The sequence below is a fragment of the Pleurodeles waltl genome, chromosome 2_2 (assembly GCF_031143425.1).
Source record: "Pleurodeles waltl isolate 20211129_DDA chromosome 2_2, aPleWal1.hap1.20221129, whole genome shotgun sequence".
In the NCBI taxonomy this organism is placed as follows: domain Eukaryota; kingdom Metazoa; phylum Chordata; class Amphibia; order Caudata; family Salamandridae; genus Pleurodeles; species Pleurodeles waltl.
The window spans coordinates 251,404,599-251,476,687 of record NC_090439.1 but is presented as its reverse complement, the minus strand read 5'-3'; positions in this window follow the sequence as shown (position 1 = coordinate 251,476,687).

Below are 72,089 nucleotides of genomic sequence, written 5' to 3'. Positions count from 1 at the left end.
CTCTCATGCAGCGTGAAATTATAATGTTATCCTTTTTCTGAATTAACTTACTCTCAACAAGAAAATATTAAACAAAGGCGCAATGTTGCTTTCTTTTTGCCAAGAAATAACATGTAAACTCAAGTAACACTGTGGCTTGAATTAGCGCATTCACAATGTGAGAAAATAACACAGTTTACAAAGTGAAATATGCATAAGCAATTATGTAGCTGACTCCAACAGAAATGTCACAGAGAATTGGTTACTTCGAATCACGAAGGGTAAACAGCCGAAAGAAACGACGTTGCTAAGCAACATACTCGGACTGTTACATTGTCTAAAAAGACTCAGAATTCGGAGTTCACAGCGAGGGCAGGAATGCCCTAAAGGAAATCTCTCACCGCCACGAGCCGGCCGCTTGCAAAAGAAAAACAAGTCAGATCAGGTCCAGGCAGCAACGCAGGAAGACACCAGCTCCTTGCAGACGCTCAGAATAGGAAGCGTCGTTTAAATGGGTGTGGCAGGTATTTATAGCCTGACCACACCCAAAATGATTGTCATCAGGGGAATCTGGGAAAGTCCTCCCTGTCTTCCTGGTTTTTTCACATTGGTGTTCTTGGGTAATGGTGATGTTTCACATTTGTGTCTATGGGTAATGGTGAGAGCAATGATGCCACCAATGGCCCAATCGTCTCGGCAGGTGACTTTTACCGCCAAGGGTTCACGGCTTCACAGAAATGGTAGCTGTAACATATGGGCAATTGCGCCCGTCCGCCGCTGGGGTCCTGACAGAAAAACATGCGCAGCTACATCGTTTTCCCTCAGGTGGAGGATTTGCCTACAGAGAAAGGTGACTTCTATGCCCTGGGACATATCCCCAACATCATAGGTGCCATTGATGGGACACATGTGGCCTTGGTCCCCCCCGCAGGAGTGAACAGGTGTACAGAAACCGGAAGAGTTACCATTCTATGAATGTGCAGATGGTGCATTTGGCCGACCAGTACATCTCCCATGTGAACGCCAAAGTTCCTGGCTCAATGCATGACGCTTACATTCTGAGGAATAGCAGCATCCCTTATGTGATGGGCTGACTCCAGAGGCACCGTGTGTGACTATTAGGTGAGGACATGGACCCTATACTGTGTGACTAGGTGTCTGGGTTTGTCCCTAAGGGTTAGTGTGTATCTAATAGTTGTCCCTCGAGATTTGCAGGTGACTCTGGGTACCCCAACCTGTCATGGCTACTGACCCCAGTTAGAAATCCCAGGACAAGGGCAGAGGAACACTACAATGAGTCCCTAGGAGGGTTATAGAGAGGACCTTCGCCCTCCTGAAGGCCAGGTTCAGGTGCCCCCATATGACAGGTGGTTCCCTATTCTACTCACTAAAGAAGGTATGCCAGATCATCGTGGCCTGCTGTATGCTTCACAACTTGGCTTTGCAACGACAGGTGCCTTTTCTGCAGGAGGATGGTCCAGATGGAGGTCTTGTGGCAGCTGTGGAGCCTGTGGACAGTGAAGACGAGGAAGCAGGAGAAGAGGACATCGACAACAGAAACACGGTGAGTCATCAATACTTCCAGTGAGACACAGGTAAGAAGACATCACTGCCTGCTACATGTGATACACTTGTTCTACCTCTCATCTGTCTGTCACTTTCACCCAGTGTATGGACCCTGAGTTGTCACTTTCCCTTTCGATTTCACAGATGTGGGTCCCACTGTGTGACATCTGCTTTGTTTCCTCATGGACTAGAGCTGTGTGACATAGGTATGTAGACAATACAATGGATATATCATTTTTACTCCGTTATTGCAAATACACATTTTCGAAAGCACAGACTGACTCGAGGTAGTTTTGTGATTTAAGGGTGTTTATTTAAGTACTAAATAGTGGAGGGGGTTGTAAAAGGGTCAGGGGTGATGGTGGAGGAATGTCCATGGAGGAGTCCAGTCTATTAGTCTCACAGGTGCATTGTCCAAAGGGGCATGGGAAGTGGAGCTCGGGCAGTTGATGGATGGAAAGGGTGACAAAGTGGGACAAAAGGATGACAATCAGTGTGTTCTCATTTCTTGGGGGGGTATTGGCATTGTTCTCTGTCTTTCTCCTGGATCTCAGGGACCGTTTGCGGGGTGGTTCTCCATCTGCAGAGGGTGGGGTGCTGGTGTCGTGCTCCTGTGGCGGTGCCTCCTGTCCACTAGCACCGGTGGAGGTGGTGGGCAGTTCATCGTCCAGGCTAGTGTCAGGGGGCCCTTGTTGTGCCACAGTGTCCCTCCTGGTGTTCACAAGTTCCTTCAGCACCCCTACAATGGTGCCCAGGGTGGAATTGATGGCTTTGAGTTCCTCCCTGAACCCCAAATACTGTTTCTCCTGCAGCCGCTGGGACTCCTGAAACTTGGCCAGTACTGTTGCCATCGTCTCCTGGGATTGGTGGTAGGCTCCCATGATGTTGGAGAGGGCCTTGTGGAGAGTGGGTTCCCTGGGCCGGTCCTCCCCCTCTCACACAGCAGCCTTCCCAGTTCCCCTCTGTTCCTGGGCCTCTGTCCCCTGAACCGTTTGCCCACTGCCCCAGGTCCCTGCTGTTGTTGGGTTGGTGGGTTAGCATGGGTTCCCTGTGGTGGTGGACACACTGCTTATTGATGTGTCCTGGGGACAGAGGTATGGGCCCGCTGGGTGGGTGCTGTGCTGGTGTTTCTAGAGGGGGGAGGCTCTGTTGTGGCTTGTGCCAGTGTGTGGGGAACCGACTGTCCCAAGGTCCCAGATTGGCCTGGCTGGTCATCTAGATCCAGTTGGACAGAGCTGCTGTCTTCACTGAGGGCCTCTTCTGTGGGGGGAGTGGACATGTCTGGAACCGCCTGTCCGGTGACGTTGGGTAGAGGTCCTGCAGGGGATGTAAAGGCATAATTATTTCATCTGTGTGTGCCATGGTGTGCAATGGGTGGGTGACCCTTTACCCCAGTGCTTGCATTCTTGTGTAGGACCTTGTGTGATAATTGTTATGGGGTGTGTGTGGGTATGTGCAGTGGCCATGCATTGGTGATGGGTGTCCATGCTTTGGTGTTGCATGCAGGGCTTGGTGTTGGGATGGGTGGGTTGTAATAGTAGGATGTATGTGAGGAGTTGGAGTGATGGGGTGAGGGTGGGGGTATGTGATAGCATGCAGGTAGTGTGGGGATGGAGTAGTGAAAGATTTGACTTACCAGAGTCCATTCCTCCAGCTACTCCTGCAAGGCCCTCAGGATGCAGTATAGCCAAGACCTGCTCCTCCCATGTTGTTAGTTGTGTGGGAGGAGGTGGGGGTCCGCCGCCAGTCCTCTGAACCGCGATGTGGTGTCTTGAGACCACGGAAGGTACCTTCCCCATAAATCGTTCCACCACTTCCTGATGTCATCCCTAGTTCTTGGGTGCTGTCCCACTGCGTTGACCCTGTCCACGATTCTGCACCATAGCTCCATCTTCCTAACTATGGTGGTGTGCTGCACCTGTGATCCGAATAGCTGTGGCTCTACCCAGTTTTCCTCCATGAGGACCCTGAGCTCCTCCTCAGAAAACCTGGGGTGTCTTTGCGGTGCCGTGGGGTGGCATGGGTGACGTGTGAGGCAGTGTGTGTTGTGATGTGTGGGGTGATGTTTAGGGGTGTGTGGTGTTTTCTGCGTGGATGTGTATGTGTGATGGTGTTGTGTGCCTCTGTATGGTGGGGTTGTCTTTGCTGTGCTGTCTCTCTGGCCTTCGTCTAAATTTCTGGTCGTAAGTGTGTGTGGGTGATGTGGGTGTGTGTTTTATATTGTATTGAGTGTGTGGGAGTGGTGTGTGTATGTGTATCAGGTGTGTGTATTTGGAATTGTCCAATGTGGTAGTGTTTTGTAAATGTGGGTGTATTTTGAGCGGGGCGGTGTGTACCGCCAATGGAATACCGCGGTTGAAAGACCGCCGCGTGGATTCGTGGGTCATGATAGTGTGGCCGTATTCCTGTTGGCGTGACGGTGGAGGTTTTGTTATCGCCAGTTTATCACTGACCTTTGGTGTGGCGGACTTGTGTGGGTGTCTGGGTGTTGGTGGATTCCGAGCTATGGGTCGCAATAGCTGTGGCGGAATTCCGCAGCTGCGGTGGGGTGTTGACAGTCTTCTGCACGGCCGTAAGCGGCATTTACCACCAATGTTGTAATGACCCCCTAAGTCTCTTTAGTATGTTAGAAACGTAAAATTTTCTAACTATGTTTTTAACTTTGGTTTTTATGCTTCGCTTTTAGTCCAGAGCACCTTTTTTAGCTTTTTGGATTCCCTCACCTTCGGTGGCGTCCAGTACTGGCATCATACTTGTTACGGCAATGGGGAGGGTGTAGTGAATCCCAGTTTGTTTTAATGGGATAACAGGAATTAGCTTAGCCTTTGGCTTGCAGACTTGTGCCCCTGTCACCTAGTGACTTTTAACCTACTTAGCTTGCTCTGTCTTAGACCATTTATTTAATTAATTCTTTTAAGATGGCTGCCTTGTTTATTGTTATGCCTTTTTGTTTAGAGTTATGTTATAAGTGTCACCGCACTAAGGTGTCAACTCATGCAACAAAGACAAACCAACTGTAGATGCTCACATTAGAAATTACCGTCCCAAGCATGCAGCGTTATCTAATGTTTTGGAACAACCTATGTCAGGGGTCCAAGTAGATCTTTATAAATACATCACACTTTAGACAGATAATCAGAGGGATTTCCGACCAGATACCATCGCTGCTATCGATGCTGCATGTCGCCTTAACGCTGACCCAGACTTCATGTTCTTCCAAAGTTTGAGCTCAAGACCTCATTCAAGGTAACCAGGGATGGGGGCTCCTTCCAGGGACATGGCATGGGCAGATTAGGTTTAACATGTCCAGCTCTCCTCTAGGTAGAAGGTTAGACCTATCATGATAGGGTACTAGGACATACTACATACTTTATGACTTTCCATGCAAACGCAAGATGGTGAGGGTCTTTATAATTATGACACTCGTCTTTACAATGCTATTTCTTGCACTGTTCATTATCTTAATCATTGCAGCCCATGCGACTTACCACACTGTATTAAATAAAAACTATTAAAACATTATTGCATCTTCGTCATTGCCTGTGTTTGATTGAGACATGATTTATCCGTGAGAAAGGGGTAATCTCCGTTTAACCACGACACTCCCTGGTATGTCATACTTCTGAGTCCATGCGTAAATGCTGCCACAATTAACCTTTAACTGTTTGGGTTGTTGGTAAGGTACTGCTAGTGAGCCAGAAGGGTTGGGACTACAGTTGCAACTTGTTGTAGGATAGGCATAGTCACCTACAAACATAAGTACTGTCATCCTTGAACCAGCAGTCTTGCCCAGAGCAAAAGTCCAAACTATGACACTATGTTTTATTGGCTTGTACAAATTTGTTATGGAAACTTACGGTTGGCAGTAGTTAGTTATAGTTAGGACTTAGTTTCCATAGGGAAAGCAGTTTTTGTTTTGCTAATCACTTTGGCACCATTTGATGAATCGTACAAAATTTTCAAAACTAGTGTGCCAGTGAATTCAGCAGCTATCTAGAATGTTTTGGGGTGATTCATCAAGTGGAGGCCGAGAAAAAGGGGGATCCCAAAATACATTTTCCCTATACAATTTCCTATAGAGATTTTATAACCGACTACAACTCAAACCAAAGAATAGAATTACATCAAATTTTTCGGAAAGATATATCTTGGTCCAGATAGATCTATTTTTGTAATTCAGTGTAAATCTGTTCAGTAGTTTTTAAGAAATTAGAAAAAGTTTTATGTATATCTAGACACGTGAAGAGTCCACTGATCTGGCACTTCTTATGCTGAGATCTGATTGACTGCCACCCCTTCAAACAGGAAGGGCAATGGGGTCCCCTGGGCTAAAATTGACCCAGTAAGAGGGGGCATGTGGTACCCCTCCCCTTTAGTAATTGGGCCAGGCCTTGGGGGACGCATTTTTGTCTTTGAAGGTCAAATTGTTCGTGGACAACCAGACCATGTCTTTCACTTTGTATTCTGGGCCAGGTTGATGTTTCTTGTCATACTGTACTTTGTATCTTACTTTAGCCTGATGAAGATTTTGTTGAAGATGTAAGTGAACCTTTTTTAAATGTGATAACATACCCTGTACTGCGGCCATTTCTTGTATGGAACTTGGTAAATCAACTGGTAAGATGCGTGGGTGTTGACCATAAAGACCATAGAATGATATGCTAACTCGGCAAGCCAGAGGAGTGTTGGCCAAGAAGAAGGATCTTAAGCTGCATAACAGCGTAGGTATGGTTTTAGAGTCTGGTTCAATCTTTCAGTCTGTCCATCAGTTTGTGGGTGGTAACTTGTAGATAGGTTAGAGTCAATATGTAAGGCCTGGCACCATTTCTGCCAAAAATGCGCAGAGAACTGAGAACCTCTGTCGGACAGTGTAACCTTTGGGAGACCATGGAGACGCACAATATTTTGCAAGATGAGATTAACAAAGACACTAGATGTGGGAAGTCCTTTGCAGGTGATAAAATGAGCATATTTAGTGAGACTGTCTATGACTACTAACACTGTGTTTACATGGTCAACTTCATGGAGACCTAAAATGAAGTCCATTGAAATATGCTCCCATGGGTAATCAGGAGTTGGTAAAGGTATTAACATTAACAGCCCCTTTGGCTTAACGTGTGAGCTTTTACAACATGCGCAATTCTTGCATAATTCTGCCATTTGTTTAATGTCCTTGGTAAAAGTGGGCCACCAAAAATATCTTTTCATGAGTTCCAGGGTTTTTTGAGGTCCTGAGTGGCCTGCTACTGGATGTGTGTGCAACCATTGGAAAGCTGTGTGCCGTAACTCTTTAGTGGGTAAAAAGATTTTTGAATTATAAAAAGGCAGTCCCTGTTGTATTGAATAGCCAGTGCCTTTTTTAACCCAAGTTGGCCACTCCGTGACATGGAAATGGATACGAATGGAATCAAGGAATTCGTCAGCAGCTATTAAGCATATAACTTTGGAAGAACTAATGATTGGCATTGGTTGAGGTTTCTCATGCACTAAGGTGGAGTCTTGTCTGGTTAAAGCATCAGCTTTTCTGTTATCACTACCTGGTCTGAAAGTAACAACAAAGTCGAATTCGGCGAAGAACTATATCCATCGCAACTGTCGAGGGGTTAACACTCTGGCTGAACTCATGAACTGTAAGTTCATATGGTCTGAATAGATGGTGATTCGGTGGGCTGTTCCAGATAAATAATGTTTCCATTCTTTGAATGTTTCACGGATTGCCAACAGTTCTTTCTCTGCGATAGCGTAATTTTGTTCTGCCGTGTTAAGTTTTTTGGACATACAGGCAACTGGATGTAATTGTCCTGAAGTAGGGTGTCGTTGTGAAAGAATGGCCCTGATTGCCACATCGGAGGCGTTTGCTTCTACAATAAACGGGTCTGAAATCCGTGGATGAACTAGGATAGGGGCAGTGGCAAAGGCTTGTTTTAACATCTGAAAGGCTTCTTAGTTTTTTGTGATGACCAATGAAAAGGGGTGTTTTTGCGAAGTAATTTCGTAATGGGGCCACCTTTTTGGGAAAAATGGTCAATGAAACGCCAATAAAAATTGGCGAAACCCAAGAAACACTAGACATCTCGAACAGATTTAGGTGTGGGCCAATCAATGATGGCTTGGATTTTACGGTCGGTCATTTGCATACCGTTAGGTGTTAAAGTGACGCCCAAAAACTCCACTTCTTCTGTATGAAACTCACATTTACTAAGTTTACAATATAAGTGATGTTTTCGCAGAGTTAAGAGTACCTTCTTCACATGTTCTTCACAGAGTTCTTTTGCACTAGAATAAATAAGAATGTCATCAATGTAGACAATGAGGAATAGGTCTAAGTATTCTCTTAAAACGTAATTGAGAAAATACTGGAATGCAGCAGGAGCGTTACAGAGACCGAAGGGCATTACTTGATATTCAATCAAGCCATAGCTGGTTTTGAAAGCTGTTTTCCATTTGTCTCCTTCTCGTATACGGACCAAATGATACGCCCCTCAGAGGTCAAGTTTGGTATAAATGACGGCATCCTTAACTTGATCCAATAGTATGGGAATCAATGGCAAAGGATATGTTTTTTTTATAGTGATTTTGTTCAGGGCTCTATAATCAATGCAGGGTCTCAATTCACCATTGGCCCTGGAAACGAAGAACAGGGGCGAGGCTGCTGGAGAACGTGATGGTCTAATTAGATTGTTTGTTGAACATTGGTCAAGATATTCCCGTAGATATTGATTTTCTTTTTCAGAAAGGGCGTAAATTCTTCAATTAGTGATCACTGCTTCTGGCACCAAATCAATTTGACAATCATAAGGCCGATGGGGTGGTAGCGCACTAGCTGCTTGCTCACTGAATACATCTGCATATGTGGTATATTGAGAAGGTAATGTTATTGTTTTTTCTGCAGCCGTAGCTATCTGTTGAATAAGTTGTTCAGTGGAAAGACAAGTTTAAGAACAGTAAGACGATGAGAAGGTTAAAGTGTTCTTTTTCCAATCTATGTGTGGATTATGTAATTTTAGCCAAAGCATACCCAAAATGAAACCATATTGAGGGGCTCTGATTACATCAAACTGTAATTGTTCTAAATGCCGATGGCCGTTGGAATTGTGACATGCCATTTGAATTGGTGAAGTGTGAGAGGTGATTGGACCTCCAGCGAGTTCACTGCCATCCACAGCCTGTACACTTTCAGGTATTATCTTCTTTTGGCATGCGAGTTGTAATCGATGTGCAGTTTGAGAATCTACAAAATTACCAGTGGCTCCTGAATTTATTTGGGCAAAAGCCTCCTGCCATTTATCCAGAATCAAAAGCTGTATACGGAAGGGATTGTAAGAACACCTAAGAGATTCCCTTCTCTATCTCTTGGGTTTGTTAGTTTTTCTCAAAATTTCCTACAGAAGCAACCTGACTTTTGGTACTAACGAAATAATCTATTTTGTTTTTGGGTTTGACTGAGCAATCTCTAATGAAATGTCCCTTCTTTCCACAATATAAGCACAGACCTTTGCAACGTCTTTGCTCTTTTTCTTCTTTGGTTAAAGGTTGACGAAGTGTACCAATTTCCATAGCTTCACTAACAGTATCAGAGGAGGTGGAGGAAAGAGCGGGGTGATATTTATGTTGACGCCAAGTTCCACAATCTGGTCTTTTATCTCCTTTTCTTTCAGAAAGTCTATGATCAAGTCTTAGGGTTAGATTTATCAGATCTGTACATGTTTTAGGCTAAGGGTCGATTCGAATTTGAGCCAAAACGTTCTTTAGTTCCTCCTTAAGGCCTTGATAAAAAAGTGCGCTCTCTTCTCCTCGGGCCAAGCTGTTTCAACCACCAAACAATTGAATTGCGAAAGATAAGAAATAAGGTCCTTGTTTCCTTGACGTAGTTCCAAAAGTTCTTTGTCAGCCGACATGGTAACCGCTCGTCGGTCAAACACCTTCTCAAATTCGTCCACAAATGAACGCCAATTGTAAAGCAAAGGACTATCTTGTCGTACTAGGGGAACTTCCCAATTGGCGGCATCACAAGATAAATATGAAATCAAAAAGGCAATTCTAGACTGTGGGTCAGGGAAAGCAGCCGGACGACAAGTGAAATGTATCTCCACTTGGGTAAGGAATATCTGGACTTTGTTGGCATCTCCAGAAAACCTTTCAGGAGCGGCCAACAGTATCTGCGTTGGGACAGTGACAGATACATTGGTGGGAGATGGAGGCAGACGTGGCAAAGGTGTGCCTCCAGGACCCTCCACCTTGGATTGTAATTGAGTGACTTTAGTGACTAGAGCTGCAGTGTAATTCCTTGAATCCTGTAACTCCTTTTGTAATTGCGTTAATGCCTGCATCACTGTGTCTAGGGTAGTCATTTCGCCAGCTATCGTGCAGATCAAGAGAAGAGAAAACTTGTGGGCTTCCGATTCTGTCACCCCACACATCCTCACACATATCACTCACACCACATCCATGGCACCCCAAAGACACCCCAGGAGGTGGAGCTAAGGGTCATGGTGGAGGAAATCATCCAGGTAGAGCCACGGCTTTTTGGATCACAGGTGCAGCAGACGTCCATTGCAAGGAAGATGGAGCTATGGCGAGGATCGTGGACAGGGTCAACGCTGTGGGACAGCACCCAAGAACCAGGGATAACATCAGGAAGAGGTGGGACGACCTATGGGGGAAGGTGCGTTGCATGGTAGCAAGACACCAGATTGCTGTACAGAGGACTGGAGGTGGACCCTCACCTACTCCCCCACAACTAACAACTTGGGAGGAGCAAGTCTTGGCAATCATGCATCCTGAGGGCCTTGCAGGAGTAGCAGGAGGACTGGACTCTGGTAAGTCAAATCTGTATTACTATCACCCCCCACCTGCATGCCATCACAAACTCCTACCCCTACCCTCAACCCCATCACTCCAAAAACTCACATATACCCCACCATCACAACCAACCCATCCCAATACCAAGCCCTGCATGCAACACCAAAGCTGACAGGGAAATCACAACCATACAGGGAAACACACCCATTCACAAGATGGCACACGCAGATACACTAACACTGCATTTGCATCCCCACAGGATCCATGCTCAACATCACCGGAGAGGAGGTGCCAGCTACATCCAGTCTCCCCCCAGGAGAGGCCCACAGTGACAACAGCAGCTCTGCACGCCTGAATCAGGTTGGCCAACCTGGCCCATCAGGGACCTCTGGACAGTCGGTTTCACTGCACAGTCCCAACCCACCACAGAGCCTCTCCCCTCAGGAAACACCACCACAGAACCCACCCAGCGGGCCCATGCCACTGTCCCCAGAACACTTCAATCAGCAGTGTGTCCATCACTACAGGGACCCCAGGCAACCCCACAAACCCAAGACAATCAGGGACCTGGGGTCCGTGGAAGTGGGCACACGGTTCAGGGGATAGAGGCACAGGACAACAGGGAAGCTGGGAGAACTGCTGTGCGACAGGGGGAGGACAGGCCCATTGATCCCACTCTCCATGAGGCACTCTCCAACATCCTGGGAGCATACCACCATTCCAAGGAGACCATGGGCCAGATACCGGCCAAGTTGCAGGAGACCCAGTGGCTGCAGGAGGGACAGTATCTAGGGATCAGGGATGACCTCACAAAAACCTACACCATCCTGGTCATCACTGCAGGGGTGCTTGCTGACATGGGCAATACCATGAGGGAGGCAGTGACACAACAAAGGGTGCCTGACACTATCCGAACTGAGGAACAGCCTTCCACCTCCGCCGGCGCTAGTGGACAAGAGGCCCCACCACAGGACCAACAGGCCACCAGCACCCCACCCGCTGCAGAAGGAGAACCATCCCGCAAATGGTCCCTGCGATCCAGGCTGCTAATTTTTTTCCGGGGAGGGGAAATGCTACATGTGTACCATCAATGACACCAATGATGTTGGGGATATGTCCTAGGGCATAAAAGTGAGCTTTCACTGTGGCCAAATCCTCCACCTGTGGGAATACAATGTAGCTGTGCATGTTTTTCAGCAGGGCTGACAACACTCTCGTTAACACATTTGAGAACATTGGCTGAGACATCCCTGATGCCATGGCCACTGTTGTTTGGAATAAACCAATTGCCAAGAAAAGGAGCACTGACAGGACCTGCTCTAGAGGGGGGATACCTGTGGGCTGGCGGACAGCTGACATCAGGTCTAGCTCCAATTGGGCACACAGTTCTAGGATTGTGGCACAATCAAGTCTGTATGTGATGATAATGTATCTGTCCTCCATTGTCGCAAGGTCCACCAGGGGTCTGTACACCGCCTCAGCGGTTGAAGCCTATGGAAGAGAACGGTGAGCATAGGGTCATATTTCCACATCTATTGCACTAATGTTGAGTTTTTTTACTTTACAGAAGCAATATGTGAACTCGAGAGTCAGTTGATGTGCTAATGTCTGCTGTGACGCAGTTAGGTGCCATGCCATGTGCCCCCCTGAAATGGCGGCTGCCTGACCTGTGAGGAGGGACAAGTGGAAATGAGGTAATTGCGCTGGCGTTGTGCGCCGTTGCAGTAGGTGGTCGATGACCGCTGCGCAAATTCTCATTGGTTATCATTGGGCCCTATGGGTTACAGGAGCCAATAGCGATGTACGCCGGCGGTGACGGTACGCACCGCCGCGGATGTCACTGCCATTTTCTAACTATTCACTCACTAGCTACCTGACCTTCAACAGGAGAGGACCTACACTGCAAGTGCTGCTGTGACCTGTGTCTGCAAGGGACAATGGCTCATGTGTCTGGGGAAAGGGCCCCTGCCTTCTCTGAGGAGGAGTTGGAGAAACTGGTGGATGGGGTCCTACTCCAGTACACGTTACTCTACGGTCCTCCAGACAAACAGGTGAGTACATTGTGAGCATGATGCGTGGGCCATGAACGTATGGAGTGGTGTGGATGTAAGCCACATGTTGGAGGGTGCTGAGGCATCCTGGCCAGAGTGCAGCATGTAAGGTGGTCGGTGTATGTGCGCCAGGGCATGGGTGGGAACTGTTGGGCAATGGGTATGACGGTCTGGACGGGTGAGTGATTTCCATTTCTGCTGTCTTTTCCCTCCAGGTCAGCCCCCACCAGAAAAAGGGTATTTGGCATGCCATCGCCAAGGAGGTGCGGACCCTGGGGGTTTTTCACAGGTGGAGCACCCACTGCCGCAAGAGATGGGAGGAACTGCGCTGCTGGTCAATGAACACGGTGGAGGCCCAGCTGTGGCTGGCCTCCCAACATGGAAGGCGTGCCCGTCACACCATGACCCCCCTAATGTTCAGCATCCTGGTAGTGGCCTATCAGGAGTTGGATGGGTTCTTGAGGGCATCACAGCAGTCACAAGGGGGTGAGTACAGATTCAGAATCATGACTTTGCGCACGTTAAGGTGTTACCTGGGTGGGGGGTGTGGGCTGTGGGTGCCCCTAGGCCAGGGAGAACAGGGCAGTGTAGGTCCCTTGTTGGGCAGGCTCTGAAGCACTCCTACCCAATAGTGTAAATGGCCATCTACTACTGGGCTGCGTCCTGTGGGTTTCTGTTGTGCAGATGCTGGCGTTAGGCATTGTACCCCATTGGCTGGTGACTAGCTATGTAACTGGTAGTGCATGGCCTAGTGCATAGGGCTGCTCCCTGTGTGTAGCCAACTGTGGTGTTGTTGCTGGCATTGACCAAGTGCATCCTCTGTCTCTCCCCCCCTTTTTGTTTTGTCACCCTGTCCTTGTGTGCATTAGCATCATCTGGTGGAGGAGCAGAGGCACCGGCGACGGAGGCAGCTGCATACCACATGGGCCTGGAGGCTGAATCCACTGAGGGTGAAGGCACCAGTGGGGCGGAGGGCGAGGGGAGCACCACGACGGGGACGGGGGGAGACCACAGAGAGTGACTCCTCCTCAGATGAAAGCTCCCTGGCGGACACCTCTGTGCCCACCCCAACAACAGGTACAGCTGCCACACCCCCACCAGCACCGCCCTCCCAGAAGCCCCTCAGCGTGTTTCCCGTGCCCACTCACCCAGGAGGGTGGGCATCTCCTTCACGGCAGGCATCTCAGGCTCTGCCCCAGTCAGACCTGCTGCCCTCAGTGAGGAGGCTAGTGACCTCCTGAGATCCCTCTCTGTTGGGCAGTGAACCATTCTGAATGCCATCCAGGGTGTAAAGAGGCATTTGCAACAAACAAATGCATACCTGGAGGTCATTCACTCTGGTGTGGTGGCCCAACAGAGAGCATTTCAGGCTCTGGCCTCAGGACTGATGTCAGCCATTGTCCCTGTGTCTAGCCTACCTCCTCCAACTTCCTCTACCCAGTCCCAATCCTCTCAACCTCAGCCTATCCCAAGCACACCTGCAGACCAGCATTCACCCAAATTACCACACAAAAGTGATTCAGGCAAACATAAGTAACACACTTCATCTCACAGGCACTCACACACGCACCATGCCCATGCACACACATCAACATCCAATGCCTCCACTGTGTCCCCCTCCTCCTCATCATCCACCTCCCTCCCAGTATTGTCTTCACTCATACCTGCATGCACTACATTCTCATCCACTACCTCCATCACCAGCACCCCCATCACAACACACCCCTCACTGGCAGTCACCGACCAGACAACCATGCACACATGCTCTGTGTCCTCTCCCAGTGTGTCTGTGACCCCTCCTCCCAAAGTACACAAACGCAAGCACCCACTCACCCAACAGCCATCCACCTCACAACAACATCCAGCCCATGCACCTTCACCCAACCTCAACAGACAGACACCCCCTACAACCAAATCCTCTTCCTCCACTCCCAAACCCTCTCCATCTTCCTGTCCCAGTATGTCTAAAAAACCTTTCCTGGCTAACGTTGACCTGTTCTCTACCCCTCCCCCCGTCCTTCCCCTCGGGCCAGGATGTCCAGATCCCAGGCCAGCACCTCAGCCACCACGTTGGCTTCTGCTGTGGTCACTGCAACTCCCAGAAGATCAAAGGGGGCACCCGTCAGGCCAGGCAGTGTGCCACCGACCCCTGCAAAGGACCAACCCATTCCACCACATGCCAAGGTGAAGAAGGGGCCAGCATGCAGCACGGCCAAGGAGCACCACCCACCCAGCAAGGCCTACTCCAAAACTCAAGCTGCCAGTGCCAAGGTCCCAACAGCACCTGCCAAGGTGAGGAAGGGGCAGAAAAGCCAAGTCAAGGCACTTCAGGCCTCGGAGGCTCCAGGTGAGGGCCTGGTGCCCACAATCTGAACCGACAGCCCCGCCACCTGTACCGCGGCAAGCACCGCCACAGATGCCACAAGCATCGCCGCAAGCACCGCCACCTGCCACGCTGCTGCCACAACAACTGTCAGCAGCAGCATCCCCAGTGGGCAGCCGTCCGAGGCTGCAGGAGATGTCCTGGAGCCTCCCACCACCACTGGAAGCACCCCCACCAGCACCGGCACTACCACAAGTATGCAGCCTTGATTGCTGCAGGATGCAGTCTGGCCCTGCCTCCATGGAGTATCATGCTACCCATTTTCTGACAATTCTTGTGCCTCAGACACCCAGATGAGGGACTGTGAAGTGCCACACCCCAAGTGCAGCATCACTGGGCACAAAGCGCCCTCCAGAACCAGTGGAGATATGCATCCACTCACCTTATCCTTAGCAGGATGAAGCACACCGGGCACAAAGCCCCCTCCAGAACCAGTGGAGAACTGCATCCACTCACCATATCCTTGGCAGGATGAAGCACACTGGGCACAAAGCCCCCTCCAGAACCAGTGGAGAACTGCATCCACTAACCCTATCCTTGGCAGGATGAAGCACACTGGGCACAAAGCCCCCTCCAGAGCCAGTGGAGGTGCCACCCACTTGAGAGACTGTGGCCTTGCACTCGCCAGGACCAAGCAGTGGGCAAACCACCCACTTGAGAGACTGTTGCTTTGCACTCTCCAGGAGCAAGCAGTGGGTAAACCACCCTCTTGAGAGACTTGAGAGATTGTGGCTTTGCGACTGTGGCTTTGCACTCCCCAGGACGAGGAGTGGGCATGGAGCCCCCTCGAGGAGCAGTGGCGTTATTCCATCTTCCGGCTGAGGTGCCCCCCCTTCCCCGTCCCCCTGACGTGCCTGTGTGTTTTTGACCTGATGCTCCTACAGTGTTCTTTCCATATTGAGACAGGAGTCAAGTGTGGGCTTTGCCCATGATTTTTGGCCCAGTGGGCCACGGACTTTTACAAAGGAAAGTGTACGGCCTTCTGTACATATTGTAAATATTTGTATATACTGTTCTTCGATTCGTAAAGTATATCTGCCTATTTCGTAAATATCACTGATTTAACTAAATTTCTTTTGTCCTTGCGTTCCGCGGTGTAAATGTAATGTTGCTGCATGTGTTTGTGTGTATGGTGTTGTGGGTGAGGGTGGGGGTGGGGGTGTTGCGTGTGTGTGTCACTCTCTTTTTCCTCCCCCCTCCCCTGTGTGCTAGGTGCAGTACTCACCATGGTCGTCGCAGCCGCCTCCTGTGATATTGTGAGGTATTTTGGTCCGGTGTTGTGCAGTGCTTTGTGAGCGTGGGTGAGGAGTTTGAAGGTGATTCTCTTGTTGACTGGGAGCTAGTGCAGGTTTCTCATGTGGTCTGTGATGTGGTAGTTGCGGAGGATGTCCAGGATGAGGCGTGCAGAGACGTTCTGGATGCGTTGCAGCCACTTCTGGAGTTTGCCCGTGGTTCCTGCATAGAGGGCATTGCTGTAGTCCAGTTTGCTGCTTACGAGGGCTTGAGTGACTGTTCTTCTGGTTTCTGATGGTATCCATTTGTAGATCTTTCAGAGCATGTAGAGGGTGTTGAAGCAGGAGGAGGAGTTGGCGTTGACTTGCTGGGTCATGGATAAGGAGGAGTCCAAGATGAATCCTACGTTGCGTGCGTGGTCTATGGGAGTCGGAGCGGTTCTGAGAGTGGCAGGCCACCAGGATTCATCCCATGCAGAGGGGGTGGAGCCGATGATAAGGACTTCCATCTTGTCGGAATGACAGAGCTTGCTTTGTTGAGGATGTGGTGAGGGTAGGGGTCAGATGGAGACCCGGAGTAGATGGTGTTCATGATTTTGATGGTGTCTGGTGTCGTTGTCGTTAACAGGAGTCCAAGAGAGCATGAGGTTGGTCGGAGATGAATCAGTGGTGTTGGGGTTTTTTGGGGGGATCTGGGTGCTGAAGCTGTTGTGGATGTCTGCAATCTTGCAGTGGAAGCAGGATGCTAGGGAGTCGCAGAGGTCTTGGGATGGCGGGATGTCATTGGCGTTGGAGCTGGGTTGGAGAGTTCCTTCAGGATGTTAAAGAGCTCCTTGTGGCTGTGTGTGTTGTTGTTGATTCGGTCTTTGAAGGCGGTTCTCTTGGCAGCTCGGATGAGTTGGTGGTGTCTGCGGATAGTGTTTTTGAAGGCTGTGTGGTTGTACATAGTCTGGTCTTGGCGCCACTTTCTTTCGAGTCTTCGACAGGTTTGCTTAGATTCATGGAGGTCGGAGGTAAACCAGATTGATTTTCTGTTGGTGCGTCTGTTGGAGGGATTCTTGACTGGGGCTAGAGTATTGGCAAAGTTGTCGACCCATTGCCTGAAGTTGTGGGCAGCTGCATCAGTGTCAGTGGTGTCGATGGGTGGGTTCCGAGAGAGGGTAGTGATATTTAGGTCTTTGGTGACCTTGTTCCAACTGCGGTGGGGGATCCGTTGTGGGTGGTTGTGCGTTTTGGGTGTCTTGAAGGAGATGAAGCTTGATCTTGTTATTTGTCTATTTAAGCATTCATCGTTAACTTGGATTCCATGGTAATTCCAACGTTTCGTACTAACGCAGATACTTTAGAAGGTAGCCCTTAGATTGTCAGGCAAGGCACAGAGTGGTAATAATTTTTCCAATCGACACATTTATTTCCATTTTGGAATCATTCAATTTGAGATGGCTCCATGTCATCCACTGATCAATGGCTCTGAGGCAACTGAAGATTTTTGAGTTTCCAATGTCTTTGGGGCTTCCCAGTTTAATGAGTAATTGTGTCATCTGCATAGTTGTAGCATCTGAGCTGAAATTAATTGATCCTTGCCGGTCATGACTTCATGTAGATGTTGAAAAGCATAGGTGGAATGTTATATCACTGAGGGACCCCTGCTTTTGTGAAGTACGGTTTTGATAGGATAAATAGGGTATGGATGACATTTGTTCTGTTTTAAAGGTAGGGTGAGAGCAGTCCCATCTATTCCGACTTTGTAGTCATTGTTTTAGGGTGTCATGGTCAACTGTGTCAAAGGCAGCTGAGAGGTTCAAGAGAGGTTGTGCAGCAGCCCATTCTGGTCTACTGTGTTTTTAAGGTCATCCCAGATGGCAATGAGGGCAGATACTGTGCCTCTTCCTGGGCAAAATCCAGTTTGGTAGTCTTAAAGTATAGAGTTATCTTCAATGAATTGTGAAATCTGTGTGAATACTGCTCTTTCTATCAGTTTGGCTGGTAAAGATCAATTTGTAATCAGTCTGTACTTGTTGGGGTCATTCGGGTCCAAGTTTGTTTTCATTAATAATTGGCAAATGAATGCTTTGAACAGATCATCTGGAAAGATTCCTTTAGTTAAGGAATCACTGAATCAAAGAATGAGCTTGAAAATTTGTGGTGAACAAGGGTCAGAAGGGCAGGTGGAAAGCCTAATTGCTTTGACTAGATCCATAAATTCACTTTGTGATATTTGTTTGAAGGAATTCAGAGGCCGGGTTAGCCTACTCTTTAAGGGGACTTTTATAAATTGATTGGTGCTGGTGGTTTTCCTTTGTCTTAAATAGGAGTCCAATGTGTCTGCTTTGGTTGTTTAATGATTTGCCAGTTTATCTGTGAATTCTTGAATAATGGGATGAGCTTGTTGTGTGTATTTAGGTTTACGAAATTCGGTAAGAATTAAAAAGAAAATAATATTTGCACATTTAGCATTTTGAATTCTGTCTGAATAGTCCTTTTTTTTAGCTTTTTGATTGTTGATTTGTATATTCTTTTACATTTGCATAGGTGAAGTTTGTGTTGATTGCTGTTTGTTTTGAACCAGGTTCATTGCAGCCTTCTAAGTTGCAGTTTTATCTTTTAATTCTGTATTTCTCTGAGGTGTTTGTTTTCTTTTGTCCTTTTTTATTGTTCTTAGTGGTATTAGGAAATCAAAAGCTTCCAGTAGCCACTCATAAAGTTTCTGAATAAACTTTATTGTGTCTACATCTGTGTTGGCCATTAATTGTGTTTCCACATATTCAAAATTGAGTTTGACCCATTGTCGATATTTGGGTTCAAGTAAGGTGGTCTTGGGTGTTCTGATTTTTGGTGTTTTATGTTGGAAAGCTGCCAAATGGTGTGACTGGAGTAATTCTTTGAAAGGTAACTAGTTCTGGATTTACAAAAATTAAATCTAGGATGTGTCCAGCGATGCATGCAGGTTTGTGTACGATTTGATGCAGTTTCAGTGTGACAATGCTAGTGATGGTATTTTTTGCATGGAGCATACTGGGTTTGTCAAACCAAATGTTTAGGTCACAAAGAATGCATACGTTCATTACAATGTTATAAGGTTTGAAACTGTATCTAGAAATGTGTCTGGGAATGCTGCATTGCTAGGTGGTGGTCTGTAAAGGTAGAGAAAGTTATAGGAGGAAGTTGGTGTAGGGTTGCATCTGGCAATGAGGGTCCCGCAACCTTGTGTGAAAATGTAGTCAGTTTGGGTAAGATGTATTGTTTGCTTCAATGTAACAGCTAGTCCACCTCCTATTTTGCCTATTCTATTTTGTGTGATAGCATCACTGGAGCCATGTCATCTCCCAACCATGATTCAGTTATGAAGAGTAAGCCAGGTTGTGTGTCAGTGAATAGGTCATAGGTGTGGTACTTGCTTTTAGGAAGTGATTGAGCATTTAAAAGTAGGAAGTTTAGGGATTATGATTTGGTGATGATGTGGCTTTGTTTTCTAGAAATGTGAACAGTATATTTTCAACTTGTAGCAGGTGTGTCACTAGTTCTGGTATTAACTGTAATAAGCTCTCAATAGTGTTGTTTGTCTATATTGTACTCCTCATCCAGAAGGCTTAGGAGGCATTTTGTTGGGTCTTTGTGATTGATGGTGTTTGAGAGTGAAATAGTGAGCTGTGCTGTTTTTGTAGAGTAGCCTTGTTGTGCAATAGCCATGGAAATGCATGTTTATTTTGTTTGTTTCTGTTTAGGGTGGAAGATGTATGCGTTAGGGGTGGTAGTTCAGCAAGTGGGTCATATTTTAAGGCTCTAAATTGTGCAACGGATGAGAGGCAGGTGAATGAAAGTTGTTGTGTTGACACATTTGTGCTCAGTGTTGGTAAAGATTGCAAATTTGGGAGTAAAGGTGCTTTAAGATGTATATTATTTGTTAAGTCATGAGGGTAAGAGTGGGTGTATGTTTATAATTTGTAACGGAAAGTATTATGAACGTGTGTGTGTGTGAGATTTTGATGGTGTGTGTGTTATGTTTTGTTTCTGAGGAGTAGTGAGGAGTGATATTGATGTAGTGTTTTTTTAGAAGGATTTATATGTAAAGTACTGTTGGTGAGTGCAATTTAAATGGTAAAGGGGTGGTGATGTGTTTTTGAAAAGAGTGTATGAGGTGTGTGAGAGGGGATGGAGAAGAGTTTTAAATGTGTTAGATTTAATCGCTAGTAGAGGTAATACGTGTGGAGGAGTAGAATGTAAAGTTTGGTTGTGTATTATTAGTAAAAAGAGGACAAATGTGTTGGTGGATGATATGATGGAAGGCTGAGTATAGATTTGGTGGTGACAGAATAGGGTCTATTAGGAGCAAGTAGAGGGTACAGCGTTTTTTTGTATGAACAGGAAGTGTGTGTCTGGATAGATTCAAGTTCTGTACGATGTGGCTTTGTGCTGTGTTGGTGATGTGTGGATTTGTTAGTGATATAGGACGGATGGGTGTTTTGTGTGCAAAGGAAGGTGCCACTCTGTGTTAGTTGGGATTTAAGGGTGTACAGGTGTGTTTTGGGGGATTTTGTGGTAGTTGTTGAGAGATTGAAATGTGGTTAGGGTTAGTTTGAGGTACATGAGTAGTGTACATATTCTGAAATAGTGTTACTATATTTGTGGATGTAAATGGCTTAAGGTGGATACTGGTGAATTGAAACAGGGCAGCATTTCTGGCTCTATGCCCGACCTGTTCCAAACAGTCCCAAAAAGGCAGCTGCCCTTGTCTTCTCTGCTCTTAGCCTCAATGACCGGACTGAGACACCCTATGCCCTAAAGTTAAATAGTCCTTGGTCAGGTGACTTTTGGCCAATGGGAACCCTAGACCTAACCAATCACAACCATAGCCCTAAACCCTAAAGTCAATGGGAGCCTGGCAAAATCACAGTTCTAGCCCTATTAGCCAATCAAAAAGTAAACCCTAAGCCCAAAGTCCAACAGAAACCCTAGCCATAGCAACCAATAAGAGCACAGATGCGCCAGCCAATAAAAAGCTTAAATAAGGATTAACTGACCTTAAGCACAGGCTGCTGGGCAGGGGACAGGGAGGTGCTCCTGAAGTCAGAATTTCCTTAGATACAGACAGGCTCAATCCACACTTTCTAGTTCCTGTGACGCTCTGCAGGTAAGGCACATTTCTGAAACCACTAAAATGCTGCATTTGAGCACTTAAACTAATCACTTTTTCAAGTAACAAATGAGTGCTCCGTACACTCTCCAAGCACAGTTTAAATCATGAAGCAGATTAAGCAATCTCTTTAACACACTCTGGTTAGCATCTGAGGTATATTTTACCTTTTTACCTTGTAGGGAGACCGGGGAGGAAGCAATTGCCTTTCAGAGGCCTTAGCACAGTCTAGGGGAAAACTAGGATAGAAATGTAAACAGTAAAAGGCAGAACAAAATACCAGGTTTAAAGTACAAAATGTACAGAAACTAAAAGGTAAATTTAAACAGTCACAGGTAGAGGAAAAAGCACTTTTAAATTTTAAATAACAAGATTGAATTCATAACCAGAAGCATTTACTACACAACAATATGAAATAAAGCTCAATAACAAGATTTACAGTTCAACCAACTACTCATCTCATCTATTTCTCAAAATATAATAAAAAAAGTACTGTGCTTAACTGTGTGGCATTATTTTCTGCTTTGTGTCGAGGGGCACCCCACATATTAATTCACTCATAACATCCAGGACATCATTGATAGGATCACTGCAACATTTGCTATGAAATTATTGATGAGAAACATTGCATGGCGGACTGTGAGTTATAGTTGCCTCAGGACATGAGCTATAGTTACTTGAGATAACTCTAACCACAAATTCTGAATTGTGCATAACATCTGAACATAAATACAATACACACATGTAACTTACATTTTGTAATAGATAAGCACATTCACATTACCTATAAGTCTACTAACAAAGGCCCTCATTACAACCATGGCGATAAAAACCACCTACTGCCGTGGTGACGGCCACCAACATACCATCACCGTGGCTACCACCCGTCCGCCATATTATGATCACTACCGGACTTCTGCCACAAGAAATGGTGGAAATCCTACAGTGATCATACTGGGGGGCGGTGGTAAGGTGGCACTGCTACCACCAGCACGCCATGCCAGTTGAACGCCGCCAGCCGTATCATGCCCAGTGATACGGCCTGGGGGTGTTCTGCTAGTGGCGCTGGTGGGGAGCTGCTGGCCACAGCAGTGCCCCTTCCCTGTCACCAGTAGGGCCTACCGCCTGCTAATGCCACAGTGGTAGGCAGGCTCATAATGCTCATGATGCCGCTGGCGGTACTATGCCGGACGCCGGGCCGAAGATTGACATCTCCAGCCCGGCGGCTGATACCACCATGGCGGTATGAGTGGAGATGTGGCAGGCTGGCTGCAGCCAACCCTCCATTCTCATAATGTGCTGGTATGTACCACCAGTCTGTTGGCGGTACTACTGCCACATTTTCACTCACCGCCGGGGTCATAATGACCCCATGGTGTTTTTTTGTTTTGTTAATAACTTTAGTGCCGTTTGACCAATCTTCACAAAGTTTTCAAAACTAGTATGCAAGTTAGTTCAACTGCTGTCTGGAAAGTTTTGGGGTGACTTGTCAAGCAGGGGTCCAGAAAAAGGGGATTCCAAAAACTCCTTTTCCCATTGCAATGTCAATGGGGATTTTGCAAGTTTTAGACAGGGCTACAGCCCAGACCACTGAGACGAATTACAAATTTGGCAGAAAATTAGATCTTGGTCCGCAGATTGTGCTTTTTGTGATTCAGTGTAAATCTGTTCAGTTGTTTTGAAGTATTGAAGGGAATAAAATATAGATATCTAGGGATGCGGATCTACTGCATATCCACCTGTGGGGATTCCGCGGATCCCGGCAAAAAGGAAGGCTCTGAATGGCTGGCCATAACCTGAGAGAAACATTGCTGCTGCCATTTTATTTCTTGGGTGGCTCAGGGTCAGTGAGAAAGTCAAAAATCACATAGACGGTCAATATAGAGGCATCCTGACCCCTCAGGACACATGTAGGGGTCTCTGAGACACCCTTTATCGGCAACAATTGACCAAATATTTATTTTAGCTGATCAGTGTATCTGCAGATCAACCGCAGGGCTCGGGGCCCCCAGGGTAACCTTGCGATGGATCCATAGAACTAATGCACAATGAAAAAAAAATGCAGTGGTTTTATTAACATTAACATAAGGTAATTATATATAACTTTACACTAAAAAAATGAATTTACCGAAAAAACAAAGGTTACAAGGAAGTTAAAGTTAAGTTCACGTTTTAGCCACACAAATCCATAGAAAACAGTTATAGTTTTACTTACAGTTATACTTATCTGAAGAAACGATAAATTGTGCTATTAAAAAACGTTAGGCCAAGAGTTATAGTTTCTTATCATAAGTATAACTATAGTAATACTATAAGTGCTGAATTTCTATGGCTTTGTGTGGGTAAGATATGAACCTAACTGTGATGTCCCAGTAACCTTTGTTTTTCAGTGAATATATATCTATATATGTATATATATGTTCATTGAATAAAACAAAGGTTACCGGACATTATAGTTAGTTTCACATTTTACCCACATTGCATATAACTACATACCCGTGATCATGCTGCTCGAAAAAAAAACTATTGATATTAAAATGTTTAGAAAACACAAATATTACTCACCAAGCCACAAACCTCAACACCTAGCAGGTTGAGCAGGTCCTGTTCTCAATCAAGGATTTTCGTCCAGTGATGCACCAGCTGCTGCTTGCTGCATGTGATGCTGGTGCTGTAGTGCATGCACTGCTGCACTCGCCCACAGAACTGCCAAAGCTCCTTCAAGGTGTAACCCTTATTGTGCCACCTGCTGCCAAGATGGTGGGCAGGTGGCACAGGACCCAGAAGATGAGTGCGGCCACCTCTACCTCGACTGAAGATGGGGCAGGACTGCACCTCTTTCCATCTGTGTTGCCCACAGGGGATGTGGATGGCACTGCCTGCTTCTGCTGCCATGGTGGAATTGGAGTTAGTGCGGGAATGGTGTTGAGAAAGACAGGAGTCAGGCAGGATAGGAAGGAAACAAGAGGACAGGTCAGGAAAGAAAACAAAAAAAAAAGTGCAAAAAAGTCACAAAAACACACACAGACATGTAAATACACATTGGGAAAGTAAGACAGTAATAAAAATAAGTAAACACAATGTGGGATTTGGATGTTAGTGATCAGATGGGGTGGATTGGGTTGGAGTAAAGTTTAGGAGCATGACGGAGAAAGCTATAAAGCAGGAGCAGGCAAAAAAATGGCCACACATTTGTGGACTCTGCGGTGCTATTTGCACTGATTTTTCAGCACAGAATGTGTTACAGGTGCTAAAACCACAGCGCAACAAGCATTTTCAGCACACTCCCGGCATTTTGTGATTCTCGCAGAGTTTTTATGTAAATTCATGGAATTCTGAGAATTGGAATGCCACAAGTTCTGCCCACCTCTAGTCACGACCTCCTCTAAGCCTAGTACCTAGTCAGCAAGGGCCAATGCCTGCATATTATCGTTAATTATCCAAAAGTGTAGTCAGGAAGAACAATTTGAGGAGGAGATTTCAGATTTATGTAAGAGACTGAAAACCAGGGGTTATAGTAACTCCATCAGGCAGAAAACAGAATATATAGGGTGAATAAGAGTACCACATTGAAATAAATAACTAAAATGATTAACAAGCAGAGGCTACCACTTGTGAATACCTTTGATACTAAGTATAATTATGTTTATAGCATAATAAGATAGGACAGTTGACTGGCCTCCTAATCAGAGCTTTAGGGACAGAAAAGACTCCAACCATCTTGAGCCCTTCACCTGGACTCTGCCTGGTAACCCTAACCCACAAATGATGCCCTCCAGTGCTAGACCCTTGAATGTGGGACTAAAGGTGCTCTGCCAGATAAGCTGTTGTCCCAGCAGAACCAATGCAGCAAGACGCAAACCCAATGCAGCTCCTTCCAGCCTCTCATCGGAACAGACACAGCATGATGCACCCTCAATGCAGGACCACATTGCAGCCCTTGCAGCTCATCAGAACCGCTGCTGTGCAACAAATCTTCAATGTGAACCTTTCATCATTTCTAGGGACCACTGCTGCATTGTGCAATGCTCCACAGCTAGGATGTAAACTACATTTCTAATTTCTACATTTCTCAGGGGGACTAACCAGGTCCATGTATCTGGCCCACACTCAATCATGATTGGCCTGAACTTGTGACATTGCCCCGATCTGGCAAGACCAGATAACCACAGTTGGAGCTTTGCGCATTTAAGCACTGCTTTACCTTAAACTTTAAAACTGCATTTCTTTGGTTCTACTAATTGGATTTTTGTCCATTTCATGTCAAATAACTTGGTTGATTTTTTCTAAATTGGTGTGAGACTTTTCTTGTGCTGTTTTTTTTTTACTTTTGTACTGTTTGTGTGCTGTATAAATACTTTACACATTGCCTCTAAATTAAGCCTGACTGCTTTTGTGCCAAGCAACCAGAGGGTTAAGCACAGGTCTATTTAGTGACTTTAGTGGGTCACCCTGACAGGGATTGTGCTGTTGCTTGAGAAGGGTTTTCACCTCACTCAACCATCAACCCAATTTCTCACACATGTGCTCATAATTAGCCCAGAGCCATGGGACAGTATTCCTACCATGTTCAATTCTAGACTGAGGGACTCCCTTGAACAGCTATTCCTTGCCACCAGGTATTCACTCTATAATGTGATCTTAACCTGGGATATAATCTGATAATCAATGATCACACAACATTCTACCCCATAGAGCCAAATACCCTAATAGTTTGCCATTTTAACATAGAGTAATGGTCTGAAGTTTTTCCTTTCCACAGAGCTCAAAGACATAACAGTCCTTTGCCCACAGATGAAGCCTTTGCCTGCCTTTTACAGCTGATGTGGTGGAATGGTTTTTCTTAAATGTGAACCCTAGATGTGTATAATCCTCAACTACTTCTAGAGTATTTTCTATATACATTAATTAGAATCGATTAGAATCAGTTTGGAGACCAAATACTATAATTTTGATATGAGCTACAATTGTCATCCTGTACAGTTTTTTAACTATGTCTCAAACTTAAATAAGTTGCTGTGTAAATCCCATGGAGGTAGATCTATCAGTGGAATATCATTAGCATATATTAACACATTAATCCTGTTACCTTCCCAAAGGGAGGAGAGGAAATCACTTTAATTAGATGTTAGATGTTTGGTAAGTCAAGTAAAGTAGAAAAAGCACAGGTGCCAAAATATGAGTGCCAGTTTTAACCATCTTACCTCAGAGAGCAGCCTCCTATATTTATTGGTATACCTGAGAAGGGCCCTAAAACAGGCATAAGAGCACAACACCTCTAGTGCCATTAAAACATCCAATGGAATAGCCTATTGCCTTTTTGTGTCAACAGTTACGATTCAAACAATCAAAATCAGAGAATGAAATACCTTCAGCATAGAAATTCATCTCCTGAATGGTTTATTTATCTTTTGTTGTGCTTGTAGCCAAGATCTTTGTCTCTGAAAGATGTTAGAGATCGAGACCCGCATGGTTCTAAAGGAATTAACTTTTTTCCCTGTGCCCCTCAATACAGGTGATCAATAGGTTCTTATCAAAACAGTATTCCTAGTCCATCTAATAGAGCTATGGGTCAATAGTTTTGCACTAAATCTTTACTGCCCTTCTAATAGATGGGTAATCTTAAAGAGCCTCTGGGAAATTATACATGTTTCAATCCACTATTGGAATGTAGAACAAAAATTTAACCATTTCTAAATCCTGAAACACAGTATGAGTCTAATGTCTTCATCAAACCACTGAAAAGGCCAACCATAGTAATAAATTGCATTATCATATTCATTCTCATATGAATACTGTTATCATTGGCTTCGCGTAAATCTTAAAACCAGGTATGTCAACTCTTCACTTCTTTTGAAAAGTAACTTCTGGGGATACATTCCCTGTGACAGAGTGTAGATAGTACCAGAAAAAAACATATGATTCTACAACTCAGGTTCTCATGAATGTGATGCCAAGCCTGTGTAACATGCATCCCTATGGTGTTTCTACAAATACATATTTACCTTTGACCTTTTGGTCAAAACAGTCTAACTTCAATATAGGTTCATATATTTGATGTACAGACATACGGAATGTGATTTCTATCACATACCTTATTACGTATAAGTGCCTAATGGTGTCTTGTCAGAACATTATAGATATCGAGAATTTTAGCTATCATTTACTCTAACAGCTTCCGGAGTTTGTAGGTTGGTAGGTCGCCTAAGGCATAATTGTGGTATTAAGCCAATTCAATTCAATTCAATACAATTCAAAGGATTTTATCAAGTGCATGACTACCCAATGGGCTTCCCAGTACTAAGAGATCTACCAGGCTCAGTACAAAGATCTTAAGCAAACTGATAGGTCTTGAGTTGTTTTCTAACACTGAGTAAATTGTCATTCAGCCTGTGAGTTAGGCTCAAGGCGCTCCACAATTTGGGGGCAAAAAATGCAAAAGAGTACCAAGTGCAATTAGCTTTTTTAAACCTGGGGATGGAAAAAAGACTTGGGTTGTTAGATCTTACCACTCTTCTTGGGTGATAAGGGCAGACAAGCTCATAGAGTATATGAGGCCCATTCCTGTGCCTCGCATGTTGGACCATACAGAGCACCTGGAACTGAGTACTCCTGCTAATGGGTAACCATTGTTGAGTAGAAAGAGCCGGGAGGTGGTCAGGAGTTTGGGGATACCTGAAGTCTTTTGGTAACTGAGAGTTGACTATTCAGGTAAAGAGAGTTCCTTTAGTCAAGGAAAGATAGAATAAGGCCCCGAACCACCACTTATCGGATGGTGACAGGTAACCAACAGAACATCTTGAGGCCTCTCAGAAGGTAAATACAAATGGAAAGCTGCTTCCTGGCCTGGGTGCCTATAGTGAGTTTGCTGTCCAGTTTAGAACTCAGGCTTTTCTCTTCTGTCTTGGAAGAGAGACGGTAGTCCAATGAGGGGGGCCGGCTGAGTTGATTCCAAAGTGAAGGGCTGCGTTTGATCACCAAACCCTCTGTTTTATCTCAACATATCTTTAAGCAACTAGAAGCCATCCAATCGGCATCCTGCTTTGGGCAAACATTCAGGGACCTATTCACAAAGGCAAACATAGACGTTTGGTCTAAACTTAGACCAAATGTCTATGTTTAGGACTTTGGGAATTCACAAACGGCATTTAGGAGTACAATTTTAGATCTGTACTTGGGGACCTAAATCTTCCTAAATTGATTTTGAAATCAGTATCAGGGTTTATTCAGCTGCCTAACCCCGTAAATAGGAATAGTGTTTTTCCAATGTTTACAAAATATGTTGTTTCTTGCAGCAATTGTTATATTTTATTTAAATTAGACCTAATGCAGAGTATATGGCATCTTCCCATTGGTGGTGTGTCCAATGGACTTATCTTTTAAGTGTAGAGTTCTGTGTATTACACTCTCACTCACACTACCATCTCACTACCCTCTCTCACATCTCATTACCTCTCATCCTCATTCTGTCAAGACTCTGTCTGGTTTACAGGACAATTGTTGGGCTCATAAAGTGAGAGAGTTATATTCAGATATTTTAATAAATAAATCACTTGATGCATTTGGTTGGCATTCATCTACTCCTTACTGAATATTCTGACGTTATAGAGGTGGTCAAACCTGCCAACACCAGAGTACCTTGTGAAATTGTCAATTCTTTTAATTACACCAGATTAATTTGTAGCCCTGCATTCTAAGACTCCTAAAGCTTGCTCACCACTACTTTCGTGTACTAATTGCCTGGCTAGATTAAATAGTTATTGCTGTTGTGTGGGCATTCATAGCAGATAAGTTCCCCCAGGGCAAACAACTCACTTTAAGTTAGTCTTGCACTTTTAGCAGAAATCACATTGTATTCTAGGGCTTGAAATGTTTTTGTAAACATTGTAAATATGTGCTTAAACCCCTAGCAGTACAATGCAGATTGGTAAAGAGCAAGGATGAGCTACATAGCAATGGAACCCCTTAGAGCTCTGAATTCTGTTGGTATGTAGAAAGTCTTGTGTCATATTTTCACCACTGTCGCTTGTGCATGGTGACAGCACAATTGTCATAGCTACTTGTCACTATACTGTGCATTGAGTTTTTGAACCCTGGAGTGTTTGGCAGGTTTCCTGCTATCTATACTGACTTTTTAGAAAACTGAACTGATGTCTAAAAGGATTTTACCCATTCTGTGTCTGGGGGAAAATGTGGTGGTACATATGGTGGAAGCTTCTTATGAGCCAGCAATTTCACCAATCAGTAAAAGAATTAAGCAATGCCAAAAGAACAAGGCCCATATTTAAGAAAAATTATGCTTTTTATAAAATGTGAGCTAGTGTCATTCCTTGGCACCATCAATGCGCCATATTTAAGAAATGACGTACAATGCCGCCAAGGAATGGTTAGCGTAAAAAAAAAATGACGTTAACCATTGCGACATGACAAACGGAAAAATTACACTAATGCTTCAAAAGTGGTGCTAGACTGTTTTGCAGTACCTAAATATGTTGCGAAAGGGCTAGCACCACTTTTTCACATCATTAGTGTCAAAACAAAACGCACAAGCAGGAAGAATTGCAATTTTAAGAGAAGATGATGTTTTTTGGGCAGGATAAACCCCAGGGAGACCCCAATCACCCACGTACCAGCCAGGAGGGTCCAGAAAAGTCCCAGGAGAAGGAGAAGAGAAAGCACAAGTTTCGCTTTAGCTTGGAGGAGCATGACATTCTGGTCAGAGAGGTGACAGAGTACCAACACCAGCTCTTCGTCACCTCCAAATTGCCAGTTGGTAGGAGAGACGCAGTTTGGCAGCAAATGGTAGGCAACAGCGTCCCAGAAGTGAAGAGGACTGTCACAGAGAGCAAGAAATGCTGCCACGATTGCAGGTGCAGGACTAAGGAGAAACTGGCCAGGAACCGAAAGGCAGCACTGCAGACTGGAGGTGGAAGTCCCGCACCACAAGAGGACCTGGGTGATCTGGAAGAGATGGTTGCAGTGGTCATCCTGGAGGGGCTGGTCACTGGAATCGCACGACAGGACAGCACAGACTACCAACAACCACCACAAATACAGCGTAAGTTGCAGGGGGGATATCTGGAATTCCACAAATAGCAGAAGGGTGAGGCAGATAGAACACACTCAATGCATGCTAAAGGATTGCATCGGGAAACATGCACCCTGAACAAACAGACACCATACCCACCCAAGCAGCATATGTACTGATGCTATGGTTGTGCACAGCACTCCAACATATACACAAGGTCAACATAGGTCACTCACTATGGCTATACTCCACCATGTAAATATGCAGAGCATTGCCTGGAAAGGACATGCAAATAGTGTGGCTGTGCCATGACAACACCCATTGCATATTGTCAAAGCTCCTGTACCCACACAACGTAGATATCAGAGACTAGGACAGAAGTCAATACCACTTCATGGGTGGTATCAGGGTGGAGTCTCAGGAAAAAATGCTTCCCTTCCTCCTTGTCACATTGCCTGTACTCATGTGTGCTGCATCTTACAGCACACATTGAAATGTCACCCTAGCAAAAATAGCTTGTACATATGCAGGAAGACACACCTCCCTGCACATGAACAAATCTTCCCCTCAAGGCAGGCACCCGTTCATCATGCTGCAACAATGCCTGTGCAGGGGGAATTGCAGGGCTGTACCGCATTTAAGTAAACATGGCAAATCTGTGCGTATCTAAACTGGTGCAGGGTGGTGCAAAACATACTGCAGCTGCCCTGAGCCGTGTCACATGAGAACAATCTGCCCTAAAGCTTGCACCCTTTGGAACACAACCCATACAGGATGAACCAACAACAACTCAGAGACAACTGTATGCGGCCTATGGGAATGGTCACAAAATAATACACATACAACATATGGAGTATGTCTGTGATCATCATGTGTGCAGCTGTATAAGTACCTGCAATCTCACCATCTGACAAGATAGAGGCCCAGATTAAACAGAAAATGGTGGTGCGTGTTGCTGTATCAAATCAGGCAGCATCATGCACAGTCATTTTCAGAACATAGGGATGCGCCATATTCATAAGAATTTTGCGTACCCCTGTGGATCACCCTGCGCAAGCAGAAAATTAGCAGTTGTGCGTCAACGCAGCCACTCTTCCACCATAGTGCAAGGATGGCTGCGTTGAGTGGGAGGTGTTCCTTCCTGCACAACAACAAACTTAAAGGGCGATTTTCTCTTTCTATGTGTGCTGCAGAATTACTCCTAGTTTTGCCATTCTAATGCCACCTCTGGGCTGGCATTAGATTTTGGCGCCACTTTCGGTTTATGAAAAGTCACAAATCTGAGGCAGTGTCAAAATGCAATGGGTGTTGCTGTGGCACACGCATAGAAACACCCATTTTGCACACACCTTCCATGCAAAGTGCTGCATGTGAAGGGGCATATATACAAGGTAGCATTAACACACAAAAAGTGGCTTTATGCCATCTTGTAAATACAGGGCTTTGAGCCACCTGAGCCTCACCAAAGTGACATTCAGATGGCACTCTGGGCACCTACATATGCCCCGAAATACCTTGTGAGCTTGACTATGTGTGATACACAATGCTACACATAAGTACAACTACAATGTTGGGTCAGTAACATGTCACTGAGCCTCCAGTGGCAAATACATGATGTGCCATGTCAATATCCAAAACAATCTAAGATTGACTTTACACTATCTTATTGCAGGGGATGATGGCTTACCTCCTCCTGAGCTGCCTGTCCTGGATTTGATAGATAAAATGGATGACCAGCTGCTAACCATCAATGAACAGACTCTCCAGGATGTCCTTGAATCCCTCCAGACACCACCTCCAGTCGCAGGGAGGACACACAGCATTGTGAGGTCTCCACATGAACCACCCAGCTACCAACACACACCACTAACCAGTACTCACACAGCCCTGCACTCGGAGGAACCAGAGAATCATCACCCACTAATAAAAAATTTAGAAAGACCTACCCCCTACTATACTTCAACTAACCTATGCCTACCCTACACTAACCTAATACTACCAATCTAAAACCCAATCTAAATCTATGTACAACAGTAAAAATGAGGGGCAGGATCTGGGAGGCTGTAGAACAAGATTCTTTCATTTTTTCATTTTCTTCAGATTTTTCTTGATGTACTGCAACATCCTCCTCTTGTCAGCACTCTATTACTCCAATTTGTCCATTCTGGCTAATATCTTGGCCATGCCCCATTTCATGTCTAGTTCAAATTGGTTGCTTACTCCTGTAGCAGGTGGCTGAACAGGTGCCTGGATTATAACAAGTGCAGCTGACGTGGAGGGGCTTGGACCTGCAGAGGCCCCCTGCACCTCTGATGTCTGCCCAATACTGTCCTTTTTTGGCTGCAGCTGCTGTGGAGGTCCACCATGTGCCATTGCATGCCATTCCCCAGTCACCTTTTCCTTTCTGAACCTTCTTCCCATTCTGCAGTATCCAGCATCCACCTCCATAATGTGCTGGTAGCGCGTGCCTTTGGTAAGGTATCATATTTGCAGCTTTAAAATTAAGAGAATCAAGCATCAGATTCAGTTTTGGGTGGAGGTTGAACAGACTTATAGGCCTTCATTATGCCGCCAATCCCATCCCGCCATCAGGTCGACTATGCGGCCTGAACATTGCCGGCCCTATTATGTCTTCCCCGCCAGCATAGCGTGGAACAAGTCCTTAACATTGCAGATGGCTCCTAATGGAGCCGGTGGCAATGTGGCGTTGCAGCGGATGCAGCAGCACCCGTTGCGCAATCCCCTGCCCATAATTTGGGCAGTGGAATGTGCGATGGGGCTGTGCATGGGCCCCCAGGGGCCCCTTGAGGCCCTCATACCACCAGCCTTTCCATGGCAGTGTTTACCACCATGGACAGGCTGGCAGATGGGGACTCGTAATCCCCAGGGCAGCACTGCAGGCTGACGGCAACCTGGTGGTTTCGGCGGTTTGACTGTGGCAGCTCTGCCACGGTCATAATGTTGCGGTCGGACGGCCACATTGGCAGCCTTTCAACCGGACCGCCAGGGTCATAATGACCCCCATAATGTACAGTGCAACTTCAGATAACACATACAGCTATCACATATTTCTCAACAATGAAACTCCTCATCTATGACTATTTCCTACCAGCCATCTACAGTATCATGTACCTGTCACTGGGATGACGGCTATCCATTGTTGATCATCAGGACCCAGAGGTGAGTGGACTACATTGTCCATGATCAATATTTTTGTGTCATTGTGAAGAGGACCACATGCCCCAAAACGTCTGGATTATCCGTGGCCCAGTCCCTAGGGGGGCTCTGCATGCAATCCGCCACCTCAACACCCCTGGTGAAACATCAAGGCTTGCTCAGACATCATGGATGCAAGGTGCTGGCCCTATGATAGGGGAGCTGGAAAATTCCCACCGGTTATTCTAAGATTTGGTAAATCATCATTCATGTGTACTGGTGTAAGACCTGGGCTGAGCATATGTTCCAAGAGGGCACGCCATTGCCCATGTTGTACTCACAACTAATTTAATGTCCCCAGAAAATTTGTCCAAAGCCTGACCTGCACATCAAAGTTGTCTACACATTACCGAACTAAAGACCCTACCCTGTGATATGTTAGCTACATCTGTGAAACGGCACACACATGGTGGCTGTATGGGTGCCCTTAGGCCCACAGTGAGTTTGGCACTGCACTGGGTGCTGCAACAGTATCCTGATATATTGAACTTCATGTGCAGATGCATGTCAGACATCATCAAAGTACCAGATACGCACTCAGCATTCACATCATATGCACATGTGATGTGACCTATATCACTCACAAATATCTGGCTGGCAGGACCATGTTGTGAATACTGCTGAGATCTGGCTTGGGAAAAATCATAGACTTTTCCCACAACCATCTGAAGCTGAGTTGTCTCCTAATTGTGTACAACAATGACTGTTGTCCACTACAATATGGGTCCTTGCAGTACTACAGCCTCAGTACATTTCTGAAGGGTATTGAGGCACCTGCGGTGCATGTGTCTCCTAAGTAAGCCCCCTAGATACCTCTAAAGATATAATCTACATCTGTACCATCTTGTGAGGAAGTGTGAGCTATGTGTGGCACACAGTGCTGTCAATACTGCTGTGACAAAGTAGTTATCAATAGACATGCTATTTACATAAACATTTGCTCTTACACCTATCATGATAGAAATCAATGGATATGTGGCCAGCCATTCCATTTCCTAATACACACAATTCCATGCCAGCTCACGTTGCCCCTTGTGCTACAAACAAGCTACTCTCGTTGAACAACATTCCAACAGACATAGGCCCTCATTTTCACCTTGGTGGTAAAAACCGCCTACTGCCACTGCGATGGCCACCAAAAGACCGTCGCCATGGCTACCAGCCATCCGCCATATTATGACTACAGCAGGATTTCCGCCACAAGAATGGTGGAAATCTGGCTGTGGCCATGCTGGCGGATGGCGGTAAGGTGGTGTTGCTGCCACCAGCAGCGCCATGCCAGTAGACCGCCGCCAGCCTTACTATGACCAATAATACAGCCTGGCGGTGTTCTGCTGGTGGGTTCTGCTAGCGGTAGCAGCGCCCCGTCCCGTTCCCTGCAGGTACGTTAGGTCTCCGTCCGACAGGGGAGGGGGTGCGGGGTGTTGTGTGTGGGTGTGTGTGAATGTTTGTGTGTGCGTGGATTCAGGTGTGTGTTGCGTGTTGAATGTGTGTGTGCATGTATGGAGGTGTCAGTGCATCTATGTTGTGTTATGGGAATATGGTGTCTGCATGTATGTTTGAAAGTGTGCAGCGTGTGGGAATGGGTGTGTATATGCGTGTCTGTGCTCGTTAAGGGGGCGTGAATGTTAGGGGTGAGGAGGGGTCTGGAGCGGTAGGGGGTGTTACTGGAAAGGAAGGGGTGAGACCCCTATCAGTGACAGGGAAAGAATTCCCTGACACTGATATGGCCTACCGCCATGGTTTTCGTGGCATTACAAATGCAATGAAAACCATGGCGGTAGGTGGGGTCATAATCCCGCAGGCAGAACAATGGCGGGTGCCGGGCTGGAGATGGATATCTCCAGCCCGGCGGCTGTTACCGCATGGCGGTCAGAGTGGTCCATTGGCAGGTTGGCTGAAGCCAACCTGCCAATCTCATAATATGGCGGTAAGTACTCCCAGCCTGTTGGCGGTACATACCGCCACATTAACGCCGACCACCAGGGATGTAATGACCCCCATAATGTCACCATCCACACTACAACGATATCATATCATTGGTCAGGCAAAAACATTATTCATAGCATTCCACACATCAGATTGACTCACATCAAACCCTGGATTGGCACACAAGATTTACAAGATGACACTTACTGGCTGCATCAAATTGGGTCACCTCAACAATGGTGTATGGCGGAGTTCCACCTACAAGACATGAATGGAAAACATTGCTTAGTGAGATTTGTACATATCAGTTAATTGACGACATTGTTCACTATCAACTTGTGAGGCTGAATGAGCAAGTCATCTTAGTGGTAGCTCAGAGCAACTGACAAACATCTATGATCAGTCAATCACACATTGGCCCTCATTATGAACATGGCGGTAAACACCGCTCTGCCGGCGGTGGCGGTAACTACTGCCAACAGTCAGGTGATCTGGACCACCAAATAATGAACCACCTGAAAAACAGGCAGCCTGAAAACCACAGGCCGGTGGAAGCGTCCATCAAATAATGAAGCACTAGACCGCCGACAGTCTCGGGCGGGAACCACCGCAACGCAAAGGCAGGCGTAAACAAATCAAATAAAAGGAAACACTCACCGGAGGCTCACACAACACGCCGAAGCAGAAATGGATAGAGAGTTGCAAATCATGCCAGCCCTGCTCCTTGCCATATACCTCCATGACCGAGTCTGCCGACGAAGATGACGACGGTAACTACAATAACCTTCTAAACAAGGGAAGAAAGGGTACAGTTACATACCCACCCACTCCACCCACCCTGCAAAGAACCCACAACCCTTCATAACAGGACAAGCCATACACCTCAGAGCAACAGGTACTTACCCGACACAAGGCAAATTAAACCTGCCCAAAGTACACACATGTGCCCAACACCCCCAACCAAAGAAACAATGAACCACGGATCCTGAGTGTGCCAAAACCAACACTGGCCACACAAACTTTAACTAAGTTCAATGAACAACAGAAGTGCAACATAACGCCAATTGGCAGTCCATAGTTCGAAGTCCGATGGGCCCATATGGCCCCAACTTGACTCCCACAAGTGCAAAGGTACTCCACCTCATAGAGGCAACAATGGGGCATCCAGGCACCTCAGGGAACAGGGGCAGGGGGTGGTGGAGGTGGGGATTTACAACTGGGAGGGGAGCTTGGCTTTACGTTTGGGAGGTGGAGGGGGCTTGGGTTTGGCCTTTGAAGGTAGTGGGGCGGCCTTGGCCTAGGGTGGGTCAGATGTTGCAGGGCCAGCACGGGGTACCTTGCTCACAGGGGAGGTAGCACAGGAATGGGAAGGGCGGACAGGGGCAGTCTATGATGTGGGAGGAGTGCACAGGGCAAGGAGGTGGGCACGTTTAGGGACGAGACAGGGTGGGCCAGTGGGATCGAATAGGTCAACACGGGATAGGACTTTTTTTAGGGGTAATCGGGGTGGACCTGGAGGAACGCGTGGGAGTGGAGGTAGAGGGAGTGGTTGTGACAGGTGTAGGTGTGTGTGACGTGGGTGCAGGTGACAGTACAGTATGCTGAGGTGTGGTGGATGTATGTTGGGTGAGGGTTTTGGTGCGTTTGAGTGTTTTGGGAGGAGGGGGTTGGACACAGTGGGACAAGACTGGCTGCCAGTGTACATGGATGTTGTCTGGGTGTCTGCAAGTTTAGTGAGTGTGCTGCACGTGTCAGCTAAAGTTGTAGTGGTGAGTGCAGGTGTGGTGTCTGGGGTGCATGAATGGATGTCTGATTTTGTGGTGACTGCAAGACTGGGGTCAGCAACATTGAATGAGGGTGCAGTGCCTGTGAGTGTGCATGTAGAGGGGACAGACAGGGAGGTGGAAGATGCAGACACACTGGGGGAAGTGGATGTTGTCATGTGTGCCAGTGTATGTTGGCTGTGTGTATGCCTGTGGTGGGAAGTGTGGTACTAGTGTTTAAAAGTGTACTTCTTGTGTGTTGAGGTGTGTGCATGCGTGTCACAATGTGTGCTTGGGACGGGTGAAGGAAGTGGGGTGCTGGAAGGGGTACAGGTGGTTGGAGGGGGGATGGAATGACCAGGGACACTGGCTGCCGTCAAAGAGGAAGCCAGAGCCTGAAAAGATCTCTGTAGGACAGACACGGCACTGTGAATGCCATCCAGGTAGGCATTGGTCTGCTGCACCTCTGATGCTAGCCCCTGGATGGAATTGATGATGGTTGTCTGCCCTACAGAGATGGTCCTGAGGAGGTCACTAGCCTCCTCGGTGAGGGCAGCAGGGCTGACTGGGGCAGGGGTGGAGGTGCCTGGGGTGAAGGAGACGCCCACCCTTCTGGGTGAGCGGGCACGGGCAACTCAAATCGGGAGCAAATGGGTGGGTAGTGATGGTATGGGGTTGGCAGAAGATGACACGGAATGGGTGGTCCCACTAGGGTTCGCCACCGTCCGGGAGCTTCCATCGGAGGAGGTATCAGAGATCAGAGTCACTACCTCCAGTGGTAGTTGCCTCCCCGTGGTACTCCCCTCACCCTCCAACCCACTGGTCCCCTGGTATCGGTTGACTCTGCCTCATGAAAACCATAGGCTGCAGCATCCCCACTCGCTGGCTCCTCAGCTCCCTCGCCAGATGATGCTAATGTACACAGGGACAAAAGAGAACAGGGGTGGGGAAACAAAACAATAAAGTAGTATGTAAATTCCAGGAAATATATACATGTTGGGACACATACACTCCCTCCAAGCTCAGGCCCAAACCCTCAGCAGACACAACACATGTTATGAATGTGCCCCTGACTGGTACGCATGAGCCCACATTACACTACCTCTGTGGAACTGTGGGCCTCCGCATCCTCACTCGCCGGTGCCTCAGCTCCCTCGCTAGATGATGCTGATGTACACAGCCAACACAAGAGAACAGGGATGGGGAGACAAAACAGGAGAGACACTTGTAAATAGCCTGAATGGAGGTACATAACTGGTTCACACATACAACCACCCTGCAAATATTCCACCATACAGCACCGACCGCTATACACATGGCCATGCCCCTGACTAGTGGCCACAAACCTGCTCTACAGCCATTCCCTACAGCACTGAAGGACCTGAGGTACTTCAGACCTGACCCCTGCAGCCTTACTCCCCATGGGGGCCATTATGTAAAAGGACATCAGTCAGAGTCCCTGCCACTAGACAGCATACATACCACAGCACACTCACACATCCATCAAGGAGGCATACGATGATTAATGTACTCACCCCTTGTGTCTGCTGCACAGCCTTCAAGCACCCATTCAGGTCCGGATACACCACCACCAGAATGTGCTGCTTTAGGGGGGCCTTGCCCGATGGGCACCCCTTGCTCATTGGGAGAACTTCCCCAGCGGGTCTCACAGGTCTTCCTCGCCCAGCGTATCTGGTCTTCCCACCACTTTCTGCAATTGGTGCTCTGCCGGTTGTAGACACCATGATGCGCACCTCCCTGGCGATGGCATGCCAGAATCCCCTCTTCTGATGGGTGCTGACCTATATGGGACACACAGAAAAAGGAACACAGAGGTCAGACAATGCCCATTACATACAGCTGGCTGTACATTCACTATGGGACAGACATTTACAACAGCATAACAGCACACACACATGCAGCATGTCAGGAACCCACGACTGTGCAGTGTCAAACGTGCACACATGTTTACAGCCATCTACCACCATTACACACATCCATGCACCCCAATCCGCCTACTCACCTGTACATCTGGTCGACCGTAGTGCTTGGCGTACAGGGGCAGTACCTCGTCCACGAGCTTGTCCAGTTCCTCGCTGGTGAAGGCCAGGGCCCCTTCCCCTGCCACACATGCCATTTCCATGATCAGAGGCAGGACACAGCAGTACACTCAGTAGTGTACCTCCATGAATGAAATCTGGGAGCCAAGTGAAGTTGGGGTGACGAGTTAGCGTACGCTCAGCGGCGGTGTGTACCATCATCGCCGGCGACGATCATGATACACTAATAATCCCCATTGACAACCATGTTAACCAATGAATGGTCGCATGGCGGTAAACATCGCCTTATGCTATTACGAAAACCGCTAGCGGTATGAGGTCACTTCCACTACAACATTTCTGGATTACAGGGGGCAGACATTTTGGCCATTACTACGCAGTTATAAAATCCTCATTTGCCCCATGCAGGCCCTATTGTCCCCAACCTCCATAGGCATGTACAAATACACATTTACTCACCACAACAGTCCTGATGTATCATTGAGGTCATTTCACTCCAGTTTAACATCCTACTATGCATATGTGTCATCGACTTGTATGCCAGCAGTGCTGAATATGGTTGTGGGCAGATGTATGTGAGTTCCTCACATGTGTTTTCCACTCCTCCTAGGTACAGACCCATGTGGCAAGGGAGGGCCCCATCGGTGTACAGACCACTTGTTGATTTTGGGACCATGGTGGAGTGTCACATCCTTATCACGTACAGACTCAATCGTGCTACTATTCATGAACCTTGTGCATTACTGGATCCAGCACTGAGACCGGCTAATCGGAATCAGCATGCCATCCCTACTGAAGTGCAGGTACTCTCTGCAGTCGATTTCCTGGCCACGGGCTCATTTCAGGTGACTGTCGGCATAGGTGCAGGTTTTTCACAGCCAATGTTTAGCATTATTCTGTCCAGATTCCTGAATGCATTTGTAGAACACCTGCTGTCCAATGTGAGGTTTCCCTAAAGTGCTGAACTCCCTGCCATCAAGTTGGATGGTACCCACATAGCTCTCATCTACCAAAGAGTCAGTGAACAGGTGTACAGAAACAGGAAGAACTTTCACTCCATGAATTTTCAATTGGTGTGTAATGCAGACCAGTACATCTCACATGTGAGTGCCATGTTCCCTGGATCAGTCCATGATTCCTTTGTGCTTAGGAATAGTAGTGTGCCACACATGATGGAACAACTACAAGGGGACAGAGGATGTATCATAGGTGAGTGTGTCTGACACTTTTTGGCACATAGCAGACAGCCAGCCTGTCTGCAACTGAGGGGTGTCAGTGACAGTCTTGTTTTGCCCCCTTTCTCAGGTGATTCTGGCTACCCCAACATGCATTGGCTCCTGACACCAGTGAGGAATCCTAGGACAGATGCAGAGAGGAATTACAATGAGGCCCATGGACGTACTAGGAGGATGATAGAGCGCACAATATGTCTCCTGAAGGCTAGATTCCATGGCATCCATATCTCTGGGGGAACCCTGGCCTATGAGCCTGAAAAGGTGTGTAGAATAGTGGTGGCCTGCTAAATGCTGCACAACATGGCTGTGAGGAAATCTATTCCCCTCTTGGAGGAGTAGGGTGCTGTATATCCAGACCAGCTTCCTTAGAGAGGAGATGAGAGTGATGGTGATGATGAGGAGGGGGAAGATGTACATTCCAGGAACCAACTGATACAACTTTACTTCCAGTAACTATGTGGGACTATTCAATGATGTTGGGGTCTGTGCAGCATACTGTCAGTGTGCCTTATCCTCTATGGGGGTGTTGGGTCTATAGACATTGTCACTGCAACCATGTTTGCATGGGACATGTGACATTATAGACAACTTGTTTGACAATTCTGTTGGCACAACCACATGTTATGCATGGGGTGCCATTCCTTCATTTCAGATAAGAATAAATGATTTCAAAGATAATTGCTTCCACACTTCCATTTGTTTCAACATAATGACAGGGGACATTGACATTGGTGAACAGGTGTTTTATTTGGTGTAGGGATGCCGTCGTGCAGTTTACAGTGATGGGAGTGGGCTACTAGTGGATGTCCGTATTGGCTACATGGTCTCAGCGTTTGTTGGCAGTGGTGGTTTGTCCATCTATCATTTACAGTTTTTGAGGTTGTTATTGCACGATGTGGACAGTGGTTCAGTGGCACACTTGGAGGACAGTTCTTTGTCAGAGTCACTTCTTAAAGAGTGCCTTGGTCTTGGCAGCTGTTCCAGTGCCATATCAGGGCCTGAGGGACTGTTTGGGTGCCTGGTGTTCGCCTGTATGGGTTGAGATGCAGGTCTCCTGTGTGTCCTGAGATGGTGGCACAAGTCCACTTGCTGCTGCTGCTGTTGTTGGCCAGTCTGTATCTTTGCCTGTAGTAGGGGCTTCCTGGTCTGTGGGGATCTCAGGCTGGGTTGGGACAAGGTGCAGCAGCGCACCTGCTATGGTGGCCATTGTGGCATTGTGCAGTTTCCACTGCTCCATGGTCCATGGTCTCTTGGTGTTGGGCTCTCTGTAGCCTTTGACTCTGCTGCAGGGTGGAAACAATCTGGGCCAATCTGCCCTGGGTATGGTCGTATGCTCCCAAGACCTCAGAGATCACGTCTTGGGCTGAAGCATCCATCCTGTGGCCTCCCCCTGGGCCACTTATGCCCTCCCACTGGGCCTAGCCCCCTGTGCCTGTGTCCCCTGCACAGGTCTGGTAGTACCACTTGTACTGGGGCCATCGTCTTCCTGCCTGTTGGTAGGGGGTGACTGTAGCCTCTGTCCATGTGTTCCACCAGTCTGTATCAGGTGTGAGGACGGTTGCCCTGGGCTGATGTTGTTGGCTGGGTGGTAGGGGTGTCAGTGGTGTCCTGGGTGGAGCTGCTGGATGGTGACAGTCCAGGACTGTGTGAGGGGCCAGGGTGTTCCTCACTGTCCAGGGTTCCCTCTCCTGTGTCCTGGGTGGTGCCTCTGTCTCCATGTGGTGCACTGCCATTCCTTGTCCTGTCCGTCATGGTGGCATGGCTGGTGGTGCCTGTTGGGGGGAATGGACATGTCTGTTACAGTTGCATGATCGGATGGGGTGCACAGGGCTGGGCTGTTTTGTGCAGGTTTTCCACTTTTGGGCCACGCAGGGTGCCTTTGTGAGGTTGCCATTGCATTTTGCTGAGGATGTGGGGGTGCATTGTGGGTGGTGTAGTGCCTTTGTGATTCCTTGCAGGGGTGGGTGGCTGTGCACAGGGTGAGGGATGTGGGCCTGTTAGTGGGTTTGTGGGCATGCAGGGTGACTGGATGTAGTGTTTTTGGCCTGGGTGGGGTAGTCGTCTTGGTGGATGTTAGAGGGGTGGGGTGGTGCATGCATTACAAGTGTGGTGGATAAGGGGTAATTGTAGATGACTTACCCGGGTCCATTCCTCCAGTGAGTCCAGTGAGGCCCTCTGGGTGCAGGATGGCCAGAACCTTTTCCTCTCAGTCAGTGTAGTCTCATGATGCTGGTGGAGGTCCTCCCACAGTCTTCGGGACTGCAATGTTGTGCCGAGATGCCATGGACCTCACCTTCCCGCGCAGGTTACTCCATCTCTTGCGGATGTCGTCCCTTGTGCGTGGATGGTGTCCCACTGCATTGACCTTGTTCACTATTGTCTGCCCTAACTCCATCTTCCTGGCGATGGGTGTGTGCTGGACCTGTGCCCCGAATAATTGTGGCTCGACCTTCAGTATCTCATCCACCAGGGTCCTTAGCTCCCTTTCTGTGAAGCGTGGGTGTTTGAGGAGTGCCATTGTGTGTATTGTGAGTGGTGTGCTGTGTGGATCTAGGTGAGGGTGCTGCTGTGTGGTTGGGTTTCCCGCCATGTTCATAATGACCACCATAGTCTCAGATAATGAAGACCTGCACACCTACAAACCATCACTTTCCTAGGCACTTCTATGGTGCTTTTCACTGCACCATTTATGCATGGCATTGTCATGCAGGTGTTTGTTAGCTTTACACCTCTATGACCATATGGGACTGCATGACACTGTATACTGCATCGTAGGGACATGCAATGGTTGTTGCAGTGGCTATCCCATTGTGACACCCATAGCAATTGAGCCTGCCCCAGATGTTGTAGACATCTTCCTCAATGTCACCCCTGACTGACAAACCACTTCCAAGGGCTTATGTGGGTATTCCAAATTATTGAGGAATGCCATGATACATCCTTGTGTGTAGGAACTAATATGTGTGTGCCATCACAATGCACACACACAAGCAATAATGCAAAAATTGAGTTACTCATGTTAAAATAGTTGTACCTATCTGCACATTGACTGATTGAAATTATGGATGTATTACCAATAGTGTGTGGCCAGCCATTGTTGGCATGGTATACCATTATTTGTCCAGGGAGGGATAAGAACATGGGCTTAGGCATATGCCTCAACACAGACACACTTGCTCTGTTGTCCAAGGATGCATTTGTTGGTGCAGGTTACTGAGTATTGTGCCAGTGATGGAAGAGATGCAGGGCAGCCCCATACTGTCGTTAAGGTGGTAGTAGACATAGATTAGGGTGTATGTGATTTACAATGTACAGTAAGAGGAAAGTGCTAGTAGTCTGGACCCAGTCCTTAGTCAAGCTCCCTTACATGGACTTGGCCAGTGACACAAAGGAGCAGATTGAATGACAGTGGTGCAGCACCAAGTGTATCACTACAGTCCTTGTGGCCCTCAGTGTACCCATTACCCTCACAATGTGTGCGTCTAATGAGAATTAAGGCACAGCATGATGCAGGTAGGGTCCAACTGCATCTACTTATGTGTAGGAAAATAAGCTACTCAGCAGAAGTTGCAACACAGTTGCAACACAACAGATCATCACAACTTCTGCTGAGTACACGGGGGCCCAACATATACATTTATTTGCCCCCATATAACACCTGCTCTCAGCAGCCATTCAAAGTGCATGAAATATGGAATTTAGCTATTTCAAATTTTTGCCAGAGACTTTTACATTTGCCCCCTAACAGGTTTTGGGCCCCCGCCATGCATGAAGCATGGCTCAGGCCTCACGCTGTGCCAATCAAAATCGAGTTGCCCTATGCATGCATAACAAAACTTTGTAATGGTTGTGCAGGGAAGATGATACATTCACCCTGCCTTGGCTTCATTATTGTGCATTGGAATGGCAGCCCTAAGGTGGTGCTGGGGCTCTGCTGCACTTAACCGTATCAGCACCTGCCATGAAAATGCAAATATTGGAATTTGTATGGAAATGGTTATACTTCCAACTGCTTGACCAATCTCGATGACCACATGATGCAGTAGATCTTGCTCCCATATTATGAGGTCAACCCAGCGGTGCTTCAATTGGTGGTCATTTCTTCCTGTAGCAAACACTTTTGTCAGGTGGTGGAGCACCTTGCTCCATGGCAGCGTCCTGGCCTCCGTGTGGTAGCCTTGTATGACACGTCCACCCAGTACTAGCATCTTGGGGAGGTAGTGCTGTACCAGCCATATGAAGCCTCCCAGGTCATTGGGTGACATACTGGTCATGCTCCCTTCACCTGACATAATGGACTGCAAATGTAGTTGACCCCCAAAAATGTATTTGCCTAAGACTACTCCAAATACCCAAACAACTACACTACCCCATAAAAACACCCCAGACTACAGTTATAGATACAGAACATGTGCAATACAAAAGACAGATAAAATGACAAATAAAACACAACAACTACAGGACACAGCACAAAAAACACTCCAAACTCTCCAAAACTCCAACAGCACCAGCTCCACACATCCTCACACAGTCACAGACAATAAGACTGTGAAGTGAAAGTGAACTCACTGTACCATGTATTCAGACAGGATGTCCTGTTTCATCACTTCCTGGGCCTGTGCTCACCTTCCAGTCATGCGTCATTTTTTTGGACACATGACGGTCATGCATCTATCTTTTCCAATTGTGCGTGAAAAGGCCTGTGGATGTGGGATAGACGCTAAGGGTCCAGGCATATTTTACCTGTGGAGTAAGGTATGAAGTGTAGGCATTTGCGTCTATATTTTTGACACATGACAGTCATTCATCGATTTTTCAACATGGTGCGTGAAAAGGTCTGTGATAGTTGCTCAGGGGTTAGGAATCATTTTACTGACATTACAGAGTGTAGATTTGAGCCGTTTGTGTAATTATTTTTTTACGTATGAGGGGAATGCGTGGAATTTTGCAATGTAGGCCTTGAGTACACCCAGATTCACTTACCATGTCATATGGGCTATGCAACAATGTTGTAATTATGGTATGGCTGCATGTGTGTAACTGTCCAGTCATGACTTTATGGTGACATTGGTATGTTGAACCTATAGGTTTGCTTATGTGATTACTAATACCTTGTGTATATATGCATGTGTAGCTACACTGTATTCACATACATGTTGGCACATATGTACTATTAGTGTACATATGTTTTAATTCTAATTTGTGAGAGTACTACATTGTTATGTCTGATATACAAATGTACACATATACCAATAACGCAAATATATGATGGCCTATGTCCAACACATGGTAAAGCATGTGACAACCATGACAATTTGTACTCAGAGTATGCAGTGGACTAGGACTTGGTTGACATCACTTTACCCCTGCCAATTTTCACATGCATGTGTGTCCACTCTGTGGGGTGTTGTTTGTTTTTACTTCATGATGCTCTGCTACACGCTGGACATATAGTTCCCATGCATCTTAGTTGCAGGAGATGTGTAGGAAAGTCCTCCTTTTTGCCCTGGTCACTCCCATACTTTTCAGACAGGTGCTGGTGGTTACTGACTCTTGGCTGTGCCCTTGCTTACCAGTCCCACGGCCAGTGCTCTGTGTAAAGTGGATATGTAAACTAGGCTAATTATAATTGGCAAAATTAACCTACCTATAAGTCCCTAGTAAATGGTAGGGCATGGATGTTTAGGGACCCCAGCATAGGTAGCGCCCCCATAAGTGCACTGCTGAGGTGCCCAGTGTCATTTTAAAGGCAGGTCTGCCTTGCTGGCTGCTTTTAAATTAAAGTTACATGCACATTCAAATTTGGAATTAAAAGTAGTTCAAAAGTTTAAAACTACCTTATTTTTACATATAGGTCACCCCTAAGATGTGCCCTATGAGCCCCTAGGGCTGGTTGCCATGTAACTATAAGCAGGGACCTTATAAAAATAGTTTTATAAGCCCTGGTGAGGTAAAACATCCAAATTCGTTGTTCCCTCATTGTGGTGAATGGCCTCCAGAGGCTAGAATGGGGAGACTTTATTTTAATTCTAAAAATCCCCTTAAGTAACAGATACCACAAGTTTGGTATCAAATTAATTGTTATAATAAATCACACAATTATCAAATTAATTGTTATAATAAATCCCACAACTTACAGTTGTTGGATTTAATACAACTTGTTCAGGTAAAGAGTTTTAAACTTTACCTGCAAGGTTGCCAACTTCAGCCCTGCAGTGTTTTTTCTGCTTTGCTCTGATTGGCCAGCCCATGGTATCCTGTGAAGTGGCCAGGCTCAACACAAAGAGATGTGTCTGGGGGAGGAGATCTCCCCTCAGCAGATGGGGAAGCAGGAAGGGGGGAAGGCTGCCAAACTGGTCTTCAAAGGCAAGGAAGGACATTTGGAGCAACCCAGCAACACCCTCACATCCTGCAAACCCAGACAATTAGGCACCCCCTTGATTAGATTAGGAGAGGGCAGGAGAGGGTGTGTTTAGGACTTTTAGCCACACCAGAGGGTGGGCTCAGCCAGATGTAACCTCCAAAAATCAATTTCAGCCATGATGGGTTTTTTAGGAATGTTGCTCCCTGGGATTGATTTTTGCCACACTTCCCAGGAAGTGGTCATCAAAGGGGGAAGGACCCTGCCCCTGATTGGAGAACTATGATTCCCCTGTTTTTCGCCCAGGAGTAAGAATAAAACTGGCAGACTTGCACCCATACCTCAAATTCCAATCAGATTCAAACAAGGAAGAACTGCAGAAGAAGAAGGAGTGCCCTGCTGGACCCCTGGCCTGCACCGGGACACTGTACTCTGGAGGACTGCATCAGCTGCACACTTGTGCTTCACCACAAGAAGGACTTTGCCTGGCTTCAACTGGTTCAAGGAGAGACTCCCTATTTGCTACAGGTGAAAACTTGCTAACCAGAGTCCCCTGCATCAACTCCTGAAGAAACCAACCAGCTGACCACTGTCCAGTGGCCAAAAAGGAGTTTGTGCCAGGTGCATTCTGTGAGTTGTAGTCTGCATCCTCAAGCAGCATCTCAAAGCCTCTGGATACTTGGGGTGAACTGTGAACCTCAAAAGAACCTTAAGAGAACATCTGGAAGAAGATCCAGAAGTTTGCAGAAGTTTGGAGAACTTTTGAAAAAAAGCTCCATAGAGGGACCGACCCGACGCGGCAACTCTAGCCGGCTTGCCTCAACCGCAACCCGGCCTGACTTGCGGGTTCATCCCGGTGAAGAAAAATCTCCCAAAACGTTCCTAAGTCCGAACGTAGGAAGTTGACCGGGACTTCCCAGGCAGTGAATCCGAAGAGGGCTCCAAGGACGTTGGATAAAGATTCAGGTTTGCCCCAGTCAAAGGATTTTCACCTAGAAAAAACAACTACGTCCTACGTCCAAAGGTAAAAATCTCCACCGAAGGCTCCCACGAAGCGTATCCGAGGAAGAGTTCCAGGAGGTCGGATTGGACTGGCAGGTTCGTCCTGCTGAAGAAAATCTCCAGAAAAACGACTAAGACCTATGGTAAACTTTTGACCGAGGTCTCCAGCGGGCTGTAGTCGTGCCGGGCTCCTTCGCGGTCAGCCTTAAACTTTGACTTTGCCCCGGTTGAGGTGCGACCAGATGACCAGATTGGCGCTTTTTTTTCTAGGCCTTATCCGATTTTATTAGTTTTTGTGTCATTTTAAAGCTAAAGATATGTCCTATCGTTATACATTGATTTTTTATTATTTTTATACTGTTTCCTGTGTTTTATTTAATTACTGTTTTGTGATATTTTAATGCTTTACGCTTTGTCTCCTAAGTTAAGCCTTGTCGCTCGTTGCCAAGCTACCAAGGGTTGAGCTAGGTTTAATTTACTGAGACCTGACTGAGTGGAGGTTGGTGGCCTATTGCTAAGTGAAGGTTCTTACCTGCCCTTACTAATAACCAATTTTCCAACAAGATGGTATGTACATGTCACTGAAGGTTGTTATATGCAGTGTGTGTGTAAAGAAATGTGTAGTGTCATTTCAGTAACATTTGACTACAGTGGTGTGTTCAATGGATGTGAAACCACATGTTACTATCTTCCTGCATGGACACATGTTGGTCTTTGACAAGTGCATGTGTAGTCATATCAGTGCCACCTATGTTTCCGCATGTCAGAACACATGTGAAGGTTATTTCTTTCAGTCACTGATCTTGTGACACCTATGCCCTTACTTTTGTGCTAGGTTGCCTTTTGTTCAGAATCCTATACACATTACCATGCCTAAGCTATTGCAGTGATACATGTGGGCTGAGATATGTGGTATATATGTGCATGCCACCAACTAGGCATTCACATTTGTCCACATCATGTTTTCTATGACTGTCACATACAATGGCATACCTCTGTGCTGCAGTCTGGCATAAATGGCAGCCTGTTCATCATCACTACTGTGGGAGTCTGTATAGCAACACAAACCCATGGTTGCAAGTGAAGGGGCATGTTTACAGAGCTCAACTTTCCTCAGCCCACTGTGCAGATGGATCAGGCCCCTGACAATGCCATTTGTTTATGTAGCCAGAGCAGTGATGTTAAGGTGTTATGAGTGGGGATCTAGTCTCTTCATTATTTGTACTCAGCAGAACAATGCACACTCCTCTGCAGACAGACATATGCACATTTGTAATCAAACAGACCGGGATATCACATTTTCCTATGCAGTACTTGATGTCAGCCCTCCCCTCTCATGTACAGAGGACTGGGTAGGACATGTCTCATCATTTGATGTTCTTAGTAATTTCCATGGGCAGCTTGGTTAGGGGTTGTATATGTGTTGTGACTTCCATTTTGGGAATGTGCCAGGGTATTGGTGGTGTTGTCTATCACTACCTCCTATCAAGTTGGCATGCAATGGGCAATTACCAGGCTATGGTAGTAGCAAACATGACTGGGTTATGTACTGGCCTGGCCCCCCTCTTTGTACACATGTTGAAGGTTGACATGTAGACATTGATGTATTTCACAATCAGTACTGACCTATATGTGTTCCATCTCCATGTTTTCCCGCATTACTGGTAAGGTATGAATTATCTCCTACATTGCTCCCATTCTTTAGGCTGCTTGTACTTCGTACACATCTTCTACAGCAACATTGTCTGGTCATACATAGACAGGATGCAACATGTGACTTGTGTAAATTGTAGTTGTACATATCTTCTACCACTGGCTACATGATAGTTATAGTCCTATTGACAGAATTTGTGAGATGAAATAAGTGCCACGCACACACGACATTACACCTACCTCAGTACTTGTGTTGTCTCTAAGTGACCTCCCATGTTTTATTTGCAAGTAACTGTGGGTGTCTCTCAGCTGTCCATCCACATCCTTTGTTGAACATGGGTATGCATTTCTTCCAGCATGCCACAACCTGGGTAACTCTTACCATGACTGACTGGTGTTGAGGATTGAAATCATTGTAGTGGTATATTTTCAATAGGCGGATGCAACATATATGGCAACTTCTACTCCCATTAATTTTTTTGATGGGTCTCCGACATTTTTTAACATTACTGGACATAGTTGCACATCCTTACCTTATTGCCAGGTTGGAGCCCAAAACATGTATGGAATAGTTTGTTACTGTTGCTACCTTGCACTTGTTCTGGCATGTGAGTGACAATGAGTGGTGTGTATTGCTATGTGCTTTTGTTATACAGAGCATACTAGGTAACCATGCTGACACATGTAATACATTGTTGGTACTAGTTACTAGCAAACCCTTTGCTACCTAGGACATACACCTGTACATCAGTCTTCACATCATCATCATCAAAGAATACTTTATTCGATTGAATTCAACAATTATAAAAGCAAATAATACATTTTAGTAACATCAATCAGTGATTAAAAAAGATAAAAGAACAAGCCATACCTAAAATGAAGACCATATAACAGGTTACATTACATAAAATTAAATATATTCTTGTGAGAAGCATTATAAAATCGATAGAACAACATATTTCAGACAAAGGTTGTTGTCTTTGGTAAAGTGCATAAAAGTAAAAAAAAAAAAAACGCTCTGAATTGTCTAATAATGTGGTCTAACCTTAATCACGGCACATAAAAATAGAGCTAATCCATTACAAATCTTGATTGATGGTAGGGACAAGAGATGACTGAAGGCCGGGCAACATTGTTTCAATTGCATTTGTTTTAAAAATGGGATCACATACACTTTCCTTAGATCTGAATAAAATTTACAGAAAAAGAGAATGTGCATTGTACTTTGATCAGATAAGAAATCACAAGGACATTTTCCCAGGGCTAAAGTCCAGTCATTCGTATGAGGAAAACTAGCGAGACGATGGAAAATCTCTAATCTTAAACGCGTAAGGACAAACCGATCCCTTGGATTCAATACGTTTCCCAAGTATGGTTCCATGCCATCTGTTTGTTGCAACATAAAATTCATTCTTACGCTAGACTTCTTTACCTCAGTGGCCCATCTTAAGTCAGCCAAATGAGTAAGAGAAATCTTTCTCAATTCTTTCCTAGAGATTGTTTCCATATTGTCCGGGGTAGAGTAAAACTCAGGATGGCCCAGCTCGATAAAAAAATTCTTTATATAATTTAACCATAGAATATTCAACGAATAAGTTAATGCCAATGCGTCTTCTATAATAGCCCTGTTCAGCCTAGCAGAATCAGACGTCCGTACTTTGTGCCATAGTAGAATTGGTTGAATACGAATTAGGTCTAAAAGGTATGTTACCCCCATTTCTAAATGGCATACCAGTGTTGAGGTAGATTTTGGAACACTTAAAATAGACTTTAGAAAATCATTTTCAACTAACTGTAAGATGTTGCAATTCCTATGTCCCCAAAGTCCTGCCCCATATAGTGCAACAGAAACACATTTTACATTGTACAATATCATCATGTCCTCAGAGGTCGCTCTACCAACCTTTTTAGAAAAGTTTTTTATAGCCATAATAGTTTTTGTAAACAACAATTTCCTCGATTTAATGGCTTGTGACCACGTCCCTTCATTATCAAACGTAATGCCTAAGTATGAATAAGTTCCTGTGTCATCTAATTTCGTGCCTTTTAACATGATCTGAGGATTCTTTATAGAGTTTCTACCATATGTAATCGAGAAGGTTTTTGAATGGTTGATTCTAAGACCTAAGGCTTCCATATGCTTATCAAAAGTTGTTAGTAGCCGCTGCAAGGCTACTGGGGTGCGGGCCATCAAAACGGCATCATCCGCATACAGGAGTGCTGGGATCTTTCGAGAACCAACTTGTTGGAGATCACTGCAGACGTCGGATATCACCCCCTCTAATTTGTTAATATATAAAGCAAACAATAAGGGAGCTAGTACACAACCTTGGCGAACCCCCGCTCAATAGGAAAAACTGAGGTACATTCTCCCTGAGGCCCGAAGTGCACCTTAGCTTTAGCTCCAGCACATAGCTCCCTAATGAAATCAACTATGGTTGTATCTACCCCGTGTCCAATAAGATAGACCATAATTTGCTGTGAACCACGCAATCAAATGCTGAAGTCAGGTCGACGAACACTAGGTATAAGGCTCCTGCCTTGGCCCTCGTATACTTGCCAAGTATGATATCTAAGTTCAAAGCCTGTTCCGTAGTCCCTATCCCAGCCCTAAAGCCATATTGCAAATCAGAAAGGATACGATTTTCCTCCGTCCAATCTCGTAACCTGTTTAGAACAATTTGTCCCGCAATCTTTGCAAGAGTGTCAAGGAGGGAGATTGGGCGGTAACACGCAGGGTTTTGACGGTCTCCCTTCTTAAAGATTGGGACAATAATGGACTCGGCCCAGGTCGGGATAAAGGCTGTGGCACAGCAGGCACGTAGAACCTGAGTTAATAATGGGCCCTATAATGAGACGTTGGTCTTATAGATATCAATTGGGACTCCATCTGGGCCTGGTGCTTTCCCGCTTTTGCTAGCGTTAATGGCGTCAGTGACCTCTTTTAGGCTAAATGGTGGAGTGATAGATTGAGAGTCTAGTCTCAAGGGATTTGGTTCCAGGGCCAAATTTTTTGCGGAGTATATACTAGAAAAGAAAGTGACCCAGTCCTCTTCCATGATGGCTATTTCAATTGTTGGTGTCGTTCCATCACATAGGAGAGGGGAGTTCACAATTTTCCAAAATTTGACATTGTCATTCTGAAGACTTGCTTCATGATGAGAATGCCAGGCCTCATTTTTTTAAGTTCTGTTTCCTTGATTTTATAGCCTTTTTGTACTCCTTCCTCCGAAGGCTAATACCATGTTTATCAGGATTTTGTCTTTGTAAGTACTATTTTAAATTATTATGGGCTTTTGTACATTCACTGTCAAACCATCCATTGTCTGCATGTGACCTAGGTTTGACAGAGCTGACTGTAAGGGACTGCTTAATTCCAATGGTAATTGCAATAAAAGCTTTAATACAAGCCTGCGGACTGATGTTATCTGAGAGACAGATTTCAAACTCAATGGAAAATGTACTCATTAGTTGTTCCATAAAACGCATGGGTTCAGTCTGTGACCACCGAATAGTATAACCATTTCTTGCTCCCAATTCAATATTCTCTACCTCCTCTGTCAGTTCTTTGTGTTTAGTTATGTCTTGAGTAAATCCAAGACTTAGACTTTGAGGGTAGTGGTCACTAAACATGACGTCTTGAATTTTATACTCCAATACATAAGAAATAAAATTATTAGATAATAATATAAAACAATTATTGTGTAAGCATGTCTGCCATTAAATGTGGGTTTTAACTGTGATTTACTATGATTTAAACTGTTACACAAGAGGAGATCATATTTAAATAGTGCATCATTCAACAGGTTACCATAGTAATTATGTGTGAAATGGAATGGATCATCATCTCCACCTGTGCCGAGGAGACAAGATTTCTCAGCAATTTGAGGGCACAAGTGTGTGTAAAAATCACACCCCCACACAATACAAGTCTTTTTGTGTGATGAATTACATACTCAATCCAGGTCTTCCTGCAGCGACTTAAGTACAGGTAAAAATCTTGTTGAGGAGCATTATTATAAAAATTAATAATCGCCAATTGTGCAATATTTTTTAGTTCACATGTGATCAATTGATAAAACGTATTGGAGATTAAGCTAATGTCCTTGGTTAGATTAAACTTATTGGAAATAAAAGCACACAAACTACCTTTTGCCCTACCCGTGAGCAAGGAACAGCGGGGGTATGAAGTGTCCTAAAGCCATTTATGTGGATAGGGTCCACAGACCAAGTCTCTTGTAAGCTCACCCAAGAAAAAGATCGGATGCATTCTAGCCAGTCCTCGTTCTTGATTTTAGAATGCAGACCTGTCACATTCCAAAATAGAAGTGAAAAAACCTCTCCCCGACTATTTGTGCCTTGCCTCACAGGAGACTGTTGTGTTGCTTTGTCTTTTAATTGGGCAGGAGGAACACTTATTGGCACTACATCATCAGCAATTTGTCTCAGTTAAGATTCCATGTCCATCCATTTGTCTCCAATGTTCTCCACCAGACTATCGCCACCCTTCAGTAAGTCAGGGACAGAGGTTAACATAGTAGTCGTAGGTCCACCCACTTCCTGATCAAATGGAGGTCAATCAACTCCTTCCGAGCAGAAAGCGTGAAATCTATTCTTGGTAGAAATCGGGTGGTAACTCTCAGACCTGCTTATTTGTTTCTCAGGATTGGGGTCAGAACGATCATGGCCGGGATTATAGATGTAAAAAAAAAACAGAGGCAGCAGTACGATGCCTTGGTCCATGATCTGCTGTGAGCTTAAATGTCTCAAGATGTTTTCGACCAATTTCGGGGTTTTAAATTAGAGTACCACACAGTCGCCCCTAGATGTTTTTTGGTTCTTGTCTACCCATTTTACCCTTCTAGCCATCTTAATATCCTCAAAGAGTACTTCTGTCATACCAGATTTCATGCGAGTTCCAATCCAATTCAGGGATTTATTCCTCAACGCTGTCCATGATTCCCTGTGGTCCCCGGGAAGGGTAGGAACGTTTGCGAGGACTATCACATAGGGAGTTGCCGCAGGAGGGAGATCTAAAATATCTCTTGATGTTGATGAGGAATCCTGAAAATTTTTCAAACTATTTGATGTTTCCCCTCTATTTATCTTTACTTTTTGGTATTGCGGGCTTCTGGTACTAACTAGTGAAGTGAGTGAATCGACATATCTTTGGGTAGTCTGGCGCATAGATGATGGCTGTTGGTACTCAGTTAAAGGATTGCCGTTTGGATCTGGATCATTGTTATATTGAGTAATAACGGCTGATAAGCTTGAAAACTGTGCCTTCATTAAGTTAAACATAGTCTCCACTTTTTCCTCCAATTGTGTTAAACGATTTGTCATTTGATCAAAGAGTGACCTAACTAGATGTTCCAAAGCGTTAGTGGACTCTGGGGGATTGATTTTCGCTTTCACTATGGGTTGTTTTTCCTCTGGCCAGGTTTGTTATTCTCGTGAGTACATTTTTCGTGGATTCCTTGAATAAAGCTCCAGAATTGCCACATCTAGTCTTATCAGGTGGCTCTTGACTGGAAGCTTTATCCTTTCTGGCTAATTTAGGTTTCCTTGAGCATTTAGGAGAGGGTGAGTGATCGTCATCATCTAAAATAAAATCAGTTGTATCTTGGACACATCCATTTATGCCTCTAATTTGGATGTCAGTTGCCGAAAGATTAATCGATGTTGGCAAGGTTCTTGCTGGTGGGGGAAGGTGAGGAGGGCCCAACGGGCCCTTCTGAATTGAAATCATTTCCTCAACGTTAGTAATCTGTTTGTCAATTGCCCCCATGGCTCCTGAAATAAATTTTAGTGTTGATGAGTGATCTTTCTGAAAGGTGGCGTCTTTTGTCAATTTACTAATTGTTTAATCCTAGAAATCAGTTCAATAATGATGCTCTAACAGTGCTCATTACTGATAAAAATGACAAACTAGGGCAAACAGTCTCTATATAAGTATAGCAGTACAGATTAGAAGTAATGGATTAGAAGAAATGGATAAAAAATGACTTCTCACAATACTAAAAACTATTTTGCAGGGTCATAAAAAAAGAGTTGAAGCCCTGCTGGAAAAAAGTCAGATAAAAATAAAAAAGAAATTCCTGTTCAAAAGGCTTATTAGTCCAATCCAGTGTTCGCAAAACAAATGTGAGGGGGGTGGCCCAGCCCAGCCTCTGCCAGGTGCTGACGGGCAAAGGACGCGCCCAGCCTGCACACTTCCCGCGAGGTGGGAGCGCTCCTCCAAATTTAAAGGGCCTTCCCTCGGCCCGGCAGCAGCTGGAATCAAGGAGCGCGACCCGCGAAGCTGGCGCGCTACGAAGAACTTGGAAAGGGGCTCCTACCTGCCCCTTGCGTCACGTTTGAGCACGTCCCGCAAAGCGGGAGCGCTCCTCCAAATTTAAAGGGCCTTCCCTCGGCCCGGCAGCAGCTGGAATCAATTAGCGCGACCCGCGAAGCGGGCCTGCTACGAAGAACTTGGAAAGGGGCTCCTCCCTGCCCCTGGTGCCACGTTGGAGCACGTCCCGCGAAGCGGGAGCGCTACTCCAAATTTAAAGGGCCTTCCCTCGGCCCGGCAGCAGCTGGAATCAATTAGCGCGACCCGCGAAGCGGGCGCGATACGAAGAACTTAGAAAGGGGCTCCTCCCTGCCCCTGGTGCCACGTTGGAGCACGTCCTGCAAAGCGGGAGCGCTCCTCCAAATTTAAAGGGACTTCCCTCGGCCCGGCAGCAGCTGGAATCAATTAGCGCGACCCATGAAGCGGGCGCTCTACGAAGAACTTGGAAAGGGGCTGCTCCCTGCCCCTGGCGTCACGTTTGAGCGCGTCTTCACATATTTATCTGGAATTGCTGTAAGCATGTGTCAAGATAGCAGATTTGTGTGAAAAGTGTGCACCCTATGTACATAGAGAGTGTAACACACACAGAGAGTGTTTGGATAGCGATTCAGCACCCACAGCTACTTAATTTTGTCTGGAAACCAATAGCATACTCCACAGCCAACATGGGTGTGCCTTAAGTGAGGAACAGTCAACCATGTGTCAGGGTTGTGCCCAATGGCAGTGCCAGGACAGAATCCCATGGATACACTGTACAGGCTCTGTCTCTAACATTCATTACAATCCCTGTACAATTGCTGAAGGTCCATAGTTACCAATGATGCCCACCCTTGTCATACATACACTGTTCAAGCAAAGCAGCAATCACCCTGAGTTCTGACAGTGTTCAGTTCTGACATTACTTAAAAACCATTTGATCACAACCTGTACCTTATGTGTGACCCCCTTGCATATATCATGGTAGGCATGGTGTTGATGTGGGGAATGGACTAGGATTTAGGACCTTGCCCACTTGACGGCATGATATATGTAGTGGTGCATGGATCTAGGCCTTCAGGAGTCACATGCCTGTGAATTGCGTGTCACTGATATGTGAAATGGAGGCAGAATACCCCCTTACATCACACACGATGTTGCAACCATATTTGTAACTATTGTGTTTATTACCAGCTCCCTGAGGTTTGATTTACATTCCAATGGTATATATATTGGAGAATGAGTAGCAAGGAGATTCAGGTGCAGAGTATTTTTTTGTGCTATTTACAATGTGATGTTGATAGTCCAGTCACTATGTATAAAAGTTCTCTAATATGTGGATGTAGGAGGCTGGCCTGGCTTATAGTGGGTACCTGATGGTACTTACACCTTGTTGCAGGTCCAGTTATCCCTTATTAGTAGTGTTCTAGCAGCATAGGCCGATAGAGGTAGCTATAGCAGCTTAGGCTGAACTAGGAGACATGCAAAGCTCCTACTACACCAGTTATATCATGTAGTACTATATCATAAGAATCACAATACTCAGAGTTACTAAAAATAAAGGTACATTCTTTTAGTGACAATGTGCCAAAAATACCTCAGAGGATATACTCCTTTAGGAGGTAAGTAAAATACACAAAATATAAACACAAACCAAAATCAGGTAAGTAAACAGTTAGAAAAGTAGTGCAAACACTGTAGAACACAGTAGGATGCAATAGGCCTAGAGGCAACACAAACCATATACTAAGAAAGTAGAATGCAAACCTCTTAGGGACACCTGGCCTAGTGCAGTGTGTAGAGGGTTGTTGGGAGTGTAAGAAAACACTAAGGGTGTCCAAGATACCCCAGCCCAAGACCATGAAAAGTAGGAGTAAAATGACCGTACTTCCCCAGAAACACACTAAAGTTGTGATAGGAGATTCTGCAAAGACCACAACAGACTGCAAAGCACTGAAGACGGATTCCTGGACCTGAGGACCTGCAAAGGAAGGGGACCAAGTCCAAGAGTCACAAAAGTGTCTGGGGGGGCAGGAGCCGACTAAACCCCGGATGAAGGTGCAAAAGGGCTGCCTCTGGGTGGAAGAAGCTGAAGATTCTGCAACAATGGAAGATGCCAGGAACTTCTTCTTTGCACAGAAGATGTCTCACGGAGTGCTGAAGGACGCAGAGTTAGTTCCTTGGAGAAAGACTACAAACAAGCCTTGCTAGCTGTAAAGGCCGTTGTTGAAGAAAAAGAGTGCTGCCTGGGCCCAGGAAGAACCAGGAGGTTGCCACTTAGATGAGAATACAGAGGGGCCCCTCAGCAACACAGAGAGCCCATGCACAAGAAGACAGCACCCGCAGAAGTACTTGAACATGCGTTCAAGAAAACTGGACATGGTGGTCAGCTCAACACTACAAAGGAGGGTCCCACAAAGCTAGTGGTCAACTTAGCAATTTGAGCAATGCAGGATGGAGTGCTGGGGACCTGGGCTAGGCTGTGCACAAAGGATTCCTTGCAAAATTGCACAGACGCCCTAGCAGCCGAGGGGAGGCAAGGACCTACCTCCTCCAAATTTGGACAGTTGGACCACTGGACAGCCCGGGTCACTTAGGTTCACCACCTGTGTTCCAGATGCCAGGCTCATCAGGATGAGAGGGGTCCCAGAGTACCAGTGATTCTGAAGTTTGGTGCCTGCTGGTGCAGGGGGAAGATTCCGTCAGCCCACAGGAGATTCATTCTTGGCTTCCAGTGCAGGGTGAAGGCAGACAGCCCCCAGAGCATGTACCACCAGGAAACAGTTGAGAAAGCCGACAGGATTAGGCGCTACAATTCACTGGTAGTTTTCTTGCTACTTTGTTGCAGTTTTCAGGTGTCCTGGAGCAGTCAGCGGTCGATCCTTGGCAGAAGTCGAAGAGGGAGATGCAGAGGAACTCTGGTGAGCTCTTGCAAATTGTTATCTGCGGAAAAGCACACATGAGAGACCCTAAATAGCCCTCAGAGGAGGATTGGCCACCTAGAGAGTTAAGCACCCATCAGGAAGGGTCTCTGATGTCACCTGCTGCCACTGGCCACTCAGAGGCCTCCATTGTGCCCTAACACCTCTGGATTCAAGATGGCAGAGGTCTGGGACACACTAGAGGAGCTCTGGGCACCACCCTGGGGTGGTGATGGACAGGGGAGTGGTCACTTCCCTTTCCTTTGTCCAGTTTCACACCAGAGCAGGGGCTGGGGGTTCCCTGAACCGGTGTAGACTGGTTTATGCAAGGAGGGCACCATCTGTGCCCTTCAAAGCATTTCCAGAGGCCTGTAGAGGCTACTCCTCTCAGGCCCTTAACACCTATTTCCAAAGGGAGAGGCTGTGACACCCTCTCTCAGAGGAAATCCTTTGTTCTGCCTTCCTGGGACTGGGCTGCCCAGAACCCACGAGGGCAGAAGCCTGTCTTTGGGATTGCACCAGTGGTAGCTGCAGAGAAAACCCCAGAGAGCTGGTTTGGCAGTACCCGGAGTCCATGCTGGAGCCCAGGGGATGCATGGGATTGGCACCCTAATACCAGATTTGGCATGGGGGGGCAATTCCATTACCTTAGACATGTTACATGGCCATATTTGGAGTTACCATTGTGAAGCTACATATAGGTATTGACCTATATGTAGTGCACGTGTGCAATGGTGTCCCCGCACTCACAAAGTCTGGGGAAATTGCCCTGAACTATGTGGGGGCACCTTGGCTAGTGCCAGGGTGCCCTCACACTTAGTATCTTTGCACCTAACCTTCACTAAGTGAGGGTTAGACATATAGGTGACTTATAAGTTACTTAAGTGCAGTGTAAAATGTCTGTGAAATAACGTGGACGTTATTTCACTCAGGCTGCAGTGGCAGTCCTGTGTAAGAATTGTCTGAGCTCCCTATGGGTGGCAAAAGAAATGCTGCAGCCCATAGGGATCTCCTGGAACCCCAATACTCTGGGGACTTAGGTACCATATACAAGGGAATTATAAGGGTGTTTCAGTGTGCCAATTAGAATTGGTGAAAATGCTCACTAGCCTACATTGACAATTGTAAAGGCAGAGAGAGCATAAGCACTGAGGTTCTGGTTAGCAGAGCCTCAGTGACACAGTTAGGCACTACACAGGGATACACATACAGGCCACAAACTATGAGCACTGGGTTCTTGGCTAGCAAGGTCCCAGTGAGACAGTAAAAACACCCTGACATATACTCACAGACAGGCCAAAAATGGGGGTAACAATGATAGAAAGAGGCTACCTTCCTACAGTGGAGTCTCCTGCAAACTCCTGCAGCAGTGTACTGTTGTTCCCCTTCCAAATTAGCTGTTCCATCATCATCCTCCTCCTCGTTGGGGACGTCAGTCTGGTCATCCCAAGGAACATTTGTCCTAATACATATGTAAGGGAGGATTGCACATGCCAGTATGATTTTACATACCAGTGGTGGAGCATACACGAGGCTTCCTCCTGTCAGTGCCAGGCACCTGAACCTTGACTTCAGAAGCCCAAATGTTCTCTCCTCAAAATTGCGTGTTCTTCTGTGCCCTTCATTGTATGCACGCTCTTCCACTGTTGTGGGATTGGCAAATGGAGTCATTAGCCATGGCTGTATACTGTAACCTTGATCAGCTGCAAAGGAATGAGAGAAAATGTGTTGGTAAAGTTTGATAGTCATTTAGAATATACCATGGAAGTTGTCTGTTGTAGATGGAGTGGTGACTCTGACTTGCTTGTGTTATAGTGTTATACTGTATGTTCCTGTTCTTGTGAAATAGTTTCATAGGTCTGTGTTGATGAACATGACAATCTTGGGTAGTGGCTCAGGGACCTGGGAATTTTAATATTGATTCCAAACTGATGCTTATACTATTCGAAAAAGGTGTTGTGTTGTCCATGTTTGAGGCAGTGTCCTATTGTTGGATGGTACCTAACACCTCCTTGCACCACAATTGTGTCAGATGTAGAAACACTATGGTAGCCCTACAAAGCCAAACTGTGCAGTCTATGTTACCATGTGGCACTACACATGCAGTGCAACACTTAGTTACCCTTTGTGGCAGATGATGATTGTGCCAGCCATCAAGTGCATGAGGGTGTGTATCACACATTTGTAGGATGATTTAATTTGGTGCAGTAGTATCTCCAAGCTTCCAAAACATGATTGATCACAGACACTTTCAACATATGCACAGTCAGGCTTTGGGAGGGGGCACACATATTTTTCACATGGGTCCCTATGAACGGTGCATGTAAGGTCAGGTATGTCCTCTATAGTCCTGCTTAGTCCTACAATGGCATCCATGATATTTACAGTTTTGTACAAGCTCTGCACCATGGTGGACCATTTCTAATATTCAGAACAGAAATGGAGGTGTTAGGGGGTGCTAAGGGGCACATGTGAGGTGGCCCTGGAGCAGATGCTCCCCCATTACTCTTGATTCGGCCCCATATTCTTTCATGGCAGGTTAATTTGTATTCACATGTGTGCGACACAATGCAGCAGACAGGTATAGGTCCACACTACAGGTATGTCAGGTATGTGTAGATGATATGTAGTTGGTAATGACACTACTTGGGTGGCATTTGATATATGTGCTGCCAGAGGCTTGCACACCATGATTTACGTGTGGCTGTGCCTATGTGTGACTTTCTTTAAATGGCTATGGCCTATGCCATTGAGATAGCTAAGCTATTCTTTATTTGGTGTAATGTGTGTGGTATCTGTACTTAGTTGTCAGCCAGTGGACACTTGTAGTGGTTTGTGGGCAGCTTCTGTATGCAAAGGGGCATTGCTCCACCTGTCCATACGTGATGTGCCAGTCAGGTTGCGGCTATGTTATGTACATGTGGGTGTAGGTGTTTGTGATGTGCTATGATTGCAGTGTAGTGTGGCATCATGTGTTTTTGCCTGCACATCTGTGTTTCCCTGCTCATGCATATTTAGTATGGTGTATGCCTTGTATGTCCTACATGGTTGGTGTGTTGTGTGCGTAATGATTGCTATGGTGACTTACCTACGAGTAGGCCATTGCCATATTGACCATTCTGGAACTGCTCATTTTTAGTGGAATGACAGAATATGTAGGCATCATGGACGCTGCTGAGATATTTTGCTAGGATGTTAGTGAAGAGCTCATGGCCTGCACATTGATTGAATTGGTATGCTTATGGTTCCTATAGAGATGTTCTGTTGCAGCAGGTGTAACTAGTTGCAGTCCATTGCACCCAGCACATGCAGGAACCCAGCAATTTGGTAGAAACATCGAATGGTCTCCTGCTGCAGGTGCTGGGTGTTTGGAAAGCAGTGTGAGGTGTACAATAGCATCCAGGATCTTAGGTAGGAGGACCGAAAAGGATGGCTGGGACATACCAGCCACTTGTGTGCCAGTTATCTGCAAAGATCCAAATGCCAGCATATGAAGGACAGCAAAGGGTTTTGCAGGAGTTTTCACCCTTGCTGGATATGTGTGGCGTAAGTGGTGCAGCTGGTTCAGTCGGTACATACTGATGACATCTTGTTCCCTGGGGCCAAGGATGGTTGTCTGCTGTCTGAAGATCCTCTCCCTTCTTCTGGGCTGCCTTTGTGGCTGCTGCGGTGGTGTTTGGGGTTCCTCCGGTGGTGGTGGAGGGAGCTGCTCTCTTTGCTGATGTCTGCAGCATGTGGCAAAATGGAGCAGTACCACTTCCATGTTGTCCTGGAGATAGGTAGCAAATCTGTGTGTTTTCCTTGAGTGGTGGTGTGTGGGCCTCTTTTCAACGGTTGGTATGACCAGGCGTTAAATTAGCATCATTTTTGCGGTCCGCTTCCTTGGTATGCGTTGTTTTTGCATCTGGAGGTAACTATGATGCTAGAGGGCTAGTTTAATTTTTAGGAAGAGAACGCCTACCTTGCATCTCATTGTCGCAAAGAGATGCAAGATGGGTCATCGCTTCCTAAAAATAGCACTAACTCTAACATTTTGAAGCTAGACAGGTCTAGCATCAAAAAATACATTTGGAGTTAACTCAGCGCCGCTTTTGGGTCAAAGAACATGACACAAAGGCAGCACAAATTTTTTTGATAAATATGGGCCCACATTTGATTTTAATATCCTCAGATCCTGTTTACTGCATAGAGTAATTGTATCAAACCTAAAACATGCTTTTAACCCCTGCATCATTAATCCAGGCACATAAAACCGAAGGAAACAAAATGAATAAGAAACAATGTTTCAGTGACATTCCTAAACAACAAAAACCAAGTTAAATAATGTTATATCAGTGTTTCTTGCTGTTGCCTTGTTTAACAGAGTTACACTTTATTGCCTCTACATTTAATACAACAAAATCGCATAGACATGTTGTGAGTTGCACACACCCATGATAATTACTGCGTGCAACATACAGCATGTTCACTTTTGTAAACAATATTTCCTTAGTACATTCTCATCCACTTAAATCCTGAGGGAATTTAGTTCAAGGTGTAGAAATATGGGCTTAAGAGGTTTTCATAATATATTGTAAATTATATAATATACTGAATCTGTCATTGGAATATTAGTTGCCCAAACATTCAATTAAATATAAGTGCAGTTGATTACCAATTGGGTATGAACCTATGTCATCATGTTTTAAGGGAAAGAGCACATGCACTTTAGCACTGGATAGCAGTGGTGAAGTGCACAGAGTCCTACAACCAGAATAAACAGTGTCCAAAAAGTGGATGGAGTCAAGCAAAAAGTTAGGGGTGACCACCCTAAGGCTGTCAGGTCTAACAAGTTACAAAATATTTCTAGCCTTTTCCTCAAAAGCTAACCTTTCCAGCTGTTGATTCTGGTACTCTATTGGTGTGATTAGGGTCACCTAGTGAGGTGTGCAGACAGGGAATAGAAAGGTGGAATTCTTCCCTTTCACCCAAGCCCCATCTCAGAAACCTTTGCAGACCCTCCAGGGTTTTTGCGATTTTGTGATTTGAAAAACATCGCAAAACTGGGACTTTTGTAAAAATGCAGTGATTTTTACAAAAATCCCCGCAACATTAAAAAAAAAAAACACTTCTTTAAACCTTTTATTGACCCTGGGTGAGTGAAAGAAGGCTTGGAAGGAGAGAAATGTTTTCCTACGCTCTCTGCCTATAATAAAGCAAAACAAAAGACTGCAGGAGACTGCGATATAACAGGTATGTTATGGTCTCAGCCTCCTGTGGCAGTCTTTGGCCCCTAAAACCCCCAAACCACTCTGTAGCACTCACGCACTTACCTTTGCTCACCCCGACTCCTAGGTAACACCCCACCCTGGGGGACCGATCGCAGACAATTAGCCTGAAATACTTGTGCCCATATTTATACTTTTTTTAGCACCACATTTGCGTAATTTTTTTACGCAAAAGTGGCACAAACTTACAAACCACAATGATATTTTGTAAGTTTGCGCTGTTTTTGCCTCAAAAAATGACACAAATTGTGCGCTAAAAAAGTAAAAATATGGGCCTTGGTGCTGGAGAGGAGTTGTTACTTTAACACCCTACTCACACCTTAACTTAGGGTGGAAGGTGTGTGGAGGTGGCTAGAGTAAGAGCTCCCATAAGTGCCATGCATTTGATGTAGAAAAGGAGGATGGTAGGGAGGTGACAGAGACAGTGCACCTTTAAAATTTGCATTTGAACTCTCTCTGGCACTAAACATTAATCTTCCCTGCTCTGTGCAATGCTGGTTTGTTGGCCCCACATCTGGGCCATGTATTTTTGTGACAGGCAAGTTTAGTGCCTGTTGCAAAAATGCAGCAACTTTTGCTTTTTTGGCACCATTTTCTTTATTTTTAGGGCACATAATTTGCTAAAACAAACCACAAAATCCTGGAGATATGCCTTCTCTAGACATGAGCGAACAAGGCCAGATTTTCAGCAGCCCTGTACCAAGCACAGTATGCACATAAAGTGACAAACACTAACTTAAAACTGATCAGACTTAATGAATACCTCCACTGAGCAAAATGTAAAACAAGATACAGCAAAAGGCAGAAGTTGAAGGACTTTGAACTGAAATTGTATGCAAATGAAATATCTAATGATAAGTTAAGGATTTCTTACTAAAACAACACTGATACAACAGTTCTATTGCTTGGAAAAAGAAAAAACATAAAAGAGAAATACTCCACCTCTGAAAGGGGCAGAATTTCAATTCCACTCTTTATGAACACTTTACATTACATCACAGTATCTCCAATTACCTTCAAAGCTTTGCAGAATGTAGAATAAATAACCTTCCCTGCTCTTCGCACCAGGGCACCGTAAGCAGCATGTCTCCATTGTCTCTATTGCAAACACCGCAGGCCTGATTCACAAAAGTAAAGTTAGACCAAAGTCTAAGTTTAGTCCAAAGGTCTAACTTTACTACTCTTTGGTATTCACACACAGACTTACGAGTAGTTTCTTTACAGAGTCTCTCCACTAAGGGCAGATGTTTCCCACTCAGGGCTGAGTAAGTATAATTTGATATAACTGCAGACAATTAATGCCAACTGTGACCTACACATTACAAACCACATAAAAGTAACACACATCCAAGGCTCAGGTTTTTCTACACCCACATCACACCTACCTGCCCTGTGTTATGCCACCAGTGTGCTAAATATGAGGAGGAAGAAAAGCTACACTGAAGAGGAGACCCAGTTGATTGTTAGTTTTGTAGTGAGGAATTACAAAAGACTGCATGGTCTTCCTCCATACCTCAGAAGTGCAACACAGAAGGCAGTCTGATGGCTACTGCAGTCAGTGCATTGGAGAGGTTGTCCGGTTCATAACAGACATCAAAATGAAGTGGCATATTGAGAGGAGGCAGGTGAAGCAGAAGTTCACCAGGATAGAGGTGGCCAGAGCTCTCTCTAGTGGACAAACTGAACCCCATCGCCACCTCACCCCCTTGAAAAGGATGTCCTCTCAACTATGCAGCCCCACCTGCTGCATGGGCTGCATGTGAATGATGACCTTAATATGGTGCCAGGTAATATGTGATGATTTAAACAATGACTTAAATTGATAAATGTGTACAATAAACTACAAGTGTGAGTATCAAACTCACTTCAAGTTTGAGCATATACTCATGGTTATTTAAACTCTCATGTCTTATTTTGTCTATCACACTACAAGTGTCAGAATCCTTTGTTATGGAAATGTTAACTTCCAATTAATCAATCACAAACAGTGGTCCATCACTGTTGGTGTTTTAATTTTACATTGGTATATAGCACTAGAACATGTGCGTGAATTTGTAACTATGCAATTTAGTAAATATGTGAAATGTTGTACATAATCATGATTTGTTGCTATTGTCTATTTACTTCTTCTTTTTATTCCCACATACAGCTGGAGTAGACCCACCCACCGGAGCAGAGGTCCCTGCACTTTCAGGGAGGCAACATCATAGGGCAGATCAACCCATTCCAGCGGCACAAACTGGTATGTAAGTATGGCCGAAGAGGGTCCCATTTCCCACATTGTGATCAGATAACCAATAGATATTTTGCAGAGAATCCATCAATAGTCTCAAATATATGAACTGTACTAGGATATGTTACATGTGTCAACTAGAATGTGATACTAAATACACTCATAGCATTTTCGGTTCTGTGAAATTGGATGGTAAAACCCCTAGTACAGTGATCTTTCCTCCATGTATGGGTATGACATATGGTCAGGCACCATGCACTGGCTGGATGGTAGACCCTGATAAGTACATTTAATAATTACTATATTGAAGGCTCATAGTCTTCAGTATTGGATGATATATCAGCAGTATGTGGTGTGTGTGTAATATCCCTGTTCTCACTTATCTCCTTATGTTCTGATATGGCTCATAAGAGAAAACTACTTCACAATATGTTGGCTAATGGAAGGATGACTCTACATTTAAATTGAAATAATATTTGTAGGAAAGTACCCTCTTTTTGGCATGTTACCCCTAATTTCTGCCTGATGCCAGTGTGTTTTTGACGGTGTCACTGGGATCCTACTAGTCAGGACACCCGTGCTTGTGGTTTATGGTCTGCTTGTCAGTATGTTTCACTGTTTCCTAAATTGTCACTGGAGTCCTGCTAACAAGGACCCCAGTGCTCTTGCTCTCTCTGATTCCAAATTTGGCCTTACATACTGGTAACCCAGCATTTCACTCCAAATTGGCATGCCGGTCCTTTCTTATAAGTCCCTAGTATATGGTACATAGGTACCCAGGGCATTGGGGCTCCAGGGGATCCCTATGGGCTTAAGCATTACTTTTGCCACCCATAGGGAGCCCATGCAAAGGCTTCTACAGGACTGCCATTGCAGCCTAGGTATAATAGTGCATGCACTTTTTCACAGCCATTTTCACTGCACCAGATCACTTAGCAGTCACCTATATGTCAGGTATTCCAAGCCTGAAGGCTGGGTGCAAAGTACCTGTGTGTGAGGGCACCCCTGCACTAGCAGAGGTGCCCCCACGTCGCCCAGGCCCATTTTCCTTTACTTCGTGACTGGGGAGAGGTCATTTTAAGTGTACAATGGACATAGGTCAATACCTATGTCCAGCTTCACAATGGTAACCCTGAATATGGCATCTAAGGTGTTTAACAAATAAGAATTGTACCTCAATACTGCTTCCAGTATTGGTTGCACAATTCCATGCACTCTGGGGACTCCACAGTGGACCCCCGGTACTTCCATACCAGCATTCTGAGGTTTTCTAGGCAGCCCCAGCTGCTGCCACCTCACAGACAGGTTTCTGCCCTCCTGTTGCTTGAGCAGCTCAAGCCCAGGAAGGCAGAACAAAGGATTTCCTTTGGGAGAGGGATGTTACACCCTTACCCCTTGGAAATAGGTGTTAAGGGCCTGAGAGGAGTAGCCTCTGATGGCCTCTGGAAAAGTTTTAAAGGGCACAGATGGTGCCCTCTTTGCATAATCTAGTCTACACCAGTTCAGGGACCCCCATTCCCTGCTCTGGTATGAAACTGTACAAAGGGAAGGTGAGTGACCACTGTTCTGTCCATCGCCACTCCTCCAGAGTGTGTCTGCGTTTTGCCATCTTGTATTCCATGGTGGTGCAGCACTCTGGGAGCATCTGAGTGGCCAGTGGCAGCAGGTGACATCAGAGACCTCCACTGATAGGTGGTTACCTAGTTAGGTGACCAATCCCCCTTTCAGGGCTATTTAGGGTCTCTCCTCTAGGGGGTTTCTGCAGACTTTGATTGCAAGACTCTAGCAGGAATCTTCTGAATCCTTTACTTCATCTTCTACTAACAGAACCTCAGCTGAACCCTCCAGGAACTCTACACACTGCAACAAAGAAGCAAAGACGATTCTGCAACATTGTAACTTCAGCTCTAGCCAACAACTGCTACAGTTTCCAAGTCATGCATCCTCCGAGGACTGCCTGTCTTCAGCCTGCACCAGAAGAACCGAAGGAATCTCCTGTGGAGTGACAGAGTCACTTCTCTGCTTTAGCAGGCACCTCTCTGGCTGGTGGCATGGGTCCCCTCTCCAGACGACGAGCTTGGATCCAGCAACACGGGTGGTAGACTAAAGTGACCCCGACAGTCCCAAGGTCCAGCTGTCCAACTTTGGTGGAGGTAAGAGCTTGCTTCCCCATGCAAGACAGTACCCCCATGTGACTTGCAGTTGCCAAGGCTTGTGTGTAAACTTCTAAGACGTTCTTTGTGTATAGGACAGCTTAGGCCCCCAGCACTCCATCCTGCGACGCAGAGCTTCCTGAGTGGTTCTCTGGAGGTGAGGGATCCCTTTGGGTTGTACTGCATGGGCCTCCATTTGCACCTCCTTTGACCCTGTGCTGTGGGACTTCTGTGTGAGTTGTCTGGTCTTCTGAGGGCGGCTCTCTGAGTTGCTGAGAGCCTCCTCTGTCTCCCCCTCCTGGGTAGAGGCCACCAGATCCCTCCTGGTCCCGGGCAGCGCCATCTTCCCCTATCCACAAGTTTTACATGTGCCAAGGCTTGTTGGTGGAATCCAGCGACGCAAACCAGACTGCAATCACCCTTCCAGCATGGGACATCTTCTGCACCAACCAGGAACCCGCATCTGTCTTCTTGGGTGCATAACTGACTTTGTCTTCTCACCGGTGGTTCTTCTTTTGCACCTTCATCTGGGTTAGCAGGGGCTCTTGTTCTCCCTGGACTCTTCAGGGCTTCTTGGACTTGGCCCCCTTCTTCCACAGGTCTTTAGGTCCAGGCATCCATCATTGGTGTCTTGCATTCTCTTCTGGTTCTTGTATAATCTTCTATAACAACTTCTTCTGTGTTTCAGGAAACTTAATGTGATTTACTTCTGTTTTCCTGGGCTCTGGGGTGGGTTCTATTACTTACCTTTGGTGTTTTCTTACACTCCCAGCGCCCCTCTAAACAATACACTTGCCTAGGTGGGAAACCAATTTTCTCATTCCACTATTTTACTGTATGGTTTTGTTCCCCCTCGGCCTATTGCAACCTATTGTGATTTTCACTATTTGCACTATTTTCTGACTGTGTACCTACCTGTTTTTAGATACTAGTGTATTTATTGTGTAAATTACTTACCTCGTAAGGGAGTATAGTCTCTAAGGTATTTTTGGCATTGTGTCACTAAAATAAAGTACCTATATTTTTGTAACACTGAGTATTGTCTTACATGTGTGTGAGTACTGTGTGACTACAGTGGTATTGCAAGAGCTTTGCATGCCTCCTAGTTCAGCCTTGGCTGCTCTGCCTACAGCTACCTCTAGGCAGCCTGGCTTCTAGACACTGACTACATTTCACTAATAAGGGATAACTGGACCTGGTATAAGGTGTAAGTACCTTTGGTACCCACTACAAACCAGGCCAGCCTCCTACATACTAGTATCTACTAAATTGCTTAAATTGTCTCATCTAAAGAGGAGTAGCCCCAACTGCATTGAAAGTGTGAAATTATGACATATACATGTAAAATTATTCACATCATCCTTTGTGTTGAAATATGGATAAGTGGAGCTGCGGCTGAAGCTGGTGAGTCTGATTTTGCATTGCACATCTGCACTGAACACCACAATGCTACATTGTGAGCTGCCACGTGTAGGTTTACACACACCAGGTCACATGTGGAACATCAGATAGATGCAAAGAATATTTAACCCAACATTTGTGTTGTAGCACATAATATACAATGGAAATATACTTATCATGTTGCAACCTCTGTCTGAGGACAATGAGTCACTTGATGAAGCTGAACCATCAACCAGTGGAGGACGGCAGCAATCCAAGGAAAAACCCAATCCTCATCTAAGCAGCAATGCCAGCTGCCAAAACTGCTCAAGAAGAGGAAGATGAGGAGGAAGAAGATAAGGAGGAAGAAGATGAGCAGGTGCTGGTTGTAGCGGAGACCTGGATAATGAGGAATGCATTGTTGGTCCACTGGCCAAAACACTGAAGCCTACATCAGGACCAGAGAGCATTGAGCCTCTGACTTCATGTGTGAGGATTGCCCATTCCCAGCCGTCACCAAACCAGCCACAGCATTCTCCTACCCCAACTCAACCACCACTTCCTCACTGCTCTCACACCCAAGGTATACGTGTTGCTTCTTCTACACACTCCTCCCTTGACAGTGTATCCCAGACCTTCTCTCAAGCATCTGATACTTCCTGTTTTTTAAATTTCCTGTGTATTATCATTCTGTCCTGGCCCGAATGAAGAGTCTTCACCCCGAGTATGGAGTTTCCGCACTTGGGATAGAGGTTACACACTCGGGGTGGAGATTCTGCAGATAAAAAAGAAAATACACAGGAAGTCACACACAGGATATAGAAAACAGGAATTTGAATAGAGGAAGTTGCACGCAGCCACTTCATGTCATTCTGTGCCATTCTCATCTCAGAGCAACATCCTCTGCCATCCTGCTGCTCCCTTTCTCAAACCTGACTCCAAAATGGCTGTGGGACTTGAGGACAAGGCATCCCCTTTCACTCAGACTGAACTGAACATCCTAACTGAGGGGGTGTTTGATAAGCACTGTCGGCTTAATTGGGCCCTGATGACCAGCTGAGTAATGCAGCATGCACCCAAATCTGGAAAGATATTACTGCATGCTTCAATGCAATGGGTGTGTACCTGTGGGGGCGCAAGATCTGCTGTAAGCTCTGGGAGGATGTGTTAGTACAACATTAACAGCTCAGATAGTGCTAGCCACTCAATGCCAAATATCTCACATGGTACTATATCCATGAGACAGTGACATACGATAATAGGTGGACATTAGACCTGTGTGTGATGCATTCACCATTACACACAATATAAAAGACTAGCCTTTTTTAATCGGGCTCTTAGTTATTAGATGGATGCATGAAGGAGTCTGTTTCTGAGCATGGACAATCCAGGTCATTACACAGGTACACTTGAACCATAGTGCATGTTTGATAAAACCCTGTGCATTCATATATTGCATGTGAAGACGCTCAAGCCCATGCTCTTAATTTTCTTATTTCAACAGATCTTTTTAGGAAGCTAGAGAAGTAAAGGAGAGTTAAATTCAACCTTTTTTTATGTATTTGACAGTCTAGCCTAGTTGGTCACACATTAAATGCAGGAGGCCGAGGATAAAGTTAAAAAAAAATATAAAAAATTAAGAGCCAAACTAATTTAAATAAATCTCAAGAACATGATAGATAAGTACAACATCACCAAAGGTGAAGTAAAGCGTTGAATGAGGTTAAATCATATAAGCATGGGGCATACGAGAATTTCAGTTGAAGCAATACAAAAGAAGAGATGATGATCTGGATATAAATTACAGTCCTCTTGTATAATCATTGAACAATCTTAATTATTCTAAATACCCTAAACTAAGCAATAGGGAAATCCTAATTAAGTCTAAGGAAATATAGGAACGTGTCAGCATCACAGAAACCTCAATAGAAGTTCTGACAGAGAGGTGATGCATAGCATAAAGCCACAAAAAAGAGCAATGAGTACAGAGTTTGTACCCTTCCTATTCTCAAGAGAATCTGTTCTCGGTAACTAGGTGAACACCAAGTAAACCTACAGAACCTTCAAGGAAGCTATGTGTAGAGATGTCACTGTTCATTGTACCTTGGAACATCTCTTTCATGGAATTCAGAATGTGATGATGTGGGGAGCTGATGTCAGGAATGGAATTGTGTGGGAAGAAAGAATCTAGGAGGAGATCAGGAAGGTTGTGTTGGATACGTGCTGAAGGTTTTTTGAACTGCTTAACCTCAATAAAGGAAATCTATGGAAAGGAAGAAGAATCCTATGGAGTAATCCTTACACTATGTCATCCGGTCCTGTTGTTTTCTACCTTCCTTGCACAGTTGAGGTTAGAAACTCCCATCAAACCTCACATCCCACAAATTGGACACGAGGATGGCCTGGAATGTCCCTTAGTGTCTGGTACACAAAC